This window comes from Thermobia domestica, chromosome 11 (genome assembly GCF_964235325.1).
Source record: "Thermobia domestica chromosome 11, izTheDome1.hap1.1, whole genome shotgun sequence".
NCBI classification, from domain to species: domain Eukaryota; kingdom Metazoa; phylum Arthropoda; class Insecta; order Zygentoma; family Lepismatidae; genus Thermobia; species Thermobia domestica.
The window spans coordinates 51,496,130-51,568,218 of record NC_137464.1 but is presented as its reverse complement, the minus strand read 5'-3'; the positions used below and the strand labels follow the sequence as shown (position 1 = coordinate 51,568,218).

Genomic DNA, 72,089 nt, shown 5'->3' with positions numbered 1-72,089 from the left:
CTTTTTAACTTCCTTTCAAATAAAATAAAATTAGTCTGTAAGTAATCAAATTTACCATAGTATTATGAGTACTTATTTTTTTGTCTATCTCAATAGAAACGCAATTCAACAAGCTGCGGAGCTAAAACATCATATAATGCCTCGCCATGAGGAGAAAAGCGAACATTTTCAGGAGGAAATCCTTTGCAGCGAGATGAAACATTACATTAGTTACAGGGAGCTCTCGCCAGATGGTGCTCTCCTGAAATATATTTCAGCAAAAGCTTAATTTTGTTTGCTGGAAGCATTGTCCTATTGCGAAAGAACTCATTAGTTCATTAAGAGTTTAAACCTGTGCACTTCAACAAGTTGCTTTTTTTTACTTCCACGTCTCTTGTGTGGAAGACAACATGGTTTTGTTTTCTCAATTTGAAGGAGTTCTTCTATTTATTAATTTGGATTCGGATAATGAAAAATACGTGTTTTAGATGTATCATATGTGTACTGTTGCGTTCCAAGGTTATGCCCTTTAGGCTAAAGGAGACAGATGATTGATGAAAGTGGATCATTTTGAGAGAAACTGGTGGAATGAGAATGTGAAAGGAAACTATGAATACGGTGGCAAAGTTTCACTGGACAGCCTGCAATTATTCGTCCAACAAGGAGAGTGAATGCTGTAAAGCATTGTTACTAGATTCTAACTGTCTGATAATTTCAGGTATTGTCGAGAACTGGTTGTGTATGTAGTTAATTTTGTTCTCAACACCACTTATAGAAAAGCACTTTTGTGGTATATGAATAGTGGTTGCATTATCGGGATTTAGTGAGTCTACAACTGTCTTCACTTAGTTATCTATATAATACGACATAGTTTCTAGTCATCGGGTTCCATCGGGTTAAAGCTAGTTGCGAAGCTACCAGAACATTTTTCGCACCTTCGCGAAAGATGCGTACGCGCGATGGAGCTTTTACAAATACTTTCTTTAGAAGGGCGTCTACTAACGGATATTGGCATCTGAGTATTTCTGTTATGCGATGAAGACCGTGTGCAAGATAAGTCAGGTGAAATAATTTCTATTCAGGTGGACAATGATTTATTCTATTATTCTATACAACATTTTATTCTACATCTGTGTTTACAAAGTGATTCAATTCACTTTAAATATATTTCTTGTGATAGGCTTAGAAACATGTAGTGTGCAGCAATGAAATTCGAAAATATGCAGCGTTCTGCAAAGTTTACGAAATATGCCCGCACATCGAAATTCACTCAAAATATGCACTTAAATTTCATATGCATCTCAAACGAATCCTTATAAGTGCGCCGCAAAGAAAAAATGTTTTCCACACTTTTTTCTGCATGTTATAAAAAAACAAAACATATAAATCCGGGGTGTACTAATGACAAAGCATGGGTTACCCATGATATCCTGACTGTTATGCAACCTTGATATACTGTTCTGATTTACGGGTTAGTCTGCTATTTGCAAAATAAAAGTTTACGATTACTTCAATTTCTAACTGCCGAAGGAAATCACGGTAAGGTTTGCAGTACTGACAATGACGCAATGGTGAAGATTTCTTTTTCAAAGTCTTTGGTATCGGCAGTTGTACGCCAAAGCTTCAGGAACGAAAAAAAAAAAAACTCTTCAGTCCCTCTCTCTTTTCTGTGCTGCACGCTTTCTGCTCTGTGAAATCCCACCGCAAGCAACAACTGAACATGGCATTAAACAAACAGATCGTGAAAACGAAATGTTTGAACGTAAAGTTAAGTTGAGATGTACTTTTTAAACCAGAGACCATACTCACTCTTCTATCTCTTTCTCTCTCTCTATCACTCTCTCTCTTCGTAAAGCTGAGATCCAAGAGATGTATAAGATTGGATTAGTAAATTCAAGTTAAGCGGAAAGGATTAAGGCCGAGAAAGAAAAATTGCGTGTGAGACAATGAATCGAAAGGCACGGGAGCGCGTACATTTCACAGAATGGAACCAGAGAAACAGAGAGAAAGAGAAACTGAATTTTGCTTAAAGTGGTAACGGCACGAACTTTGTGGAACTGCGATTTTTGGAACAGTTCCAACAAGTGAGGAATGAACTCTTCTTCCCTAGGTAAAAAAATAAAAAAAAAATAAAGTCAACTTCAAAACAGGATCTAATTTCCCGTTCCGGTCAACTAGCAAAAAAAAAAAAAAAAAAAAAAGTTATTTTGCTTTGAAGTATTGAGGGAAAAAATAGCTGAGCTAATACTAGACTGACCAATTCCTGTTATCAATAACTCAGTGAAGAAACCAATTAAGAAATCAAATAGTACTTTTATTACTGATTGCGTTAATTACAGTAATTGCCCACTACAAGCACAAAAAACTGCACTTCTTTTTACATTATGTGTATTCAGAACTTACTCATTGCATCTAATAAATCTTACTGTTGTAGAGTATGCGGCAAAACAAACTACCCAAATCACATCGTTGACATTTATTTATTAATATATTTATTTACTGTAAATCATAATGAAACATAAGGAAATGTGTAAGATGAATGTCAACTAAATGTTACTCAATACATATTATAAATTTAAGAGGAATTATGTCTATACATCAAGTGTTCAAAATGTTGACCATTACGTAGCACATATTCTTCATAGCGGTTCTCTAAGTCGATGAACTTATTGGTGAACACGGGTTGCTGAAACAACAAAACAGATGTCCGAATCTTCTCTCTTAACTCTGATATAGTGGTAGAGGGTTATCTGTTCGTAAAATTGCTTCTTTTAGTATACCACATATGTAAGCATCTCGAGTCATGAAGTAAGGAGAGTGGGAATGATATGGAAAGTCCGTTTCACTGGAAATCAAGTCATGTCCAAACTATCGTGGACAGAAGGGCAAGTGACTCAGTTTTGATGTATCAATTGTTGTTGTAACGACAGATTTTTTGTGCAGCAAAAACTTGGCAAATCATGCAAAAGTGGGTCAATAATCAACTTTTCGATTGATATATTGACGAAGATACATGGCTTTCATCACCGAATCATATGTTGCTCATGAAATATTGATCTTCACATGTCATAGCTTCAGAGCAATACAGTAGACGTGTGTGGCTCATCTCCTGCAGGGAGATGCTGCCCCACACCATATGAGCGGAAACAGTTATCAATAAGAAATACCTTTTCTCCTCTGCTGTAACACTATCTTCGTGTGAATTGCACACTATGATAGTACACACATAACTAAGTACACATGTAGCACTCACAGCTCATACCACAGTGGACTTGCGTGCCACCTGTACGCGAATTTCAGTGCTGTCTGCTTTGCCGTATCTTATATATATATATATATAAGAATAAAGTATAGATTTCTTTCCTTTCAGTCAAAGACATAAAGATCCGAAGTCTGCATATGGAAGAAAACCTCCACACTTTGTTGCCCTTAGCACTTACATCGGCCACTAAACTCCTCAGGCTGCCCAAGGTTTATATTTAAAAAGTGCTGGCTGAACAGCAAACCCACATTGGGACGAGAATAGAATGAGAAAAATTCTCCTCTACTAAGGGTAGAATCCGGGCCGTCTAGATGACGGATAAATGTCTTCTCGACTACTACGCTACTGTGACTATCATGTTTACTAATTTATTTAATTTAATTAATATAATTTTATTTATTTATTGTCCTTCAAAGGAGAATACCATCTCCAATTACAGAAGGTACATAATTATACATTATAATACGTATTTATATTATCATACATGATAATGAATATAAACATACTGACAAAATAGACGTCTAACAACAACAATAATGACTATTGTAAAAGTATAAAACCGCATTAACCGCATTGCAAGTAAATAAAGCATTATGAATCAAATAATTGCCTTACACATTTGAATACAAACACATATATTCACATTTTAATTATATTAATATATATATATATATAGGGTGTCCCAGGAGGAAGGGGCAATATTTTGGGAAATGGAAGTATGGGTGATTCTAATCAAAAAGTTCATATTAACATAGGTCCTAATCTCAATTGTTTGAGAGCTACAGGTTGCAGGTTGTAAACCATTTTTGATTTTATATTGCATATTGCTAATCCTGTATTTACTCTATAGAGGTGAGACATAGCGAATTTGAAAGGGGATGTAATGGATGGCTTTTCGAGCTTTATGCAACATGTAGCAGTGGTATCTTTAGAAGGGAAGCTATTGAGGGAATTTTTGTTAAAGTAAGGATATTTAAAGAAATTGGATGGCAACACTGATTCCCAAATATCCCTCAATATTTTCTCTTCCAAAGACGCCACTACCACATATTGCATTCTATTGTAAATGTCATACCATCATGTTTCAAATCCGCTATGTCTTACCTCTGTAGAATTACTACAGAGTGAGCAATATGCATTATAAAATTAAAAATGGTTCACAACCTGTAGCTCTCAAACCGCTGAGAGTAGGTCATATGTTCATATGAACTTTTCTGCTTAGAATCATCCATACTATCATAATGCTAAATCCATATATTTGTTTAATATTGATGTGCTATTAAATCTACTGCACATTCTATTGTATATAATAAAAAGCCTTTATACATTTCAATTCTGGGAATATCTACAGTCAACAACTGTCGGTTACGAAAATAGCCTGGTCTAGTATTTGGTCCGGATTTTTGTAAGAAATAACTATTGTCAACACGAGAATTCATTATTTTATAAAGAAATAGATGTTGAAAAACTCACATTTGTTACTCACACGAACGTAGTTGAATTTATCTAGAAGAATTTTATATCATATTTTGTTTCTTGTAGCGGAAGTTTCTATTTTTTAAAACAGATGTATCTCAAGAATTTTATTCGAATATGTTCTATTTTCTGCTGGTAGGATTTACAATTTGAACTCCAAACAACACATGCATATCATATTCTGCTTTAAACCAGGCTATTACTCAACGTAGAAATAGCTACAGAATCATTTAACTTTCTAGTCTTTCGTATAATAAAACCAAGCTGTCTATAAGCGTTAAGAACTACTGCAGTAATATGGTTATCAAATTATACATTACATGTAATTTTTACCCCTAAATTTTTACATGTGGTAATTTCTTCCATTTTTCGCCACTAAGGGTATATGAGTGACTAATAATACGTTTTTTCGCTCTTAGCATGATCATAAATGCACAGTTTTTAAGAGTAATATTGAGGTTAAGCTTATTTTCTACACCTCATTTATATACAAAATCAAGATCTTTTGGAGTTCTATTGTATCTGCAATATATCTTACTTCTTCACATAATTTTACATCGTCTGCATAAATATTTGTAATATTTTATTGAGAACTGTAAGTCATTAATATACAATAGAAAAGAACGTAATTTATCCTTCCCGCTGAATATTAATATTAAATTCCTGGGAGAAGATTTGGTTGTTACAATTGTAAATATAATCAATAAGGGCTTTGGCTGTTAAGGTAAATAATCAGATTATAATATAGATTGTTTCACTTCCTGTCGATCTCTGGTTTTCTTTTATGAAAATAAAGCTATCGGTTATGATATAATGAAGTTTGTTACGGACATACTTTAGACTGTAAAAAGCATGATGATGTGTCAGTAAGTGGTAGCTATCAATGAATGCCTACACAAATCTCTCCATGTTATAGAATGTAGTTCCAACTCAACAGGAGTCACAGTGTCTATTTCCTGGTCAATACTGACTTGTAGTTATCTGATACTTATTGACCTGTTGTGATAGATCTTTCTTTTGAGAAGGCTGCATAGGAAAAATCCAGCAGGCAAGTTCAGGTGATTTAAGTAATGAAAGTCCTCTAGAAATTACTTATTTCTTCAAAGATTTCATATATATATATATATATATATATATATATATATATATATATATATATATATATATATATATATATGCGTGTGTGTGTGTGTGTATGTGTATATGTATATATATATTTGCATTCTGGTTTTAGAAGTGCGGCAAACGGTGCTATCCTGCTGAAACTTCCCAGTACGGACTGAGAGCAATAATGCAACGCGTACAACACATCATTTTTGTCATTACAAATGGGTGTTTGTGGCATAATGTGAGGAATCTCAGTAGTCCAAAGCAGGAAAAGCAAACGTAGTTAAGGATTTCCGGATATGCACTGACCAATTCCTGGAACCAATGACAACAAATTGACTCTTTTCACTATGCTGCGAGGTTGCACAGAGCAGAAACATGATATGGCGCACATATCTAATGACGTCTTTATGCTTCGCTATATTTTATTACATTATAACCAATAGCAAGAGTTTATACGCAAAAATTAGCGCAAGTGAAGCATCATATATGATATAGATGGAAGTTTAATATGGCCGATCAAGTGCTTCTAAGTGTTTGTTTGATGACCTGATTCTTTGTGAACATTTCTTTATAAATAAAGAGTGGAAAGAAAAGGTTGTGGTAATATGTATTTATGTAAATACCACTGTTACATATAGATAAATACGTGTTTGCAAGATGTTGTAATTAGGCTATATGATAAACCTAAAGGGATTAGGCTTCATAGTAATACTATACTATAAATGTAGCATTTCATAGAATCTTGTTAGTTTGTGATTCTATCTGCCTGCATATCTGCATTTCTAAGAGCAGTTTATTTGATCTTGTACCCTATCTTCTTTAACTATCATTAGAAACGGTGCTATCGGCTTCTATCAGCGATGAGTGTCCAATTCGTCTTAGTTCACAGAGTATAAATATGGAAAAGGCATAGCTAAGCTTACAAATAGTTCTTATATTGAAAGGAAGGACATGAGGTCGATCTCAGATTCTGTACCATGGATTTTTTGGTGAAAATTAGTACCAAGATTTTATAATATTGCGGCATGTCTATTTCAGAAAATGCGCAAGTTATTATACAACTAAAAAAAAGGTTCCATCACTTGTTTCCTTTCTTTATGTAGGTATTATTGGTTGATTGATTTGTATTCATGTTTAGGTGCTTCGTCAGGAGCCTGCAGTTTATATAAGGACGAAACCAATAGTTTAAAGTGGGATATCTGTATTACATTCTACATTCCTCCCACCGGAAACTAATGAGGACCTCCTGCGTCAACGGTAAGAGAATTTGTGGTTTAAAACATTGTGTCCGTGGATCTTCTCACTGTTTCTTCTACATCCACAATTGACTAATTCATTTACAATCATTCATTTATCCGTAGGTACCTTTTAGCCCAAAAATCATAAGCGGTGGACATAGAAGGAATATCCACCGCTTACTACAAATTAGGTTTGTATCAAGCATTTTTACAAGTATATTGACAACGAACTATATAGTTTTTAGCACTCTAAGAACGAGTATTCCTCGATTTTCTCAAACACTATGCATGGGAATTCTAGGTCAAACAAATAATTTTGATTAAGTTGAGAATAATCTTATTCACTGACATATGTGTAGGGATGCGCACGAGACAAGATTTGAGGCTGTCTCGTCTCGAAAATGTACTGTAAAAGTGATGTCTCGACTCGAAAAACGTATATTTTTTCTATTGGAAGAGCTGTGTCTCGACTCGAATTTTCTCAGGAAAATTCTGTCTCGACTCGACTCGTGCGCATCCCTGCATATGTGTCAACTTTCGACGTTATTTTAGTTAAGTAAAAAATAAAGTTTAAGATGTATTGATAATTTTGGGTTATATCTAATTAACCATGCTACATACTGTGATCTTGCTAGAGTCGTAATGAAGAGTTTCATGGCAATATATTTCACTATCAGGTCCACCTTAATAAGCGGTCATGAGTATCATACAGCATCAATTTACAAAGAAATTAGTTTTTTTTTTTTTAATTTTCTCGCAATTTATGCATGAACTCTTACACTCATTCATCTAATTGTGTACAGATTAATGAGATTTATTGATTGCTATATGTATCATATTTGGATACTTTTCCCCGTTAAATGTTATTATATTATTGAAATGAAATATTTCAGTCTAATATTCTATGATATGCCCTTTTAGCTAAGGGAGACGGATGATTAAGAGTCTTCATCCCGGCGAAATTAAAATACCGCTAATTTTACAGTAATTATGTGATATGTTCAAATAGATAAAAGATAATTGAAATATGGAACAAGAGCGCCCTAGACAATATTATTTTGCGTGAGGTACCGTTATCACAAGTCACCTAGTGGCTTTCCGTTTTCAGCTGTTTAGAAACGCGAAAATAAATGCGGATTTTCAAAATGTCTGGAAATCGAAGGCAGATAAGTGAGTCGTGATAACGGTTTCTCATGGAAAATAATATTGTCTAGGGTGCTCTTGTTCCACATTTCGATTATCTTTTATCTATTTGAAGATATCACATAATTACTGTAAAATTAGCGGTATTTTAATGTCGCCGGGATGAAGACTCCTAAGGCAAGTTAATGATGATGGAAGAATTGGTAGAAGGAGAATGCGGGAGGAAACTGGAGTATCCCGAGAAAACCCATGGACAAGATGTTGTTCTCCACAACCTTACTTTAACATGGATCGAACCAGAGATAAGCACTCTACCACTGACTCACCGTGCCTCCCACCATTATATTATTACCGAATTATTGTAGATAGCACTTATAAAGTGTTGTAGGCACAATGGCTCCAGTGGCGGATCTAGAAGGAAAAAACTGGGAGGCCAGTCAGACCCCAGATTATGATAGGTACGAGTTTACTATACACTCAAAAATATATAAATAATAGCTGAAATTACTGAGTTGATTTTGAGTTTATCGTCCCGTTCAGCAGCGAGGCTATATGATACGTGGACCTACTGATTAACGTGGTATCCGAACCACATGAGCTCCCGCCGGGAATCGAACCCGGGTCTAGCGCGCCAAAGGCGCGTACGCTAACCGCTTATCCACGGAGGAGCTCTGAAATTATTTTAGTCACTCAAAAACTGAGGATACCTGCCCCCCCTTACCCGGGCTAGACCCGCCACTGAATGGCTCTAAAAAGAATATATTTGGCAATTCTTTAACTAAAGTCGTCCCCTAACTGCGTTATAACGCTAAGCAAGTGCCAGAAAACAAAATCTTTCCTCTAGCACAAATGCATTCATATATTCTAACTTAATTATCAATATAGTCTAACAAAAAAAAAAAAAAAAAAAAAAAAAAAAAAAAAAAACCTACAACTACAATGCTATTGAAATCAAGGCATGAATTACATATATCACTCTCATTTGCGTAAAAACGCAAAACTCAACAGTTTACATCTCTCCCTAACAAAACTGCATTAAAACAAATGAAATGCCTTGCCCTTTACGACAAACAAGTACAAGTTATTAGCTTTAGCAGAGTTTATCTGATGCTCGCTGTGTTAAATCTAACTTTATTTGCTTTACAAAACCATGCAACAAAGAAGCAGTGAAGCTATCGTATGAGTTCTACATTTAATCCTCGTTTCTCTCTCTCTGACCTATGAAACGAATTCGTTGAGAAAAAAATGAACAATTTTATACTTTCCAAATAGAACTAGTATACATACAAAATTAATGACTAGTCAACTTTACACGTTATTTCGTCAGAGTATAATATCATCATTTCATAGACAGCTAAGCTTAAATTTAATACGTATCAGTTATGCATTGTGTTGTGGTGTATTTATTTTGTTTTTGTCTCATGCTCCTGTCCTTAAAATAAACGAATGGTGAAATAGCATAAATGACGAAAGAGCAAGACGTAGTAACACATACACCGTGAGTAGGGTTTGAACCCCTTCCCAATGACTTAGTCAGGTTATCTCAACCTATTCATGTCACGATTCTGTCTTACCACATCATCCTTTCAGTGACCCCAATAAATAATTTCCAGTATGTAATAAGCTTTTCGAATATTGTGCTTATAATAGTATAGTTGTATTTGCATGTAAACCTTATACAGGAATAGGAATATCAATGTGACAATAAGTATGCTCTTGCAGCCTTCCTAAGAGTCCCGACCCCCTGATTGAGAAAACATTCCTAGATTACTCCACCATAATGAATCAGATGTGTATTCGTAGAATATTATAACTAATCAAAATGTAACGTTTACATTGCTTAACTTTAATGACCAAGTAACATCAGTGGTAGGTTAGAAAAAATATAATGTTCTATTAGTTTCGTTCAAGTGACCATCTCGTACTTCAATTTAAGACATACTTTATACAAAATTTAGGTTCCAGTGTGTATCTAAGGATATTGTGAATAAAAACCTATCGTGCCGGACACAGTCAAATATATATATAGTTTTCAAAGTTAACTGATTCACCGAACGTGCCTCATTAACTAGTTTTTATTTATTTTACTCGCTTTACCAGTAACCTAGAACGACAGGGACACGAATACAGAAACATTGAAGACAGTTAAAATTCCAATCGCTCTATCCCACCGGGAATCGAACCCGCGACCCCGTACACTAAAGGCGTACGTGCTAGCCACTGGACCAGCGAGGAGAGCTAAATAAATCAAGTCCTCCGAATTATTATCATCATACGCTATCAACTAATAATAAACCCAAAGGTAGAGTTGATCACGGGAAGAGACGGAAAATGAATACGGTTAATCATGAAATAGTAAAACAGTGTTTGAATTTTTCTCTTCAATCCCATTACATCAATTCTTCCATCATCATTTACTTGATTTAATCATCCATCTCCCTTAGCCTAAGGGGCATAATCGTGGGACGTTAAACCGGAAGTTTTTATAGGTTCATAAATAGTCTAAATTTACTTTTAGTTCCATTTCCAATTCAAAATTATACTTTAACTGCAATATATGTATTTTATTTTTAATTCTCATTTAATAATTTAACGCTCTGTTATTTATACTTTTACTAAGAATAGAATAAACAACAAATCTTCTGACGATGGAATTTCTTGTATACCAACGTTATTAGATATATCAATAAATAATGATTTCAAACTTGCTTGTATTTTATTCATTTTATGTAGTTTATAAAAATGTATACAGCATTGTATTAATACTCATAAACAGATTATTTAGTCTATGAGTCGAATCAACGGTACCCAAGACTGAATGAGTCAATGTAAAAGTTCTCATTTTTGTTAACAAATTTTTGTTAAATAGCGGAAACAAGCTTCTTAATTATCACTTTATAGTTTGAACCCATAACTGGAAAACTACAGACAACATGTTAATATGCTGTAGCTAAAACGTCGTCTTCTATGGTCAGCATTAACGTTCTCATGCTTAAATGTTTACTACCTCCTCTTGTTCTGTACCACCATTAAGGCAAAAAGAGAGCACTTGTATAGTTCTAAAGTTACTTACTTACTGTTTATACTACTCTTCTATTATATAAATGTTTCTTCTCCGTTTTCTCGTAGTACAAGAAAATGCCGCACACAGCTAAATGGATGCAGTTAATTGGTAATGGAGTCTATTTCTAGTAAAAAATGCTACTCCATAGCCCAAAATATTGAAGTTTCTACAATTGTGAAAATTAAAAAAAAAAACGAACTGGAAAAACAGACTAAATGCTTGCATCATCAATACTGCTACTTTCGTACATGGTGAATCTAGCTCCTAAAGATAGGAATTTCAAAGAAACAAAAAAAAAAAAAAAAAAAAAAGTTCAAAGTGGAAACCATGTAGCATTAACATCAACTACTAAGAGATTAACGGCAGTGTGGTTTACCAAACTCCAAAGAAGAACTTTGTTCACTTGTTGAAGCCGAGCCGCTGGAGAATCCTGTCTGCTACACCCGTACAAACGTTAACTTATGCTCACATGTTACCCAGACCAAATTTCCTTCCCTTACATACTATATATATATATATATATATATATATATATATATATACCTACTTACATGCACAAAATTGAAGTCAGTGGAGTAGCCAGAGGATCGAAACACTCGAAAATTTAAAAGAGAATATTGTATAAATAATACACATTAAAATAAATTTATGTTGATGTAAAGAAAGTTCGGTTTGGTTTCTCGTCACAACACAGGTTGTAACTATGTTACTGATTGTACAAATATTACTTTTTTTCTCATTAATGTTCAGACACTGTTTCATCATTTTTATGACGAAAATCACTACCAGGTAGTAACAACTTGTACGGGACCTGAAAAAACAACAACAACTGAACTATCTCTAGAGTAGTGCTACAAACGAGATGAATAATGTAGAACTTTCGTAGTCAGATACCAGACGAGACAAAGATCTTGCAGAAACAGATGCGATTTTCGAAACGAAACAAACTCAAAATTTGTTTTGTGACCAACACAACTCTAGACACTTAAAAACCAAGGAAAATTACCACCACAGTACGAAATATTCCTCAGTACATCATGTGCCTAGACATTCCAATCATAATTATTATTGAAAACAACACATTTCTTCAACATATACTTTTATGTAAATAGCTGAAACTATAACCTAAAGTAACATTTTAGTCAAAAATGAAATGAGTTCAAAAATGACAATTACACAGCACTAAAGTTCTTACGGTAAAGATATCGTATCAGAACCATATAATTTGCCAGATATATAGTTGTACTTTTTTTAAGAAACTTATGGGAACAGTCAACTTTACAGTTGTTTTGCTCGAAAACAAGATTTATGCACTTGTACCGTTCTGGTTCTCATCCATTCATATTACCCTTCAATTATTGATCCACCGGAAAAACGATAAAGAAAAGAACTGCCTTCCTTTGCGACTGACTAATATATCCTGCAGGCAGTGGCGTGTTTAAGGGGGAGTCTCTGGCTTAAGCTCCCCCCGCCCGAAATATTACTTACTATAGTAAAGTAAATGAAATATCTTGCAGAATTTTCACATTTCCAGGTAAAGTGCCCCACATTTCCGAAAGTTAGCAAAGTGCCCCCGAAACAAAATCGTAAATACGCCACTTCCTGCAGGTAATATGAAACAGATAATATTAAAGGGAGGCTTCATACTTTCAAACATAACAAGAAATAAATATAGTTAATATGGCATTCAAGTTGCAAGAAACTATAGTTTCACATTCTATAGTTTCCTATTTCTCTTAGTATGTATTGAAATTCTTTACTATGCCTTAACAATGACAAACATTCAAAACATTATTTTGTATGGGTGTATTTATAAGGTCTTTTATAATACCATATTAAAAAATATTTCTCATTTTTGTGTTTCTTTTTTATTTCGCTTTTCTTGTGTTTCATAATTCCTGTTGCTTTTAGATTATTACATAATATATTACAAATAAAATATATTTCGTGAGTTTCCTAAATTTGGAGGTACTTACTCTGTTAGATATAAATAAATGAATAAATTAGAATAATTATACAAGAGAACTTTACCACAAATCCAGAATCAATAACATCTAATATAATAATTATAGATCCAAAAATAATTATTTCCTTCTATACATTACGAATTCCAAGAATTTAAGTGAAAGAATTCTGTTATGTTTGGCAACACTGACCTATGAAGTTAGCAACAGCAACCAATACTTTAGGACATTAATGCCGCTCAGGTGACATCTATTGTTCGTATTTCAAACAGTTAATCCTAATTTGGTTCTCCTCGTTAACGCTGTAAATTTAGTTTTCCCGTCATATGTACATATATGCATATGCTTATATACACTCTATGTGTGTTCCCCCCTCTATAGCTCTTTATCTTCCACTCATAATTCTCAGCAGACTTAACAAACACAAAATTTTCACTGTGCGCAATCAATTCAAATAAATAAAGATTTTTTTTTTAAAAGTACAGATGCTTCGTCGTTCCGTGTATATTGTGTGATTGTAAGTCTAACGAGACTTGCGGATGGATTTGCGGACGAAAATTTAGCAAACAATCATTTAAGTTCATGAGTTTTATCTAAAGCATGAGATTTTGATAGCAGGTAATTTGTTATGGTGCTTAACAAAAATCTCATATTGTGAAGCGAAGAAGAGAAACTGACACGTAAAGATCTATGTTTGTTAGTTAAGTTTAAAATTATTTGTCATTACCATGGGTGCCCATGTTGTGGTTTTCAAGGGGGGGGCAAACATAAGCGACATTTCAAAAATAGTTTCAAATTTTGCTGTAATTAATGTAAAAATTGTTTTGGATTTTCGATATTCTGAAGTACAATTTACTCTAGGGGGACGAGCGCCCAAACTTGCCTTCCCTGATGGGCGCCATTGGTCATTACCTCAACTATATGAGACATGGATCTATAGTTTTATGATTTAAGGTGGAATCTGAACCACAGTCATAAGCGCCGAACTTTATTTTTTAATTTGAGTTCACGCTTCGGTACTTCTAAGATAAATCACATCTCGAGTCTTGTATTCTATTTCTTTTTAACAGATCCAATTGATCAGTGGTTTTCAAACTAAGGGGACGGATCTAGGCCCGTAGCCAGCCCAAAAATGTAAAAGGGCGCAGTAGAAGTTAGGGGGCTGGTCAAACATTATGATATTTCATTACCATATTATAGTTAATTTGGAAACCTACCGTGAAAATTTTAGGGAAGCAGTAAAAAAATTTAGGGTGCCCGACCCCCTAGTCTCCCGTGAATACAGGCCTGGGGGTCTGATAAGCATGATCAACTATCAAGGGGGTACAAAAACCAGGATACTGTAATGAAATGTAAGGCCTAAGGATTTTTATTTTGTTTTAATTTGTTTATTTACTTACGTATGTATTTTTATCACGACCATCTCAACCTCCTATTGAACAAAACTCACACCCATTTAACTTTTGTTTAGCAATATTGGCCAAAGGAAGAGAGAAGAATCCAATGGGCGCTGAGCACCTGTTAGAAATTTCTAATAAGTACTTGAGTCCCGGAGCAACCATGTAGTCGGCGCCTATGACCACAGTAATCCGTAAGTTCTCTTCCGCCAGTAATCAAAATCTTGTCAATGTATACCAAAACCTCAGGCGCTAGACACTATATCAAATGGGAGGACTGTGTACTTCTTTGGTAGTTCTTATTATACATTGATTCACGAAAACACTATTATTTCTCATACTGCAAATTGACTTGTGTTTTCCTTGTTTCTCTTAAGTTGGCTTACTTCTTTCTTACGTTTTGACTTCTGAAGAAAATAAAATAGAATAATTAGTCAGCTTGCTGGAACCTGTGTTCATTGGTAAGGTTTGTTATTTACCTACAAATAATCCGTACCGAAAGGAGAAAGGAACACTCAGAACAATTTCATTTGCCGAAAGTACGAGAACGTGTCGAAAAAAGTGACTCCATGCTAGTAGTTGTTTGTAACAGTGCAGATGTTTATCAATTTTAAGTGTCAATTTTCAATTTGCAACGTATCTACCCACGGTTGGTAGTACCGTTTTAACATACACCGTGTAGTCTCTATCTAGAGGCACACATTATCCCAACATTAGAGATATCAGTCAGGAAAAGTTTCAGAAATTTTCTCTTTCTCCTTTACATTACAGTAAGTATGATACGGTGATAGAAAAACAAAGCATATTCCTGAAAAGGGGGATTCGAGGAAAATTAGATTTAAAAAAAAAAAAAAAAAAAAAACCATTTTTCTAAAGTTTAGGATTCTCTGGACCGGCCCTCGAGGAGGGGAGAAAAGAAGGAAGAAAGAAGACATAACGTGTACTGTGTTTGATGGTCATGTCGACGATATGTATTCTTGAATTCCATAAAACCTTGTAGACAGCATTTGCGAGAGAACAAAATAAGTCTTTTGCGTTGTACTCTTGAAGGCCAAACAAATGACATCATGACCCCCACCAACTTGACGAGCTCCTTAATACACATGTGATCTATTTCACAATACATCTTCGACTGAACAATAAAAAAATCTAGAAGTAATAGATGTTAAATACACGTTTTAAAACAATACATACGCATGGTATATATAGGCCTATACCATAAATACCAAAAGATATACCATAAATTTCATAAATCTCAAGATCAGGGGTTTTACAAATGGAAAGACTATATCTGATGCGGCTACAGTCAATACTTCATATACAAAGGGCACTCGGCTTAAATTAGGAGTTACAATTGACAGTAAACAACTTGCTGTAAATTAGCTTCGTGAATAGAAATTCCATTAATTAAATTTGAATGTTTCTTCCTAGTGCTGAAGTTCTATGAAACGTAGTATATTGCTTGAAATGAGGATCCCAACTACTACTCAAGTTTGTAACTGAAGCAAATAGTCCGATCGGTAACTGAACGAGCGACTACACGCATGGAAAACATACGTGTTATCATCTCAAAATGTCAATACCCAAATTTCGGTTCCAGCGTCTACTCTGCCTATTGGATAGCAACAGAACGAAAGTAAATAAAAAAATCAAATCCACAATTTAAGCATCACGTAATTTTCCGTAGTGCAATACCTGCACACGTACCGCATCGCAATACCTGTACACGTTCCACTTTGTTAATATTATTACCAAAACTCCTAAACTCATACCTATATACCGTATATATATATATATATGGTATATAGGTATGAGAGAGAGAGAGAGAGAGAGAGAGTTCTCTCGTATAGCTGATACATATGGTTCTGTACAGGCAGTTTCATGCACACGAAGGAAAACCTCAAAACAGAAACATGCCGGCTGACCATTTGTGCGAAAATCGAATTCACAATTAGTTTGGGTGAGTTTCATTCATTCGTCCGCCCTCTGATGTCGACAGGGAACAAGAGATTTTCGTCGCAGTATAGCCTCCAGCTAAAACCAACCCACGGGACATGAGGATTACAAAATTAAGTCAATTGTAAATCCCTCTACCAGCTTCTCTTGCATCATTATTGTTAGATCTTTCCACCGAATGACTAATACCGCCTGGCATTTGTCATAAACGACCACCAGTCCATTATTTGTTAACGCTCATACAGGCCTCAACACAGACTAAAATAAATTGATCTGATCTCTCTCTTTGACCAGTTCTTTCACAAAAATGTTATATATTTTTTCCTTTTCCTCTGCATGTGTGTATGTGTAAAAAGGGCTTATTTCACGTCGGTTATTATTACGGGTAATTGTACATAAATTGCTTCTGACATTTTATAGAAGAAGCTTTATTATAATAGCAATTTCCATTATCATTCACAATAACTGGAAAAGATTGACTAAATTGTGTCCCCTCTCTTTGAATTAAATATTTATTAAGAGAAAAAAAGGACAAGGCAGCATGAAAATAATAATAATAAATAACAATATTACTGTAGTATTTCAAAGCAGACAAATTGACATACAGAATACCACATGAAACAAGATCACTTATTTTTAGACAAAGCATGTAAAATGTGTGTATGTATGACTAACTTTACTGCCTGGAAAGTTCAAACGGACATCATTTTTGGAAAATAAAATGTACGGAGCCTAACACTAAATTTTGTTGCTCTCATTTCTTAAATTGATCCATGGCACAAATCGTGTCAAATGATCTTTTCTAAAAATCAAATATGAAAAAAATTACGAGGGATGATCGAAGAAAAGGTTGCAAAGCCTATTATGGCTTATGTGTGAGATATAGCTGGAAGATTAACTCACCTGATGATAGAGGGCACTGGACAGTAGTTCTCGATGTAATCACAACTTTTGTTCAACCGCTTATCACAACGGAAGATAAAGTTTTCTGTACCACTTGCATAGAAATCCGCGTCAAGTTCTTGCAGACACCGTGAGGCAGCGGTTTTGACATAATCACGTGCCAGATAACGGTGGCTAGCCAAACGTCAGTGGTTGAAGTACTGGGTCTACCGTTGTGTCCACGGTTGTCTTTAACAATATTAGTCCGTCTTTCCTTAAAGGCAAGACAACACTTCCCTACATGCTACTTTGAAACTTAGCCCCTCCCATACACCTCCACAATCTGCCTATGAATGTCAGAAGGTGTAGTGTTTTTGGCCCGCACGAACCGCACCACAGACCGTACTTGTACTCTTGACCAATGTTCCAGAAGAGTCATCATTTTAAATGTCCGTTTCTTGGGTATACATGACCAGGATCCGAAGTCTTCAAACCCGCACTAAGACAGACATGTTATTAATCTACAAATAAATTTTCATTGAGTTACAGTGAAAACATAAAAGTTTTTGCTTTGTAAGTGTTTTTCGATCTTCCTCGTATAATAGAATTTATCGGAAAACTTCCTCCGATGACAATTCTCAGTTACAGACCACAGGAATCCAGCACCAGGACACCAAATTTCAAGGGGTGGCATATGAAAAAAGTCAAAATTGAAGAATGGTATGCGGGTATGCGAAGGCTGTCCACGACAGAGAAATCTAATGGAGATATTTGCTGAAAATAATGTTGGTATAAATCGAGTTTTCTCGTTACGAGACCACTAGAAGGAGTTCAGGTTATTGCGTGTTGACTGCCAGCATAATCTGTGTATTTGGTTTTGTATGAATCACTTCGTTGCTGGTGGTTTAATGTAAATGACCATGGTTGTATTGTTTAGGCTTAGAGTCTCACATAACTGAATACGAACAAATTAGAGGGGGAGGATACCCAAAATTTTGTTCGGCCCAGGGGTATAAAATACCTAAATACGTATTTGAACTCGTCCCAAACTATTCCTCGACTCGACTAAACTATTCCTTCTTTATTTATCATGAATTATGACGTATGCCGTATTGTAGAGTATTTATGAGATATAAATAAAATAGCCTAAACAGTTATGAGAAAAATATCTTTTCTTTTTAAAGAAAACTATCACTTCCAAGATTAGATTTTGCATGAATATTTAGTTAGTACAGTAGACTTACGATTATATGAGTTCCGATTAACCAAGCCTCTGTATTAACCGATTCAATCAGAAAATACAGGTTGCAGTTATAAGAGAAGGCTCGCATTCTGGCTCTTGACGAACCGCTAAGTCCCAAATCCTCGCTTTCACACGTCTATCATCGTATATTGCTATAACATCGCAATATCAAAGAGAGGTCAACAGATGTCCCAGAAAACAGTCACTGACTTTCTCAAAATTTAATTTTTGTATGGTATTAAGTATATGTAAAATTTTTACTGTAAAAGTATTGTTTATTATAATCTTTAAAATACTGTAATAAACAATTTCTGTATAAAAATATTGTTTTGTCATGTATAGTAAGAACTATTGTATCTAATAACAACTGATCTCCATATTATCTTACCAAAGATCGACACATAAAAATATTTCTGTCTCATACATTAGTAAACAGATCAAAGTCACCCATTGTAATCAGTTTGATGAAGAACGGTAGTGTTCATTGGAAGAACTTCACAAAAAAAGTCTAAATCATACATTTGATAACCATAACTGGAGAACCAAAGTTCTGTATAGGAAAGTATTGTCACATGCGTGTTAAGGATGTCAAAATCGATCATTATTTTAAAATTTCAAGATGAGCAGATGATTTCACCCGAGGAAGTTTAATCACTGATTTTTATTTTCATTAAATAATTTATTTATTCATCATGAGTATTTGATAAAAAGTTCGAGCCTCAATTTTGATGGATCTTTATTCAAGAAACAAAAGCCCTCATATATATTCTGAAAATTCGTCCAAACCACAACTTTGATACCAATAATTCGGAAAACAATGCGTACTAATGAGGTCAAGGTTTGTCACATCTTATGATTTTACCTGATGACATAGATGAGTTTACCTTAAGACTGCCATATACAGTACAAATTATCCTTGTGATGTTGACTTCGTTTCAGAGAAATATAAAATTAAGCATGAACATCATGTGTTAGAAAATTTAAGCCATGTCTAGACAAACGTTTTAAATGTTTATACACACTAGAGGTTCTCTCTAGTAACTCGAATTGTCCACATGCTAGCGACATCTCTTGGCGGTAAGTAGGAAGCAGAGTAGCTAGTAACAACTATTTTGATGAGTGGACTTTGAGTTTAACGTACCTTTCAGCAGCGAGGCTATATGAGACGAGATCTACTGATTAACGTGGAATCCGAACTATATGAGCTCCTGCCGTGAATCGAACCAGGGTCTTACACGCCAAAGGCGCATATGCTAATCACTTAGGTCTAATTATCGTTATTACTTAGCTCCCGTTTGTAGTTTATTTCTGTCTTTGTTAGTGTGATCGACCTCTCAAACAACTATTTTGTCTTAATATTACAAATAGAAAAAAAAAGTAACTATGCACACCTACATGAAAACCTCAGTAAACACCAACTTTATAGATATGACGTTTGGGCCGACAGATATCTTCGGGGAAACTTTGTAGTTTCTATAAACATCAAGTAAAAGATTCGTATATATTATAAGCAGAGAACATAAACGTACGTAGGGGTTGAGTCCTGGTGATCCAGACACTCCTTCCTCCAGAAACTCCGACTTTTCTGTAAATTTAGTCTACTTCTAGCGGAAATTTTTACACATTTCAATATAATTTATCCTTATATTTAACTTGAGCCTCACCAAAAACTTTGGACACTTCCCGAAATAAATTCTTGCGTTCGTGCCTGGTAGAGAGATTGGGATTTTGTAATTCCTGCACAAGCAGGTTTCATTATACAATCTTTAAATAAATAAAAGGGTATGAGTAATTGTAATTACGTTTTGTTCCCTGCATCTGATATAATATATGTCAGTGAGTTGCTGTAGCAAAAACAAGCAAGGTTTCGCAAGGCATAAGTAGATAAAAGATAATTCATATTGAAACACAAGTTACAAACTACAAATAAAGATGTTAATTTTGTAATGCTGTACTGCAATGCAACAGCAGCTGAGGGTGTTCCATGTATATACCAACCAACTGAAAGAGAGAGAGAGAAACATTTCAATAAATCCAAATCTGAAACGTAAAGTATTACGGTAATCAGCTTTTTAACCTCATTACATTTGTTTTCCCACACAACACACAAAAAAAAAAAAAACACAGTTACAACAACAAAAAAAAATTCGTTTACGATAATGTGTTCGGCACGAGGAAAAGGAAAAAGTTACAAAAACTAAATAGAAAAACAAAAACAAAATAACAAAAACAAAAAAAAGTTCCGAAACGAATTATAGGTATGTGTAGCGAAGCGAATTCGTTGAGTGGGTAATGGAAAATTTGCGGGTTGTTCGTTCTCTCGTACAGACGGATGTGAAATACAAAACGGCCGTTGATGTAAATAAACTAAGAACATTGGAGGAAAGAGGAAAAAAAGGAAAGAAACAACAAGAGAGAGAGAAAGAGAGGGCACAGAAGAACGGGCAGAAAAAGAGAGAGGGATAAATTTGTGGAAAAACACAAGCGCGTAGGTCATGACACATAAATTTATTCTACCGTTTAATGTTACACAAGAGAAGAATGGAGCAACGAGGTCGGTTTTGTAGTAAAATATAGTGGACGGTCACTCATCACATCGCTCACATTGAAACACAAACATACTCATAGCCACACACACTCATGCGTATACATACTGCCTATAGAAATGTGTGTATATATGTATAAAAAACACTTAAAAATTTTACAGGGTAGAAAGTTTCTACATACTAGCAATCCATGTTACCATATGAAAGACCCTTTTTACATTATTCGTCGTATTTAACCACAGAAAAATGAAGGCTGCAATGTTTACGTATGTGGAGAAATGCTAAAAAAAAGAGAGAAAAAAGAAAAAGAAAAAGAAACTTATTATGGTCTAGGATACACTAAAATAACTGCAATTCCTACCAAATTGTTGCTCTTAATTCCATATTAATGTCTAGTTTTGCCTATTTATTTAATTTACTCTTCTTATTGGTTTTATCGTAGATTCTAAATCAGTTGACGATATCATTATTAGTAGGGATCAGGGGCTCAGTGGTAGAACGCATACCTCTGGTGTATGGGGTCCCTGGTTGGATCCCCGACAAAATAAGTTTAGGTGGACAACATCGTGTTCATGGATTTTCTCGGGATATTTCGATTTCCTTCCTCATTCTCATTCCATCAATTCTTCCATCATCATTCACTTGCTTTAAGTATCGTATCCCTTAGCCTAAAGGACACTGAAAGGTTTAATACAATAAGGGAATACGTCTACACGTTTACAATAAGGGAAAACTCTAATTAAGCATTTGCCTGTTGTTTTTCCGAAATAAATAAATTTCATATAATCATTATCATCATAGACATTCTGCTACGATAGCTAGTCACTCACTACACCTGAGAACCCTCCATGCACCATGAACCTAAGCTAACTTCTTCGTTTTGATATGGAAATTTTCTGTTTTAATACTTTTTTGTCAACTGTGACCTCTCTCGCCATTCCTTGTTTTTCCTGCTACGGTACGTCTACAGCTTCCTCTCATGATACAGCTTCTTCTCAGTCAATGTCCAAACCATTCCCCTCCTCTCTTCAATTATATTTAAAATTAATATTTTTCTTATTTACTATACTCATTGCGCTTCCTCATTCATTTTTCAATAGACTCAGTTACTTTTCTACATTTTCCTCCACACCCACATTTCTAAAGCCTCCAATACTTTTTCGTCACTTTTATAGAGTCTGTTGTCATGTCACGTAGAGTAGAATGCTCCACATTTTAACTCCTTATTCAAACACTCACGAAGCAGCATTTTTTTCCGATTCTTTCACCATTCCTATTCCTGTTTTTATTATTATTATTATTATTATTTCACATTCACATTCCATGCCCTCATTGGTATCACTGGTGTCCAGATAGTGAAAACTAGTCAGCTGTTTTATTATTATTATTATTATTATTATTATTATTATTATTATTATTATTATTATTATTATTATTATTATAATCTTCAACTTCTAATATTTAACTTCAAAGCAGTGTGAAAAAAACATCGGTTCCTGATTTTGGTGTCAAGAGTTTTGTTTCTGGTTTTGAAACCTTCCAACTATTAGATTAACTCAAAAGAATTGGCCGTTTCCAATTCGATGGCCTATGACATCATAGTTTGCTTCACCCATTCTCAACAAACCAATGAAAAAGACAAAAGCAGCAGCGGTTCTTCAAAGAAGTCAAATCGTTAATAAATTTAACTTGTATAGCTACAAGATAAGGGAAAAAGTCTAGTTAATGGTAATTCTGTATACAGGAATTAGAATAATTGTGGCGAAAAAGTTTAGTTTCTTACTTTCTTCAGGAGTCGCCCGTTTGCATAAGGCAAACAAATGCAGTGGTAGCAAGTTAAGAAGAATATTAATGTTCTTGTATGTACACCATTTGTGGATACATAATTATTCGTCCACTGCCAACACTTCTCTACACGTTTCTTCTGCCTGGTTCCTTACCCCTTCTTGGCTCTTACTGTTTCTCTCTGCTGTGATATGCTCCAACGAAAGGCAGTGGCCAGTTCGAAACAACTAGGAGAGATACATAAAAATAAACTCTGCTAAAAACACGAGAAAACGATCGCGCCTAGAAGTTTCAATTTCGTCCGGTAGAGGTCGACCTCTGTAGGATTGCTGCCATCTAACGACGAGATGCATAACTTCTATTACCTTTCTTTCAAGAGTATAAAACGGAATATGGATAGCAACCGTTAAAATCGCCTTAAACATAAAGGTGTTAACAGATTGAGTCAAAAAAAAAAAAAAAAAAACGTAATTAAAAAATTGGCTTTCGTTGAAGGGTTGTCATGCAGAATAACAGACGGACGAAAAGACGATACAATCTCAAACGCCCACTAGTTCGATACTAATAAAGACTACCCGACATGAATTTACTTTAAAAAGTGGAATTTTGGTGCCACATTATAACATCTATATACAGGGTGTTTCAAATAAACACTAACACGTTTGGGAGGTGATTCCTGATACCAAAATAAGACCAAAGTATAGGCAAAAATGGGTGTCCAAATGCTTCCTTTCGGAGTTATAGGCTCTCGAAAACATGAAAAAATGGACTTTAAAGATCCATAGCTCAAAAACTGTGGGACCTACCGTAGTCGGGTCAAGATTTCACTTAGGAATTAATATGTGCCCTATCCAAATATCCATGTTTCAGAATCCTGTGGCACTTCCGCAACAATTTTTATAGAGGTAGTTGGTGAGTACTTCAAATTATATGTCCGTAGCCAAAATCCCACTATAAAAATTGTTGCGCGAGTACTTTAGGATTCTGAGAAATGACCTTTTGGATAGAGCACCTATAAGTTTCTAAGTGAAGTCTTGACAAGATTGCGGTAAGTTCTATAGTTTTGGAGCTATGGACCTTTAAAGTTCTTTTTTTTTTCATGTTTTCGGCAGTCTATAACTCCGAAAGGAAGCATTCGTGTACCCAGGTTGGTCTATACTTTTTGCCTTATCTTGGTGTCAGAAATCACGTTCCAAACTATGCCGTTGTTGTTTTGAAACACCCTGAATTAATCTTAAGTTCATTGTATTAGAAGTTTTGGAACTAATTTAAAAGTAGTTTACTCACTAAACGTTCAATACTATACTCAAGATAAAATATATTTAAACTGACATATTTTGCGAAGATTTTCTGCATCTGGCCTTTTTATTTTTCACAAAATTTCTTCTTTATAATTGTAAATACATCCACTTTACGTATCATATCAGAACTGTCTAGAAAACATGTCTATACATGTCTTGGCCAAAAAACTAAACAAGTTAAATGTTCAAGTCTGACAAGGGCGCCGATTTTTCTTAAACTTTGAGGATGAGCATTCAGATGTGTGTTTGATTACAGAAGGCATATATGTATATTTTAAGACAAACTGAATTCAAATTACTTCAAATATTGCATATTCATAAATATAATGCGAGGGGCCCAACATGAGTTTTGGGGCGCCTCCGCCAAGGATCGGCCATAGAAGAAAATACTATCATACATTACAGACTGTTGTCCATATCAACATATACATATTTATAAATGTTATCGTTATAACCTTTTTTCTCATTTTCACTCCAATTATTTCTCTACTTACAAAAGAAAATAGTTAACATGTTAATCTAATCATGTATAGCAATTTAATTTTCTTCCTTGCTTGTCAAAGATAATTTTTAAGAATTGGATATCATAACGTTATGTTTCGTTCTGCACATGTTTTGAAGCCAAGCACAAAATAGGGAAGAAAGTTACCCAACCAAAGAAATAGGTATGGTAACAAATTAGGAAACAAGTAGGAAAAACATGAGAAAACTTTGGCATGGACTTGAGAGATGGTGTTGAGAAGTGGTCCGTGATAGAGAAATAAAAGAAGAAAAATAGACGAGGCGTATGAACGAACGAGAGAAGGGGGAGAAGAAGAAGAAGAAGAAGAAGGTAGTTGATACAGCAAGGAAAGGGAAGATAGAGCCTAACATCTCCCGTAATTAACCCACTGTGATCTTCAGTCTGGATAACCGACCTTTAAGATTGAACTGTAAGGGCATCGGACAAAAACTTAATGAGAGTTTTCGAGGTTGAAAGTTTGTGCGCGATGCGGAAAAGAGAAACGAGAAGGAAAGAGAATAAGAAAAGAAGGAACAGGCAAGAAAAGGAAGAAAGATAGGGCAAAAGGAGATGATAGCACAAAGAAGGATTTTTAGATACTAAAAGGAAAGCAGGACTAACTCATTTCTCTTATTCCTTTTTTTTCTCCCTTTCTTTCTTTTCCGCAACCAGCCAAGAAGAGGAAAGCTCTTGCTGATTTTGGAGATAGGAGAAAATGATTAAATGAAAACGAACTAGCGTCGTGTGTAGAAGGTAGAAGAAATATAAGAAAACGTTATACATGAAGAGAAAATGTATTAGTGTTTAATTGAAGAAGAAATACAGAGAATGATAAAAGCAAATGAAGAAATTTTATAGAATGACGCTGCTGCGTCTCTAAGCGGATACAAACCTGTTATATTTACAGAAAGAAATGAGGAAACTTGTGTCTTTTAAGTTAATCCGTAAATATTTTCGTATTAGTTAATCAAGATAAAATGTAAAGGTACGTTCGTCCATTCAAATCTCAATATCAACAAACAACTTAATTTTTCTTAACGTATTCAAAGCTATATTATTGATGAAACGAAATCAAATTAATTATTTTATCTAATGTCCCTCGGTTCCCCTTTTCAAAGACTGACTGATTTAAGTACATGAGAATGATAGAAAGTTTGATGGAATAAGAAAATGGAAAAAAATCGGAGCAACTCCACGAAGTGGGAAATGTACAGGAATTAGGATTTTTTGTTTTGTTTTACACCAAAACTGTGCACTAACGTGGAAGTAACACAAGTAAGGGTAGAACTGTTCAAGAAACGAGACGAGACAGGGTTTTCGTGACGAGATACGAGACAAAACAAAGCTCTTCCAATAGAAACAGAAAACATTTTTCGCACCGAGACAACTCTTTCACGACATTTTTTTCGAGACGAGACATACTCAGCTCTTGCGTCGTAAGCAGTACTTCAAGCGCGTTTCCTTTCCCATTGTGACACTAGACGTCCATACTAAAGGAAAAATCTTACAGTTTAAGTCTCACAATTATACCCTTTAGGCTACAGAAGACGATGATTAAGGCAAGTGAATGATGATGGATGATTTGATACCATTTTTGTTCTATGGAAGGATCAAATTTAAAACCTGAAGTGGTAAATTTTAGCACTTCCGATTTCAAAACAAAAGTTAAGTTGGACATGGAATCTCTTTGTCAAGTACTACTGAATCCATCAAGAAGTCATTTCTCCTATCTCTTTATAAATTCAAAGGGATATTTGAAAATAGAAGAAGGCAAGGATGCTGAGGATAGATAAAGATGATATATTTACAAAATAACATTGTATACTATACAAAATTAAAGGCATATCATTTGCTACTACGTCATTGGCTCACGTAGCTTACACAAAAGAGATCTTAGATCGTTTTCGGGTGGAAATTAGTATAAAGGCATGCATTTTCTTTAATAAAAAATAAAAGTACAATGTACAGTACAGAATTGAAAATAGATGTTCAGTATTTGATTTATCCCCTTTCTTCTGAACAAGTTGGAATACACGCTTCGGCACTGTGTTTATGAGATCTGTTAGTTGATGCAGTGGAATCGCGGACCACTCTTCTCGTATCGTTTTTCAACTCAGAAATCGTCTTAAATTGCCGTCAGTTGCGATAAACATTGCGCTCAAGAATGCCCCATATGTTTTCTATCGGGTTAATATCCGCGCTTCTCGCTGGGCACTCCATAACGATGATGCCTTTATCTTGATACCACTATCGAGTTGATGCTGCCCTGTAGATAACAGTGTTGTCCTGATAGAAAATCAGGTTCTAATCGTCTAACTCCTCATACATCCGCAGCAATTCTCTTTCTAACATCTCTGTGTACATCGATGAATTCATTTTGGTGTTGAGCCATGCAATGTTGAATGTAACTTTAACACAAAACGGTCATAATAAAACGATGTTAACCAAATCATAACATTTTCTCCACCAAAATTTTTGCTCATTTGCACTTGCTCCTCTTCCCTAAGGTCATGCCAATAATATTGAAAACCATCCGGACCATCTAATTTGAATTTCTCATCACTAAACACAATGAGAATCCATTCGTATGTCCACGACATATGCGTTTCCGCAAACTGGAGTCGCGCCTGCTTGTGTATCGCACCAAAGGGTGGTTTACACTTCCTTTTCTTGAATATAAGATGTGAATCTTGATTCAAAATTTGACGCACTCTTCTGGATGTGACCGGTAACTCGCAAGCAGTAATATTTTGAGAAGAGGACAGATTTCCGGCCCTTTCCTTGAGCACCATTAATCGTTTCGCACCCTCCAAGGGTTTTCTCGTTCTACCATACTTCCCATTCTTTCCGTATTGTGCGCCCAACCGAAGGTAATTATCAACTACCCAACTTGAACGATTTACCCTTTTTTTGTCTATTTGACAGGTTCATCTCTTTGTACGCACAGACACGTGCTTGTTTCTCACTCGACAACAATTTACCAAGAAATATGCCCCACACAATGGCTCACAGACGTTGTCCACGCTTCTCTTGTCACACTGTATGAGCTGATTCTCAAAGGCGCATCAGGTGTAGTGCTGAAAGTGTAGAGGCGCCAAACAACAAGTAACTGTGGGTGCCTTTACACCAATTTCCACCCGACAACCGTCTCATTTCTCTCTTTGTGTAAACTACACGTGCCAGTGATGTATTAGCAATATATATATAGCCAGCATATATATGATGCAGTTTAATCATCCGCTTTTGTATTAAAACTATAGTCTAGAAATATATCCCAAAAGATTTTTTCATTAACGAACATCACACTTCTGTAATGAATTGTAACACAGGAGTCACAACACAAAGAAAATCTCCTTCATAGCTACCTAAGTAACTTATGTGCTTTTAGTGTGGGAGACCTAGGTTTGATTCGAAAAGACTCATGAGAGTCGAACCCCATATTAAGCTATAGTTCTGCACCTTACATAGTCTTAGCAATGAAAACGATATTAAATTACAACTCAGCCAATTAATCAATGGAGAGAAGAACTAAAGTTTCATTTCATGGAACACGCATTCATATTTTGTTACATAGCTCGAATTGTATCGAGGAATTTGAAGCTTAAAATATTTAAAACGATAATCATGTCTGTTGTTCTGTATGGCTGCAAAACATGGTCGCTTACTCTGAAGGAAGAACGTAGACTGAAAGTATTTAAGAACAATTTCCTGAGTTGAATATTCAAACCCAAGAGAAACGGGATTGGGAATAGTAGAAACTTCACAACGATGAACTGCATAATTTAGACCGTTTACCAAACATTGTTAGGGTCATCAAGTCTAGGAGGTTCAAGTAGGCAGGTCATGTAACGAGAATGGAAGGAAGTAGAACACTTTAAAGTTTCGACTGGAAATCCAATCGGAAAATTCCCAGGAAGACCTAGGCGCAGATGGGAGGACAATATTAAGATAGATCTTGCAGAAATAGGAATACAATTTAGAAACTGAATCCAATTTGCTAAGGACAGAAGTCAGAGGAGAGTTTTTCTGAATGTGGCATTGAATCTCTGGTTTTCATAAGCCATAGAGTTAATTAGTTAATGAAGTTCCAATGATAATCAAGTTCCTGCCCCGTCGATTGTCACGTATCAGTGATGGCATGTACACAATACATTTTACATACTGCGTATACTTTACTCGCTTTATGCGTTAATCTTTAACATACCTAACTAATAGTCAAGCTGACAACAATATCAAACTGCAATGGTACGCAAGAAAGTGCTTATAGAACATGTGGGCCACCAATCTGATTATCAGTGCAAGGAGCGATGGTGTAACATTTATCTCTGACATACATTATAGACGTCACTTCCCCTCAGTAACGCGCCGTGCGTTTGCAATATTGAAACGAGGTCTTAATATTATTACGGTTCCTATTATAAAATGAAACAACATCCGAAATGAGAATAGATAAGCTTTATATTGTACATAAGCGTTCTTGCACCATAATCACAGAATTTTCCTCCTTGCCGATCTAGCGGTTATGGTGTGCAGCTTTAGTGAAAGAGATTCCCGGTGGAAAAACATCGAATGAACGACAGTGGTTCCCCTCTTATATAATTTTGCTGCTGACAAAGGACGTAAATATGATGCAAACCAATCAAACACAGAATCTGTGTAGCTTCCTTACAGAAAATATCCTCCCCTCTTGTAGCCTTGTTTGTCCATCTATGAAAGCACATTCGCGAATTGCAAGTACTTTCATCACGAATAGTAATATATAATAGTATCCACATAGCACACGGACGTCCAGGAACGTCCGAGACTGATCTGCAATGGACAACGGGACATGCCGTGATGATCCGAATTTGGTCCCGGGACATCCATAGGACATCCATGGAATATCCAGATGTCCGATAATATACCGGAAAATGGAATTTCAAACGGATGTTCACTGGTAAATCCTGGGATAATGTGGGATAGTGTGATATGTCCGGCGTACAATTTCCCTGGGGTTTCCTCGCAACCGGGACGTCCGGTGAACATCCTACGTGGAAATAATTTAGAACGTTCCATGCAGAACATCCATGGGATGTCTACTCATTGTCCCGATGATCCTGGGCATTATATGGGATAATTGGAATCAAAATGGGACGCCCTAGGGACGTCGTCTGTTATGTGGGTAATAATAATAATAATAATAATAATAATAATAATAATAATAATAATAATAATAATAATAATAATAATAATAATAATAATAATAAACTGTGACAGCAGCGGTAGTAAAAACGAACTCCATTTGAGTACAATACATTGTTGACACAAGACAAGACAAAAGCTGTAGATATTTTTGAATCACTAAATATACACAATGAATTATTATTATTAGATGTGTACAATAGCTTAATGTCTGGACAATAGCTGAATCTCAAACAGGGTTGGACTGAACTGCTGATCAACTGACCATTTACTCGGTGTGCCCTTCTATTTGTGGCACTCCCAAAAGTCGATTCAATAATAAAAGTATATTTTTAAAGAACAAGAGAAACAAATGTTCCTAAAATACTTACATTTATTATCTGGAACGCTACTAGATAATAATTCATTCACCTTTTACAGTATATCTTTGCTGTTAATACATTTCTTAGGTTCAAAGGTTTCAGCTTTACTTTCGAGGCGCCACGGTTGACTTCTGTAATCAAATATCAATCTCAAGCAATGTTTTGGTTTGAAGTTTTGGTCAAATATCAATCTCAAGCAATGTTTTGGTCAAATATTAATCTTTATTTCAAAATTATGACTTATATTAGATAAAACCTAAAAATGGCAATTAAAAATTACAAAATATATCCCTCTCCGACAAATTTGTATGGTGTCCTATTGGTACTATGCCACTACCCTTTTCGTGGGGTCAGTCCACCAAGAATAGAATTCAGTTACATCTCCAAAGAAAGCAAGTTTGTACTAACTTCCGTACAAACTTTGATGTGTAAATTCGAAAAACTTAGACACCCCTTACCACTAATCATAAAATAAAATATATTAATAGTACTTACACTTCACCTTGGATCGAAAAACGTGTAGATAAGATTTTTCTTACCTGGAAAGAGAGGAAAAACATATACATAAGTGGCCAAATAATGAGATCAAATTAACTATTAAGTACGAAACATAATAGTTAGAGCTATCTACAAAAGAAGAAGAGAAATAATTTTCGTTATGAAATATGAGACAAGACCTACCAATAGAAATTGATATACTTTTCGAGACGAGGTATCACCTTCATGACATTTTTAAGAGACGAAACAGCTTTAACCCTTCTCTCATAGGCGATCCTAGTACACATGAGTGGAGATAGAGCGGCTCCAAACACTTTCCGAGACGAGGTACCGCTTTCATGACACATTTTAGACGGGATACCACTTTCACGCCATCTTTTAGAGGCGAGATAGAGAAGCCTAAAACTGCTTATTTTACATCAATAATAAATACCTTCAACTTTATACAGTTAATACATGAACTCACTAGAATAACTGCATTCCGCAAATCATTACTGGATCTCATTACTATTGATAGTGTAGAAACTGTATTTTTATATAGAGTTAGCGCTCCCATTGGAATTTCTGACCATAATGTTATGTATATAGTACTTAATATCAATGGTATTCCCACATCTCCACCTGAAATTATTTGTTATTGGAACTACAGATCTTTCAATGAAGAAACTAATTTATTGACATGACAAACTCATTTAAACGATAGATAGATAACAAAATTTATTTCATTAATACTTGTTAAGAACTTTATTTGATATTCATGCCCCTACTAGGAGGGTTAGGATTATAAGAACTAAAGTGCCTTTCATTCCAAGCAATACAATGTTATTCCAAGCAATACAAGCAAGCAATACAGTACGCTTTGGTGGACCACCGATGGGAAATTAGCAATATCTCGCCAAAACTTGGCGGCCCCGCAGCGACGATCAGCGGTGGTCCCACTAACTAACTAACTAGCTCCTATGGAACCCGGAGGTTCAATGCCGCGTTCACAAAAGCTCTCCATTGACATTTATCCTTAGCCAACTGGATCCAGTTTCTTCTTTGTATTCCTTTCTCTGCGAGATCGATCTTAATATTGTCCTCCCATCTGCGCCTAGGTCTTCTCGGTGGCCCCACTTCCGTTTTGAAAATTATACCACCAGTGGCAGAGACGCGACGAAACGCCAATGAACCACAATATACTGCCCCAAAATATATTAAATCGCCTATATGTGTGATTTCTTTACATTAAGATGAGTCTTGAAAAACACTAAAAAAACAGTACCCCGGAGATTCCATGAACCATTAACCTTATGATTACTATCCGCCAAGGGCACCGATTTCTCTGCAACTTTGCGGGCGGGGCATTCAGATATGTGTTTGGTTGCAGACAAGGGTATATGAGGATTTTAAGACAAAATGAATTCAAATTATGCCAAAAAAAATTGCATATGCATAAAACTACATGGAGACCTACATGAGCATTAGGGGGTCCAGGCTCCCTAGAATCGGAGCCCTTGCTAGGTGAGTGTTCTTCCGACTTCGCCACGGAGGTGAGGAAGAAAACCTTGCATGTAGAGAGATAAATCTTTGAGGTCTTTTAATTTGGTCAATCAGAGTGCACCTTTAACCGTGTATATTCGACGATAACCGTTTTGGATCAGATAAAATGCGTTCGCCATGTAATTTTATTGCAAAATGGCTCTCTCTATTTGCCTTATTTTACCTAAGTTCTTCCATATTCACTTTCTAATAATTGGCGACATTTGCCATATAAATTCATACAATTATGCGCATTCATCTCAAGTATTTCACTTCATGATGTAGAGGCAGAGGTTACTTTTGATTCCCAAAGCTGACTTTAGCAACAATTCGTCAAGAAAAAAAATAATAATAATAACCGCTTGCGCATGACTGGCGATAGTTCGTGTTGGTCCCTTCGCGATTCAACATTACGAATCGAAGAAGCGCGAACGAACATGAAGTCCTCGCTGCTACACGGTGGTAACTTCAACACCCCGACTTTAGATATCTGCGTCGACTCAACGAAACTCTGCCACCAGTGGCACTAGCGGCAATTCTTCGACGCTTCGCTATATCGATAATCGACATTAACCGGCAAGTGGATCACTAGAAGTTGGCGACATTTACGGCACGGGATAATGAGAATACGTAATCGAACACATAGGAGACTGAAAGGAGACCGTTCTCAACAAGACTGGGAAGAATATAAAATGCTACGAAACTTTACAACAATTGTACTAGTATAATAGTGGTCAATATGAAAACCGAAAATGGTTGTTTCTACAACTTCCGATGGATCAGCTCCATCAGCAAATTAAATTCTTAACTTTTGAGCCTTTATTTTCTGCCCATACCTGACAACAATTTATCAAGCAGTTGTTGAGATTTTTTGACTCTCTACTTACGGACGAACACACGAACAAATATGATAAAAATATAAGAAGAAGTTTTGGTAAACTTTAACTCCTTAAAAATTAAAAGAAAAAGAATGCTAAAAGCTACGCTGATTTGTTTTAAAATTAATCCACACTGCTTATTTATTGCACGTGCGAACTGCATAAAAGCAATACTTCAGCATTTTGGTATGAAAAACGGATTACCTGAGTCTCCTTTATGGTATTAAGTCTCTGTATTTAAGTACTCTCCGTACTCTTTGAAGTTCATGATCCCCGTGAAAATATTTGCTTGTGACTTGCTTTAGGGACAGGTACTTTCAAACTTCTTAACACCCGTGATTATCATTAGTCTGAACCATCGTAAACTTTTGAAAATGGATTAAGAAGCTACCGTTTCGCCGCCTCTAGCAACACCTCTTTTCTCTCTCTCTTTTCTTTTTTATGGATAGGCAAATAACTTTCACTATACAAACGACACAGTGTAAGTTCTGGAAGCTCAAAGAATACTATATTATAGACTTGAAGGTTTAGTAATTTTAAAACAAAATATTTGCAGGTTACACTGAAGTGCTAACTAATACTGATAAATAAGATCCAACAATAACAATATTTGTTAGAATCCTGTTAATATTTATATCATATTCTTTGTGTTATTGTGCTCCGTAAAATTTTCTACACATTTACGATTTAGTAGTAAATATAGCCTAATAACATGTATTATATTGTTAAATTTCAATGAAAACACGAATAGTGCGCGTCTGTCTTTGGCGGACAAGATCCAGGGTTCGATTCATGTTGTAAGCATATTCCGGTGGTTTGGATTTCACCTAAACTATAGGCCACGTCTCATATAGCTTCGGTGCTGTAAAGCCTGCATATAGCTTCTGCAACCTACAAAACGTGTAAAATTTATTTATGTAATTTTCGATAACAGTCTAATCTGAAAACAATGTTTGAATAAAATCACTGATAAAGTTTACTCTAATCTGGAACATTTTATACAGGTTAGAAGCTAAATCTGAAATTTCCAGAAGAAAATTTCCTCAATACATACCAAGTATTCTCTAAATATATTCTTGCTTGCATGGATGATCATTTCACAACCATCCGTACATGATTAATGTAAAATTATGTTCATTTTCTACTGATTCTTAATATTTTGTAGTGATTCGTTATAGCTGAAACTTCTTACATTGTAGTCATAGGTGAACAACTAGTGTATACGATTTCCAATCGGGAAGTTAAACTTTCAATACCGAGGATGGCATTTCTTTTTTTCAATATTAGTGTTGCTCGTGAGACAAGATTGTGTGTTGTCTCGTCTCAAAATGGTGTCGTTAAAAGTTCTGTCTTGTCTCAAAAAGTTTATATGTTTGTATTGGAACAATTCTGTCTCGTATTTCGTTATAAAACTTCTGCCTCGTTTTGTCTCGTTATCAAAACCAGTCAAAACACACTTCTCCAAACTACAAAACATGTAAAATATATTGATGCAATGTTCGACAACATGAAATGAAATGAAATCTAAGTTTTACGTCCCATGGTTATGCCGGTTAGGCTAAAGAAGACGGTGATGATGAGAAATGAGTGAAATGGTGGAATGAAGAAAGTGGGAGGAAACGGGAGAATCCTAAGAAAACCTACGAGCGTGATGTTTGTCTACCACAAAGTCCATACGGCGCGAGCTGGGATCGATCCAGAGACCCCAAACACCGCCACCATGCCCGAAATGTTCAAAAATTGGAAACTACATTTGAATATAATTATTGATAAAGTTTACTCTAATCTGGAATTTCTCATACAAGTTAGAAGATACGATCTGGAGTTTTCCAACGAAAATTTCCCCAATACATACCAAGTGTTGTTTAAACATATTTCTTTCACAACCTTATTACGAAAGATACAATATTCTAGAATGACAAGAATTTCGTATCGTCTACCACATACAATATCTTGAATTCAGAAGTAGAGTTGTACCCAGAAACTCGCTTGGGGGGAGGAGCGTTCAGACCGTTGCCACTTACTAAAATTAATGCGAAAATTGCTATTTAATCTCTGGTAGGTCTTATCTTTTCCGTTTCATCAGAGTTTTTAAAGGGGAACCACGCACCAGGAATATTATTAATCGTTACTAGAATAAATACCTACTCCTGCTGAATATAAGAAAGCGAAAACATATCCTGTACCTAAAACTCTTCAATCAAACTTTATATCATCAATCGAATAATATAATACTTTTAGTAATATTGCACGATAGTTTCGATGTAGGGAGAAAAGTTTCTACCCTGTAGGAAGCTTGTCTGGTGCCGAGCATCATCTAAACATCTGAGTTAACTTTGTTCCCAGTTTTGCTTTGATACATGAACAATACTTAAATAGCAATACTTCTTTGTTCGGGCCGATCGCCCTTCCTTGAAGATCTGGTCCTCAAATAGTATTTTTTCCCTCCTGCAGAGGGCTCCGGGGTTCACTTTTGTCAACCCTCGAAATTTCTTTCTTTTGAGCGGACAAGTGTGTTTTTAAAAAAGAGCCGTTAGACCAGTTGCTTTTGTGTGTGCGCGTCCCTATGATGTGAACTTGTGGTCGTCGTCGTGCCTACAGTGTTTTAGTGGACAATACAGCTTCCATTGTTTGAATTTAATGTGTTCCTACAGTTAATTAATTGTTTGATCCTGTTATTAATAAATAATATATATTCAGTTATAGAACTTTCTAATTTAAATATATGTGCATAGCAAAATACCTTTGCTTGGTTCGTACATATTTAATGGTCCTCCGGTCGTGGATCAGTGTAGGACACAGTCATTACAGACAGAGTGTGAGTGATTTCAATTAAAACATTTTGTGTCGTGCGAACAAATAACTATGGAAGCTCTAGCAATCAAAAAACGGACTCTGAAAGCGAAAATTACGCGGGAGGAGAAAGCGATCGCTGCTTTATCGGCAACAGAAACCAGCTTCATTGCGGTTCACCAGGGAAGGGTCAGTGACCTTCAACAGGATTGTTCGAAGCTTCTGGATGAAATTGCAACCATTTCAAATGACGAGCAGTTTCAAAAAGAAGAAGAAGAGCTAGCGGAGATGGACAATCGATTACTGAAGATGTGTGTGGTGCTAAGGGATTTACAAGTTGTGGAAAACAGTTCGGTTTCTTCTTCAGAAACAAAGCAAAGTAGTGAGGTGAAATTGCCAAAAATACAGTTACCCACATTTACAGGTAATTTGTTCGAGTGGCTTTCCTTCCACGATTTGTTCGTAGCCTCAGTACACAGCAACGATAAATTATCTGGTGCTCAAAAACTGCAATATCTAAAAACATCCCTGAAGGGGGAGCCAGCCCAACTCCTTCAGGCGATGCAAATTACGAACAGTAATTACAAAGAAGCATGGGACATTCTGAACGCGCGGTATCACAATAAACGTGAAATTGTGAACTCAATTCTCAAACGCTTAATTACGCAACCACCCATCCAACAAGAATCGGCAACGGCGTTGCGTAAATTAATTGACACAACGATGGAGTGTACTCGATCGCTGAAAGTGCTTGAGCAACCAGTGGAGCACTGGGACGCGGTTTTAGTTTATCACACCGCGGATAAACTAGACAGTGAGACGCGAAGACAGTGGGAACTTTCGTTAAATTCCAGTGAACAGCCATCTTTCGACAAGCTGGCGGCATTTCTGGCTGTTTCGACCAATGGGAAGACTCGACACTTCGCAAGCAGTGATACAGTGAAAAACCGAGAAAAGAGGCTTGCATCTTCTCATGTGACAACTGCACAACGGACTCAAAGTTTGTGTGAACTATGTAATTCAAACCATCCACTATACAGGTGTTCCGAGTTCGTCAAACGTTCAGTGGCGGAGCGTATCGCGCTCGTGAAAGAAAAGAACTTGTGTTTCAATTGTATGCGCAAGTCTTGTCGGAAGGACAGTTGTTCATCCGGAAATTGCCGCAAGTGTGACAAAAAGCACAATACAATGTTACATTTCGAACGAGATGATGCGTTACCAGAGCATGATTCTAGTGTCACGTCACATTTTGCTTCCGAAGCAAGTGTGCCGCATGTTCTGTTGTGTACAGCGATTGTAAAAATAAAGGGAAAAAACAGTGTGTCATATCCCTTCAGAGCTCTACTAGACTGTGCGTCAGAGACTAGTTTTGTAACCGAAAAGTGCGTGCAAAAGCTCGGACTACAAAAAATAAAATCCAGTGTGGTGATCTCGGGCATAACGGGAGCAGGGGTAGGATCTGCAAAAGCGATGGTGGACATGCAGTTTCAGCCGTTTGGTCAGATGAACGAAACGTTCGAAACAAGAGCGATTGTAGTGACGAAGGTAACATCTGATCTCCCAAAGCAACCCTGTGCCAGTGCTTCACATTGGCCACATTTGAAAGGGTTAAAGCTAGCGGACCCCACTTACAATATAGTAGGCCCTATTGACGTGCTTCTTGGAGCGGATGTGTTTCCATTATTAATGCTCAGTGGAAAGCGTGTTGGACCACCGGGTACACCCGTAGCTCTAGAGACTGTTCTTGGTTGGGTGCTTACTGGTAGCGTAGGTACCACAAGTGGAGCCGTAACAGTGGCGGCATATCGTGCGTCATGTGAAGTGGACACAACCCTTCGTAAGTTTTGGGAGCTAGAAGAAGTTACTCCCAAAAAATTCTTGTCCGAAGAAGAGAAGAACTGTGAAAAGCATTTTGCAGATACCCACTACCGTAACGAATATGGCCGTTATGTAGTGAGATTACCATTCAAGGAGAATGCGTCGCCCTTGGGAAAATCACGTGACATTGCAGTCAGAAGATTGTTACATTGTGAACGCAAGTTAGCAAAACAGCCTCAACTTCAGGAACAATATCGTGCGTTCATGGAAGAATATCTGAGGTTGGGGCACATGGAGCTTGTTCCCCCAGAAGAGAAGAACGTGGCACCTGAGAAGAGCTGTTACCTCCCCCACCACGCAGTTCTAAAACCCACGAGTTCAACAACCAAATTACGAGTGGTCTTTGATGGCAGTGCGAAGACAACATCCGGGGTTTCTCTCAATGAACGGCTAATGGTGGGTCCGAAGCTACAAGACGACGTTTTCCCACTTTTGGTGCGATTTCGTGGACATCAAGTGGCCTTATGCGCGGACATTGCCAAAATGTATCGGGCAGTGATAGTAAATAGAAAAGATGTTGACTTTCAAAGAATTGTGTGGCGCAATTCCGTGAACTCTCCTGTAGAAGACTACCGATTATTAACGGTGACATACGGAACTGCCTCTGCTAGTTTTTTAGCTACTAGATGCCTCCAACAGATAGTAGCAGACGAAGGTGAAAACTATCCCTTGGCAGCAAGTGTACTAGTGAGGGACTTCTTCATGGACGATTTTCTGGGTGGCTGTAAAACTGTGCGCGAAGCGATCGAACTCCAACAACAGCTAATTCAGTTGCTGGAAAAAGCAGGCTTCGAGTTGCGAAAATGGGCATCCAGTGAACCGGAAGTGCTAGAGGCCGTACCGTCTGATATGCGCGAAGTGTCTGTGCCTTTCAAGTTCAACGATGACAACACCATCAAGACCCTCGGAGTGCAGTGGTCACCAGTCAGTGACGAGTTTGGATTCAGTGTTTCTCCCCCCTTGCAGCGCGACGTGTGGACCAAGCGCATGATACTCTCTGAGATAGCCAAAATCTTCGATCCACTTGGTTTCCTTTCACCGGTAACCATCAAGGCGAAGGTGCTTCTGCAGTCGTTGTAGAAGGAAAACTTGGGATGGGATGAAAACCTACCTAGTTCAATGTGCGCAGAGTGGGAAGAATATTGCAAGGAACTGTCGCTATTAGAGGAAGCAAAGGTTGCGCGGTGCATCATACCTCCCAACACTCGAAAATGTCAAGTAATTGGCTTTTCAGATGCCAGCGAGCGGGCTTATGCTGCAGTGGCGTATTTGCGGGCAGAGCTTTCAAACGGAACGGTCAGTGTGCAGCTAATTGCTGCAAAAACAAAGGTGGCTCCAATTAAAACTGTTTCTCTCCCTCGATTGGAGTTGTGCGCTGCATTATTGCTGGCGAAGTTGCTCAACGCAATCTCAAACGCCCTTGTGTTTGAGGTGCAAGAGGTAAAAGCATTTACCGATTCACAGGTTGTGTTGGCATGGATTACTTCTTCCCCGGACAAATGGAAAACATTTGTGGCGAATCGTGTCGCGGAAATCCAAGAAACAGCTCGTGCAGCGGAATGGTGTTTTGTAGACGGCTTGCTAAACCCTGCTGATTGTGCCTCCAGGGGTGTGAACCCTAGTGAATTATTGTGTCATTCATTGTGGTGGAACGGTCCCAACTGGTTGTATGATGCAGTGTTGCCAATGGCTGCAGGACCACCCCTCATATCTGACAAGGTGACGGAAGAAAGAAAAAAGTGTGTCAGTGCTATGTGTGTAACTACAGTGGATGATATCACTAGCCGTTATTCATCTCTGCTGAAAGTGAAACGCGTTGTAGCCTGGTGTCGTCGCTTTGTCTACAACTGCAGAAACCCCCTTCAAAAGCTTCAAGGCCCATTAACAGCAGAAGAGCTGGAAGGTTCTTTAAGGTGTTTAGTGAAAGAAGTTCAAAAGCAAGCATTTTCTGAGGAACTGGAATGTTTGAAAAATGGCCAACCCCTCCCACCTAAAAGTCGTGTTTTGTGTCTAACTCCTTTCATTGATAGTGATGGGCTTTTGCGTGTTGGAGGAAGACTGCAAAATGCAAAAATCACTATAGACAAAAGACATCCGGTTTTATTACCAAAACAGCACAAACTCACAGAGCTTTTGATTCAGAGGGAGCACCTCAATACGCTCCACGGGGGTCCTCAACTAGTTTTGTCACTTCTTCGCGAAAGATTCTGGGTTGTTGGTGCGAGAAATTTAGTAAGAAACATTATCCGAAAATGTGTAAGGTGTCATCGGTTCGAGACCAGTACAGAAACTCAAATCATGGGACCGTTGCCCCCGGCTCGTGTAAACCCGAGTAGATGCTTTTCTCACACAGGTGTAGACTATGCGGGACCATTGCTATTGAAAAACAGTCATGGGCGAAGCCGAATGAAATACAAAGCATACATCGCTCTTTTTGTATGTTTTGCTACTAAAGCAATACACCTTGCGCTAGTGTCTGACGCAAGCGGTGCGTCACATTTAGCGGCGTTAAAACGCTTTGTATCTCGAAGAGGGCTCCCTAGTGATATGTATAGTGACTGCGGCAAGAATTTCGTAGGAGCTAATAAAGAACTCAGAGACCTGATCCAACACAGTGTGCATACGAAGGGAAACTAGCTGACTTCTTCCTACCTGAGTGAAAAGGGCATAAGATGGCATTTCAATCCCCCCTCTTCCCCTCATTTTGGTGGTTTGTGGGAGGCTGGTGTGCGTAGTGTGAAACACCATCTTAAAAGAATTGTGGGTAATGCAACTCTGAGTTATGAGGAGATGAACACCATCCTGACCCAGATAGAAGCAATTTTGAATTCACGTCCGCTTATCCCCTTATCTGAAGAACCTAATGACCTATCTGCGCTAACACCGGCACATTTCCTTATAGGAGAACCGATGCTTGCTGTTCCGACACAAGATTTCACCTTGTCAAAAATGTCCCACCTGAAGAGATGGCAATTAGTGCAGCAAATGGTACAACACTTTTGGCAGCGCTGGTCTCAAGAGTATTTATCCCGTCTACAGCAGAAGCCAAAGTGGTGGACCCGACGTGATAATCTCAAAGAAGGAGACTTGGTGCTATTAAAGGAACCTCACCTCCCCCCTCTACAGTGGAGGCTAGGTCGTGTCAAGGACATCCATAGTGGTAGCGATGGTCTTGTGCGAACTGTCACCGTAAGAACAGCCGCTGGGGATTTAAGGCGCCCCATTGTGAAGCTCTCTCGTGTACCGTTTGATGCAAACAGATAGATATACTCTGCATTCAAATATCAACATTTCATATTGTGTTTATGATACTCTTATTCATATTTCGTGTTTTGATTTTCATTTTTTTTCTTTTTCATGTTGTGCTTATATTATTTCTCTCATATTTAGTGTCTCGATTTTCTTTACTTGTTTATTTTGTATATACATATTGGGTTGTTTTCTATTTTGTTGCATTACATTTCTTATTATAATATTCATGTTCTTGAAACGCGAGCATTTCAAGGTGGGGGCTATGTTCGGGCCGATCGCCCTTCCTTGAAGATCTGGTCCTCAAATAGTATTTTTTCCCTCCTGCAGAGGGCTCCGGGGTTCACTTTTGTCAACCCTCGGAATTTCTTTCTTTTGAGCGGACAAGTGTGTTTTTAAAAAAGAGCCGTTAGACCAGTTGCTTTTGTGTGTGCGCGTCCCTATGATGTGAACTTGTGGTCGTCGTCGTGCCTACAGTGTTTTAGTGGACAATACAGCTTCCATAGTTTGAATTTAATGTGTTCCTACAGTTAATTAATTGTTTGATCCTGTTATTAATAAATAATATATTTTCAGTTATAGAACTTTCTAATTTAAATATATGTGCATAGCAAAATACCTTTGCTTGGTTCGTACATTCTTTGATATTGTTTAGTTGATATTTACGCGGCTTGAGAGCAAAATATACCAACACTTGCATAATATAAATGTTTCTCATATAAGGATTTTTAAAAACCAATATACAGTTGATTTATCTAAAGCAAACCCGTGATACCGAGAGAAATTAGACACACAGTGAACAGTGAACATACAGTATTATTTAACACCCGATGAGTCAAAAGTTTTAAGTAGCAAACTGATGGTAAATTACTGATTAAAATTCAACAACATAAATTTTATAAAAATTAAAGACCTTAAAGTTTTTGTATTTTTAGATAGTCTGCTTTCTGTGGATCAAAAGATTCAATATATAACATTCAATCAAAAATTTTTTTGCGAAAGTACGAAAACTTGATTTAAGGGCCGTTCAAAAATTTTGTGGCTCCTGATCCAAGATCCAATATATTCCAAATAAAAAATTTCTTGTACAGTTCACAGCAAAAAACCTGCAACATGAGCATGTAAGCTTATTGTAAAACGACGGTCTTTTGCTCCAAAATAAGTGTACATGGGAGGACACCGAGGTTTCTCCTGGCGTGATTCGTGCCACTTAGACGTTATGTTGATTCCCTGCGCTGTTAGGCGTAGTTTCACAATAAACTTACATGATCATGTTGCAGGTTTCGTGCAGCAGACTGTACATCTTATATCTGGAGAACTACATATTATGTATTCAAATCTAAACTATCACTTCACTCAGTATGATGTGCTTATTCTGCAGAAAATACAAAAACTTGATTTAGGGATCATTCAAAAATTTTGTGGCCCCTGATCCAAGATCCAATATATTTCAATCGAAAAATTTCTTTTACGCCTTATATCTGGGGAACTACATATAGTGTAACCAAACCCAAACTATCACTTAACTCAAACTATCACTTATTCCGCAGAAAATACGAAAACTTGATTTAGGGGCAGTTCAAAAATTTTGTGGCCCCTGATCATAAAACTTATTGGCCAAGATCGCAATCTTTGATGCATTTTTATCATTCCTAAAATTCTTGGCCAAGATCGTAAACTTTTCATCCATTTTTTTAATCATTCCTAAAATTCTCCGGTCATAAAATTTCCCGGAAAAATCTCTACAACATATCTCTTGAAACAATGGTGTTCGCTGTTACTCAATAATGGAAACTCGATGTATTAAAAACCACACACATTTCAATTTCGAGTGTTCAGAATCTAATAGAAGTGTTTGTGTTCACAAAGTAATAAATAAATAACCAGAAAAAGGAAAAGAAAAAAGCAATTGCTGTAAGGCTTAAATAGTAATACTTGTTTAATTGATATTTACACGGTTTGAGAGCAAATATACAAGCACCTGCACTAGATAAATATTACACAAATAAGTATTTTTTTTTTAAAAAAAAATCAATATACAGTTGAACTTTATTAAACCATTCTATCAATTAAAAAATAATTCCTAATATTGGATGTAGTTTTGTTTTTTAAACAAACAAGGATTTTTTTTAAATTTAAATATTACATGCTCTATATTTCGATTCTAACCGAGATGCGTGTATACACGTTTGTGGGTATGATGAATCATGTGCAGAAATGAAGAATAGAAACCAGATTGAGTGACATTATAGGAAAACTCATTTTATTTTTTTCACTATTTTCTTTCTGTTCTTTTTGTTTATTAGAAGGAATCGAGCGATATATTTATTTGTAGCTGAGCTTATGATCTATCAAAAAAGGTAGCCATTACAACACGTCTAACAATGCAATTTTACATCAATAGAATTCACATATAATTGGATTTAGGTTTCTAGGCATGTTAGCTCGTTACGTACATATATGGGATGACGTCCCTCGGCGATAACACTATCCGAGGAAGGGGAAGGAAGTTAGAATTGGGAACGGAAGGAAGCAGCCTAGGACCTGTATTTTACGTACCATCTCAACATCTGCCTGTTGTGAATTAGGAAAACCCAGGAAAATCTCGCTCAGGATGACTGCTCTGAAAAGCTTTTATATATTTTCGACGCGGGATGAAACCAGGAAGCGCTCACAACACAGGGGAAAGCCTTAGAAACTACACTACTCGGCGCCATAACATTTATAATTGAAATTTCAAATACTGCATAGGTGCAAAATATTTTTTGTTGAAAAAAGATTACTACCAAAAAACTTGCAAAGAGACAGAATCATCACTATATCATATTTCCTACAATCACTGGAGCTCGTTCGTAGCTATTTAGCTAGAATATGCGTCTTCGAGATCCGGTTTTGATAACCAGTGGGAGCTCATGTGGTTTGGATCCTACGTTCAGCTATAGGTCCATGTTTCAAATAGCTTCGGTACTGAAAGTGATGCTGAACTTCATACCAAGCAAACAACATCAATTGTTGGTTGACTGGGATTAGGAACTAGATTTCTAGGCTCTTGGCATCTATGGCTATGTTAGCCCCTCGATAATCATAATAGCCGAAGAAATAGAAGGAAGAAAGAATTGAGGAAGAAAGGAAGCGCCCTGGAACCTATATGTTAGGTACCATCCCGGCATTTTCCCGGTGTGAATGAGGAAAACCCATGAGAGCCTCATTCAGTATGGCTGGCCTGGAAAGGCTGTTACACTTTATTCGACCGAATGTCTCCACCGTCAAATTGTTGGTTGATTATTTACTGTTGGCTTTTATGTATTTTAGTAACTTCTTGTTTAAGTTTGTTATATTAATACATAAGACCTGATAACACTGAAAAAGTGACAAGTAAGTGTGTGTGTGTTTGATGGCGGTGTGCAAGGCCATGAAAGCGGACTTGTGACGGCATTAAATTGTTCTGTGTAAAATTGAAACAAATGTGTAACATCATTTCAAATTACAGTCCACATTTTTTTATATATAACGACTTCTGTCATTTAGAATCTAAAACCAGAACGAAACATTTACCGCAAAATAAATACCTTCCATGCACTTCCGTTACTTTTCCTTGTTTTCAGGTACGAATTCTCATTTTTATTTTAATTAATCAGTTTAATTCTTCTATTTCTTTGTTAGCTTCTATCAAATTATTAACAATACCAAGTTATTTCATATAATATTCTATCAAGTTTATTTGCCTCTTTTTAAATATCCAAATTTCGTTTGCCTTTGCCTAATCCTTTTTTTTTTTTTTTGTTAAAAAAAGATAAATAAACTTTATATATGACGAAATTTTTTAATATAAGGATTTTTTAGTTTATCCAGGAGGAAAGGTTCGAATTTTCTGCCTATCCTAATATATATATATATATATATATATATATATATATATATATATATATATATATATATATATATATATATATATATATATATTCTAGAACATTTCGTTTATATTACAAACATCAATATTGTATCTATAATCCTCTACTATGGTATAAGTCATTTGTCTGTGGAAAACCCACAAGAGATCCTTACAGTATGACATAATTAATTTGTCCTTTAAAACATATCATGTTGAACTCTCTGAGGACAATTTTGTCATAAACGAATGACGATTTTGTTCATACGTATTTCATATATAAACGTTTTCATTAGTAGTAAAACAATGTGGTATATGTTCTCATGAAAATGTCCAAAAACAACCTGGTGGCAAGTTTTCTTCTTATAAAGTTTTTCGAAAACGCCTTATAATTTTATTGATATTTCTTAAATAAATATTTCACGAATAACTGCATAATAATGCAATCTAAGTTAAGAAATTGGACCGAGAAAGTTTGGTGCGGTGGTTTTTATCTCTTATTCATTTTTTAATTCCTAATAATCTCCATTAATATCCGTAATGACCGTTTACAGTCATTCTTCAGCCTTTACATCTATTCATGCTTCTGTACGTACACAATGAAATTAATCCTCACAAAAAGCACTTGATGGGTTTCCTTCCGTTTCAATACAATTTGTTAAGTCCTATTCAAGGTATCTTTTCATCTTCCTAACTAGTATTTCCAGTATTATACTATTTTCCAATTTATTCAACACTTTTTAGTTTTGTTTTTCTTTCCTTTTACTTAATTATCTTCATTCCTTTCTGTTTCAAACATAAAACTAATTCCTTCCTTATTATTGGGATAAATTCTAACAAGGCTTCTAAAGTCCAACTTCTTTCTTAAATATTATTAAGTTTTAATTACCTACAAAATTTGCTATGAAGAAAATTAAGAGATGATGTGACCCTGTTTCGTTAGTGAATTGTCAAGGGGTGAAAAATAAAATTTTGTGGTGCTTTCTCGTGGATATGTGATTAGCATATGTGCCTTCAACGTAGAGACACCGGTTTGATTTCCAACAGTTCATACAGGCTAGGAACTGAAATGGGATGTTAAACCATCAATCAAATAATCTTAAAAATATAAATCTGGAACAATTCGTTATGTCAATCTAACTCACGAGTGGTGTAAAAGTAAGGATTTCTATGAGTATTTCTATGACCTCGGAACATAGAGGATAATCCGAACTAATTGAGACCACAGGTAGTTCGGATTTTCAAATTGTTCGGATTTTCGAAAATGAACAAGAAAATGCCATTTAGGCTTAAATACAGTATACTATACGGTATGCTCTTCTATCGATACTGTGGTACAGTAATTACAATACCGTACTACTTACATTTAATGTTTCTGAAGAACTTGCTCATACACTAAATTACACTGTTATTGTAACTCACACTTAAAACTCAACTTTTATAGGCCTAAGAGAAAATAAAAATATGTATTACAAACAATTACATAGGAATGAACTTCTGTAAAAACACTGACTTCATACAACGCCAACGGACAACCCTATTGTTTGTTTATCGCTAGCGCTAAGACAAAATGTAAAAAGCTTCTAGAGATCGCGTTCGGATTTTTGACGTCCTACTGTATAATAATTTAACATTTATCTTTCATGAATACTAAAATTGTAAAACAGTAAGATAATATTTTAATATTTCTCTTCCATAAATTGTTGCTAGTTGTAAATATATGTTACGGTAATTCAAGATATGTCTTCCATAAATGTCAGTTGTAAAGCTGTGAGATGCTAATTTTAAAATTTCTTCTAAGTTGCGTGCAATCAAATAAATTCTTTCATTGTTAACTTACACACGACTAGGGCTATCAACAATATACGAATATCAACAATATTGTGATTTATTTGTTTGTTAGTCAAGGAATCCCAGATACAGACAACTCAAGAAAAATCAATAACAATAATAATATGAAAGAATCTAGACGAAATTCGGCTAGAATATACTTTAAAATTAGGCACTAGCAGTACCTACATTTTCTGATGACGAAAATCACACTGAAAACTATCCCAAGTGCGAGGCAATACTTTTCAATGTCCACTTATTAAATAGTCCAAAAACCAACATAATCAATCTTCCACATCATCCTGTCAAATCAAGGAATGATAGCGATTCGTTTATTATCCGCACGAGGCCTATTTATGTTATATTTTGTAGTGCTTGTGATACATAATTTCGTGTTTTGGAATTTATTCAGTTCTCAAAATTTTAATTTTGACATAACTAATCTGAAATATGCGACTTTGAAATGAAATTAATAACTTATTGAAACATCGTCATGCTTGAATATTTTAAAAGAAATGTGTAGAAATGTATATCTCAAATAGAATGTTTTACTCAGGTAATGGTGTAGGAATAAATCTTGGTACGCGCTTAAAAGATAGTGAAAGCAGAATTTGTTGATGTTAGAGTTATGATGTTAAGACTTAAAGGAAAAACGATGGATCTGTTGGTGTTACAGACATATGCACCTACCACCTGGAACACAAGTGAAGAAGTAGAGGGAAATTATGAGAAAATAGAAGAAATTATGTACAGGAAGAAGACGAGTGCATACGTAATTGTAATGAGATATTTCAATGCAGTTGTGGATGGGCAATATTAACGAAAAGATTAGCAGAAGACCGTTAATCATGGAGGCTTCTCAGTTGCGACAAGTGAACTGTCAATGATGGCAGAATACTTATGATGATAATGATGATATGTTTTTCAAGAAATTGATACTTTTACTGGAGAAATACGTTCGGGAAAAGTACTCAGAAAGAAGATCAGACTAATTAGTGTTTGAAACTTGATACTTTGCGATCTCATGTAATGTTTACGTCAGCATTATAGTAAAGATGTTGAATCTCTTCCCTGTTGTGTTTGTTCAAGTGCAGTACACAACATGTATAATATATTCTTTAAGGATAGAATCTGATTCATATAAAACCTCGTTCATGTCTTGAGAATAACAGGTTGAAAAATCCAGTTGTAACATCATTAATCACGGAGTCTCGTTTCTGCTGTCATCAGCAGTTCACAGCAAGGACTTCTTGCAACGACACTCGTCTTCCGCTTTCTTTCCCGTGAATCATCAACAAACCAAACAACCATCGAATCACAAAAGAGAATAAAGGGAGATATAAAGAATCTAGTGTCGCCAACTGTACAATAATAAATATAACCCAGACTTGTCAGGATGTACGAAAACAATTTATGGGTTCAAGGCATGAAGTTGATTTCCATTCACACTTGTTGTCTTGGGTATAGTGTATTATTGGCTAAGTTTCGTCACTTAGTTGATGATGGGTTGATACATCTTTTCTTCAAATCAACAAAAAATACATCTTTTCTTCAAAACGCCTGAGTTTTCAATATCATAAGAAGTCGGAGTATCTTTGTATCGGGGGAATTGTAACTGGTATGTGGAAGAAAATACCTAAGATACATACCATGGTATCCTTTAGTCCTAATTCTCAATCTACCTGTAGAGTCCAGCTTCTCAGACACATATATAGACATAGATAAAGCCAGTTTATAGCTCCCAGTGAGATGAATAGGCATCTAGAATCTACTTTAAAATACTTTACCTGTATCTCTTGAAGTTAAATCTTTTGAATTATTTAATAAAAAGTGCAATATTTCTTCTGTGTTCATAATGTACACTTCTTCCTCTTTCCTGAAATTTATAATCTTCATTTTGATTGATTCTTTCAAGCAGACCTATTTTCTTATTGGGTGAATTTATTTTGATTTGCGTTCTTCTGATTAAAGATCAAATTTCGTATGCAATTCTTATGCAACTTCTTGAAGTTCTTTCAAGCAGACCTATTTTCTTAATGGGTGAATTTATTTTGATTTGCGTTCTTCTGATTAAAGATCAAATTTCGTATGCAATTCTTATGCAACTTCTTGAAATTCTTTCAAGCAGACCTATTTTCTTAATGGGTGAATTTATTTTGATTTGCGTTCTTCTGATTAAAGATCAAATTTCGTATGCAATTCTTATGCAACTTCTTAAAGTTCTTTCAAACAGACCTATTTTCTTAATGGGTGAATTTATTTTGATTTGCGTTCTTCTGATTAAAGATCAAATTTCGTATGCAATTCTTATGCAACTTCTTGAAGTTATTTCAAGCAGACCTATTTTCTTATTGGGTGAATTTATTTTGATTTGCGTTCTTCTGATTAAAGATCAAATTTCGGATGTAATTCTTATGCAACTTCTTGAAGTTCTTGCAGATCATATCCTCATCCTCTGATTGGTAAAGTCAATGAATTTACCGTTTCATGATTGGATTCAAATGAAGTTACCGTTTTCTGTATTTAATTAGCTAGTATCGGATCATTTTCATTCTAATAACACTACACATACACCAATTTTTTTCATTTTCATATTAGTCACATCTAATTTTGTCTCTTGCATCTTCTTGATTTTCCACGTTTCTGCTTCATACAACATGGCCAGACCTCATTACAATATTCTAGGCTCATATATTCTCTACGGTCTTTATCACAAGAAACAGGCACTATCTCCTAGTTCATCCACCCTATCTTCATTATGCAGCCTATTTCAGCATAAAAACGACGACCATTCCTTATCATCGTCGAACCCTAGATATTTAAAAGTCCCACCTTTCTTTAGATTCTATCCTTCTAGTTGCACTTTTGCTTCATCTCTTTCTTCAAAGTGCATATACTTTCGCTGTATCTTCTTCTTCTAGTTCCTTCTTACTTACCTTACTTACTGACTTCTAAAATCGTCTGTCCCCTTAGCCTCCTCTTTGATCTTCTGGTTTGTACTCTGTCTACTGTTTATGTTACCTAAGATAATATGATCTGCCAACAATATATATCAACGGGATGAATATCTAATTGCTTCAGAAAGGATGTCAATTACTAGGGCGAAAACATACGGACTTAAGGAAGAATCTCGTTATAAACAAACTCTGAGAAGTATCTAACTAATAGCATTGATGTAACTCCTTAATATATATCAAGAATCAAATTTACATTATTTTCTTTGACTCCCAGCTTACTTCTTAGGCAGATTCATTGTGGGTATTCCTATACTTCATTCCACTCAATGATCTAACGAAATGTTTATGTAATCATAAATTTTATCAAAAAATGACATATCAGTTTTCGGTCGGTCTAAAAAATATATTTTATTCCTTTGGTCTTTGTTGTATTCTAGAATAACTGCTCAGAATAGATGTCATTTAGTTAGATTCTGGAACTACCAGCTAAGGAATATGGGAACTTTAGAAACTTTTGAAGTGTTAGTCTTTTGAGATTTTCCTCCACGTCAGTGCTTCGTGGCTCCCCATTGATCGTTGTCCACAAAAATAAGCATAAAAGTAAATTTGTGATCTAGAAGATTTCAGAAGAAATCTAAATTAAAAATTCGTCATCTGCTACATCTATACTTACGATCAATTATCAACCTTACTTACCATCGACATAAAGAAATGTCATAATCTGTCAACCTTACAAAATTTGGTTTGAAGGCCATTCAATCTCTTACAACTTCAACTCGAAAATTTTCTGGCCCTTTTAATCTAATTCAACCTCATTGCTAGGAGAGATACACTGAAAAGGATGCCAACCTCTAATTAATCTGTGAGCAAAATGTATTACAACTTTAATCTTTTTTGAGCTTCTTCGTGGCTAAGCGGTTAGCGTACGCGCCTTTGGTATGGGAGACCCAGGTTCGATTCCCGGCGGGAGCTCATGTGGTCCGGACTCCACGTCCCATATAGTCTACCTGCTGAAAGGGACGTTAAACTCAAGCTCAACTCAATTCATCGCGTTTTACACTGCCATAATTTTGTCATGTGTTTGGTACAATCTTTGCCCTTCCCATTGACCTAGTGACTATCACACTTCGTTCAGGACTGTAACCCGGGAGGAAGCATTAAACGTACGTATTACAGTGCTTTGGATTTGACTTTTAAATTTCATATCTCCGTCTCTTATAGTCTCGATGCTAAAAAGTGAAACTAAATTTTAAAAAAATGACAAACGAAGCTCTTTTCTTTTCAGTACAACGCTTTGAGACTAGCTTAATTTTAAATTCAGGTCACTAGCCCTTCGTAGTATCAGCAACAGTTGTAGAATACTATACTATGTGTAACGATACAATGGTCTTCGTTGTTGTGTACTAGAATAGACTAGAGCTGGGACTAGAAGGTTATGCTCTTCCTATTTATGTAACAAGTGATTTATAAATATTAGATGTCAGCCGAAAAAGATAACAAATACGATCAAACTTCTTGGATATGGAAGAATCTAATTACTATTTATAAATATAATGTCTCCAGTAAATATATATATATATATATATATATATATATATATATATATATATATATATATATATATATATATATATATATATATATATATATATATATATATAATCTTTAACGAAAATCTTAATAGCAACTATGATGTCTCAATGCATTTATGACTATTAGTTAGCTGTGAATTAAAATCTTTCATAGTTTATTAAACTTGGCAGCCTTCACGATTAGTCTGCCATATAGTGCACTTTCGGTATATCTTAAGCTTTGAGGCTTTACTCAATGAATAAACAACTTGACAACTTCTTAACAAAATGTCCAATAATTGTTCGATTTAATATAGAGGCAATGAAAGATTATTTATATACAGTGTTCTAAATATTGTCGGAAGGCCATTCTATATCTGAATATCATGCTCTTATGTAAAAAAGGCAATTCAACAAGGGTTTACTGAGGACAACAATACTAAGTGAAAGTTAATATTCAAACGTGAATGACTTATATCAATAAGAATAAATAATTCATTATTATTTATTAATTATTGCAAAATTAGTAGTTTGAATCTGTAATCATCATAAATGACAATATTTATTTACGCATATAAATGTGTCAGATAATGGATTAAGATCTTAAATTAACTCGGTAGTATAGTTTACTTAAAAGATAGGAAATAAGAACTGTATTCAATAGCATTCTTGAATGCTACAAAGGCAGGTGCTAAGTTTTTATTGCGACGCAATTATTAATATTGTAAAATAACTTTAATACTGGCAGATTAAATTACTATCTTGAGTTATAATTACTGCAGGCGATATTGAATGATAAGAGCTGCATTGAATAATGAAGTTAGAATTATTTATAGAGCAAATAGCCTCTACAAAAGCAGGAGTTGATTCCTGATCACTTGGAGCGCCAATATATATGTTAATATTTCCATCTGTCATCTACTTTACACATTTTGCCTGATGATAACTCGTCTTGTAGAACCTTCACAGTTTAACGGTCCTTGCTCAGTGCTCTCTGCTATTTTCCTGGTAATGGCGAATATTTACTGTTTCATCGTCCAAGGATGGAGTCTCCCTTGAAGGGTTGAAAGTCTAATCTTTCATAGTGATTGTGATCTTTGTCTATTTGAACCATTTCTAATTTTCTGACTGGTGAACGGAAGACTGTTCAGGGGGAACTATTCTGACGTAGTATTTTTCACACTTCCTTCAAAGTCTACTATGTTTGTTTCACTTTCGCCCGAACTCCATTTTGTTTGTTAGCGAAAAATACAAATATACATAATATTTTCCTGAATCTAGTTTATTTACCTACATGATTAGTGGTTGCATGACAAACGATGATTTTTCATTCTTTTTGGATAATTACATAACACGCTAGAAAAATGGAAAGCTGTGTTTGGAAGAAAGTGCACCAGAGTTATAATTTAAAGGTATTATTCCAACATTCTCGTGGTAAGACAGAAAAACTGTGAGAAAATAAATGAAAATGAAATGAAATCTGTAAGTTTAACGTCCCACGGTTATGTCGGTTAGGCTAAAGGAGACGGTGATAATGAGAAATGAGTGAAATGATGGAATGAAGAAAGTAGGAGGAAACGGGAGAACCCCGAGAAAACCCACGATCACGGTGTTTGTCCACCACAAAGTTCACACGGCGCGAGCTGGGATCGAACTAGGGACCCCAAGCACCGGAGGTGAACGCTCTACCGCTGAGCCACCGCGCCCCCCAAAAAACTGTGAGAAAATATCAATCGGTCACGCAATACGAACCACAATTTCCCGATTGGCAGGTGAGAACCATAACCGTTTACCAGGACAACTCAATATACGCCGTTAGCTAAATATATATCACGAAGGATCATCTATTAAGAGTAACCACGACAACCCAGCTCAGTAGACAAATTAAAAATGATTGTGAACTGGAAATCCCAAAGGGACTTCAATCATAGTTTGCAACATTGATGCACCGTCGTACCATGGAAAGAAGGAATGTTTTGTAGAATATCGATGATCGTGGCTCCAGAGGACTTGTGATCATTTATTGAGGGAGAAATGTCACCAGCGTCAGAGGAAGAAAAAAGGAGGGAAAAGATGGATGAGAGGAGGATGAACTCTGTCGCTGACTCAAAAAGCAAGCATCCTCATGAACGGAATAGGGAGAGGGGGGAGGAAGTCTCCGTCGTAACCATAGAGCTCTCTTTCAGACATTACCAATTAGTAAAGCATATTCGGAAGCGGAACCATGAGTAATAGAGATATGCTGGAATGATCCAATTTTCTCGCTATCATTATTTTTAGACCATTTCTTTTATATCATCTCCATTCGCTGCTCTTAGATGGGGAAAGGAAACAAACTACAGTTTTAGACATTGATCAACAACAATATTTGAAGTAATGTAACAGAAGAACGAACACGTCTCAATAGTACATTATCGTACCATGTATGAGAAAGAAATAGAAATTCAATTCAATACAAATATACGAAAGTTATTTTTGGAAAATATTTTGCTTTTTTGATAGAAAACTGCTAAACAAATTTAAATTTTCGTAGCAATTTTTACATTTTGCATAGTAACTTCTACACCAAGGGGAATAATAATAATAATAATAATAATAATAATAATAATAATAATAATAATAATAATAATAATAATAATAATAATAATATGTACTTTGCTGTTTTACATGATATGATTTTTTATACCACATAAGAGTAAATTACACTCTCCTAAATATAGTACAGAGAATCACACGAAACACACATTTATGAGCGGACTATCTATGGTGGTAGTTGAAGAAGTCAGTATTCTATAAATGGGATACGGACAGCCACCATTAAAGGCACCGTTACCCTAATTGATTGACTCTATTAACGAACTTAACCGAGGTAACCGAACTAGCTGTCTATTGTAAAAAAAAATCGAAAATTCACTCTCGTTCAAGAATCATCGTGTTGAATAACGGATTGAGGATGTACAAATATTATAATATTATAAGATCCAGTATCATGAACCAAATAATGAAAAGCAACATAAAGGAAACACATGATGTTTATACATATATACATTGTAAAAATATCGCCCCAATTATTCAAAATTTACAGTGAATGGTTAATGAAGGAAGCATGAATGGGAATTGGAGATTTCTAGATTAGATGGTAGATCCAATCCAAATATCCATGTTTCAGAATCCTGCGGTACTTTCGCAACAATTTTTATAAAGGTTGATGGCGAGTACTTAAAATTATATACCTGTAGCCAAACTTACTGTATAAAAAATGCTACGTGAGTACCGCAGGATGGTGAAACATGTATTTTTGGATAGTGCACATATTAGTTTCTAAGCGAAGTCTTGACCCGACTACGATAGGTCCCATAGATTTGGAGCTATGGACCTTTAAAGTTCATTTTTCATGTTTTCGGCAGCCTGTAACTCATAAAGGAAATATTTGTGCACCCAGGTTGGTCTATACTTTTTGTCTTATCTTGATGTCAGGAATCAGCTCCCAAACGTTGTCGGTGTTGCTTCAAAACGCTCATTATATTGCTCCCTTTCTAGCCCACTTTCCCTGAATAAGAAAGAAAAAGAAGAAACGTAGTTACAAAACTAGTTATTATGATGTTTCTAAAGCTTCAACTTTCACATTTCTTTTCTATTCTTAGTTCTGCGTATTTGTCAATTTTGGTTCACTGTAATAGTTATGGGTTTAGTAGTAATAGTATGTTCATTTCGATGAATTATTTCGTTTTGCTCATGTGTTTTGTTCATGTGTTGTGCTATCAGACAACATTTGGTTTACCAAAAAATTTGATTTCCTCCTGACATGCTGTTTGCCTCGAACTGATGGATCAAATTACAACAAACCTATTATAATACTGTATTACATATATTAACTTACATTACTGAAATTATATGCTTTGATTTTCCGAAACTCCTAATTACTGTAACATTCACTTTGAAAGAGTTGGCTATGATTACCAACCCTTTCGTGGATACAATTTGAGTAAAAATCGGAGTAGTGATTCGGATCCCACTTTGATAACAGGTTTTGTGATACGGAATTTAAGTGTTCGGCAAGGTAGTAAAACACACAACCAGCGAATTGAAGGCATTTCTTTTAGTATCGTGAAAGTTCAAAATTTCAATATCTGAATATGTGTTAATTTTCTTTTTCTCTAATTGTGTATTAGACTTCATTTACTTATAATACTCAGGTGATACGTAACGAACAGTAAATCTTAACTTCTTCTTTATTTTCTAACTCCTTTCTTTGTTCTTGGAGAATAAATATGAATCGATTGATCGCGAAAATGAAATATGACAGCTCTTGAAATTGCCTTATCACTGTCCTGATAGAGACGGAACACCTGCAGTGTTTGTATCTGGACATGACGCGTGAATAAGATTAAAGTAAACTTAAAGGTTCCAAGTGTATTATTTTTAAGTATACAAAATAGTCACAGTAGAGTATCATGTAGAAGCTATTCTTCTTATGCTTTGTGGATTGTATTGTGTTTCTGGTGTGCACGCAAAACACAATATGTTGCTCTATTCCATTGTTTGGTTTCAAGCTAATTACATACGTGAACTTACTTGATTTTTTTTTTACTTGAATTCACATATCACCCTCGTCAGTTTTCCTTCATTTCTCCCCTACGTGTTGTTGTTGTTTTTCACATTCACCCCATTGCCCCTATTACAACAGACAAACGCTTCATCCCCCATCATCTGCAGCGTTTTGTAGTCACCCAAGCTCTCATTTTTCCACTCCATCCCTCTTTCTAGCTGCTTGCTCCACGCGCTCCTTTAACATTCTTCTAACCCCATGGACAAACCCTCAAACAGAACCAAAGAACGACGGGTAATCGATATAAGGGAGAGAGAGAAAGAGAGAGAAATGACCGAATAGATAGTTACCTCCGCTCGCTCTCACAAACCTTCCTTAAACTTCTTCCACGGCTTATGCTGTCCTCGGATCTAAATCAAGATTTATTAGAACGTAGCAGGGTGCTTTTTTTCTTTTTCTTTTTTGTAAGGACGGTCAAGAACGACGAGACACTGGGGAGAGTGACTGTATGAGAGTAGGAGGAAGGATGAGAGGGAACAGACAAGAGCTTGTGAAGTATGTAGTGAACACAAATATCGCCAGTCATCGATTCGTCGATGGATGTTACGAGAATTCGATGGAATGGTCTCTCATCTCAAGGGATGAAATAGTTCGGACATTGAAGGAAATAATCGCCCGACAGCATCTCTCATTCCCTGATTTGACAAGGCAGGAAAGGAAGGGACAAGGTACAACCAAATAAACAAGCCAAAGGATCAGGGAGGAAAAAGAGGAAGAAGAAATTTGACGAAAAGATATCAAATATAAGCTTTCAACAAGAAATCTCCTGGTGAGACGAAACTGTAAGAAGGCAGGCAAGGAAGATGAACGTCAAATCAAAGCAGTGAAAAGACAGTAATGTCAATGGACGAACACTGCTTTCAACAATTCAACAAGCCATAGAATGTTCTACAAAACAAAGGCCAGAAATCTTACAAAGACACATAATTACTATATGTGTGCTTAGCTCCTTAAGTCATTAAGTGAATTTCTCAATTATTATCTATAGGCTACAGGAAACATGATCAACTCAAACGAATCGTGATTGAAGAATTACTGTAATGATGGTAATAGGAGGAAATTAAATGATTCAGAGAAAACATATGTCCACAACGCTGTACACTACGAACTCACTTTACCTAGGATTGGACCAGGGCCTTTTCAAACTACTAATATAAGCTACTATGCTTCGGTTACTATGAGGTGACATTATTTAGTTTCTCACCAAACAAGGATTACCCATATCGTTGAAACAATTTTAGTAAGAAATAAAAACTGTTTTTGTTGACGTTTAGTGTTCATTTTCAGTATCGATACTATGCCTTATGCTCTCATTCTTCTAGCACCGAGAATTGAATTCGGGACCATGTACACCCCAGAACACCCGCAAGCCCTTAGAACTGAGGGGAGGGTTAAATGAGAACCTTTAAAAGTTCACTGTATACAGCAGTCTGAATTAGTTAAAATAATGACTTACTTCTAATCTTGCTAAACACTCTGAGAACAGTAACAAATTAACTCAATATGTTGTTATATACCAAACATAATTAGATAGTAAGAAAAGTCGATTCATCATTGTAACAAATAGCAAATGACATATGTTTCCCATTCACAATCCTAGCTCCGCATACCTGGTTGGGAGCTTCTCTTCATTTCACGGAGTCACCGTAAAAAGGTTGAAATGAAAATCGCGATAGAGAAGATATGAATGCCATATGCATTGATATTTCCCTAAGGTGTCCATTTCTCATTGTCCATGTATCCTCCTTCATCAACAATTCCTGCTTTGCAATTTGCTTAGTGTTTCTGAGCTAACACTATCACTCGGAACGATTATTGTTTAATATGTATTGTTCTTGTTAAGTTATACTCCTTTTGTATGGACTAATAGTTGATTTTTATGTTGCAACTAATTTCTCCAAATCTTCAAAAAGTTTCAACGACAATGACATTTAGCATCATGACCTCTTCTCACTCTCGTGGGCATTCCACGATATATTTTAAATCTAGAAGAAAACTACTATTTTCGGATGCGATATCAATATTTTCCTTTTTCTTATGCAACTAATTGTTGGCTTTTGACCATGTTGTTCAAAATAAGAAGAAATCCTTTTTTGATGCTAGAAACCTGGATATGCTCATGACTTCCGATTTTTCGATGTTAATTTCCATTCCATATATTTTTCCATTGTCAACTCTTTTGTCTATCATCTTCTGTAGTCATTCTTCAGTTCTAATTATAATAACCGTATTATCTGAAGATCTGATCTTGTTAACGATCTGCCTTCCAATCTTGAAATTCCCAATTCCCATTAATGCTTCCTATATTAAACGTTCACTGTAAATGTTGAATAACTGAACCGATATATCCTTTCTGACTCCTCTTCCAATCTCCACACTATTGGTTTCCTCTTAATTAAAGCGAAACTTCATTCTTTATCCTAGGTACAGGTGACGAATGAGTTTGTCGGTCTCAAGCTATTAAATTTTCACTAAAAAATATTTTTCACAGGGTATTATTCTAATAGATATCGATTCTTTCAAACTAGAAAGCAATTGCGACCATCTTTTTCTTTCCTATCGGTTGATCGATTATTTTTTATTATTGAACTTGATGTTTTTCTTGTTTTCAGAAAGCTGTAATTAAATATTTTTCGTGTTATAATGTGGAAAGAAAGATGGAACGTATTGTTTTTTCTTAATTAATAATGAAATTTTTTTTAAAAAAAGTCCAAAATTTCTGAGGCAAAAAGTTTTGTCGAAAACTTAGTTTAAAAAAAAAACGTTATTCTTCCCCGAGACCTTGCATCTATAACGTTTCATATAGTTTTTGAGTTAGAGATGAACGTATAACTCTAAATAAAGTAGTGGTAATGAAAAACGCTATAAATTATTAAGTTTCGCTGTTGCCAAACTATTAAAGAAACTTCATCAGTGATGTCTCAAAAAAAAAACTTTATTGGAAGTACACACTATATTTAAGTTGCTAATACACAGGCTCATAACTTATTTTCTGATGTTTTAAATCAACGTCTAATGGTTTTGTTCTACATAAAATTAAAATATTATTATTTAAATAAAAAAATTAAAGTTTGACTTAGTTCAAAGCTCAACTTGGATGATTCACGACTCGGAAACCGAAGGTCCACATATTACAATATTTCAGGTGCATATTAAACTCGTCAAAGTCTACCAATATGCCGAGTTTGATCAAGATCGGAACAGTTTTATCAAGCGCTTAAGGTGTACAGAACTAAATGCAGAAACCACTGGCGTGGCTGCTGCTTTCTTTGTAATACATCAAGGAAATTAGTTGTTTACTTATGAAGTTACTTCAAACAAGTATAGAAATGCACGTTACTGTATTTTACGCTAAGAGAAAAAGGAAGGATTATGAAATGCCGGATTTCAGCTGATTGAACTGGATTTGATTAAGATAGTATTACACGACAAATGTTTAATTCTTCAGCTTCCTAACTCAGAGATAGGACTTAAGTAACTGGCGTTCGAAATGAGTTAGATTTTCAAACCAATCAGAGAGATGCCACTTAATCAACAGGTTGACGGATAGTTAGGTATTTAAGCAATTGGAGAGATACAATGTAAGTAAGTGATCAATGGTTAGCTAGGCCTTCGAATAATCACAGAGATAGGGCTTAAGCAAAAGGTCGATAGATAGTTGTCTTTAAGCAATCGGAGAGATACGACGTAGGTAAGAAGTCGATGGTTAGTTAAGCCTTCAAGCAACCAGAGAGATACGACTTAAGCAAAAGGTCGATGGATTGTTAGGTCTTTAAGCAATCTGAGAGATACAACGTAGATAACTGGGCGACGATTAGTAAGGCCTTCGAGCACTCGGAGAGATCCGACGTAGGTAATTGATCGACGGTTAGTTAGGCCTTTGAGTAATCAGAGAGATAGGAATTAATTAACTGCACAACGGTTAGTTTTAATGCACCTCTTTCTTTCAATATTACCAAGAACACAAGAAAATACATGTAAGACGAAAACAATTAATAGAAAATAAGGATTATTATTAAAGGAAAAAAGAGGAAAGATTATTGTTTACTTCAAAGTTCAAATGAATTTTACTTTATATTTATGAGCTTCAGAAGGATGAATTTTCTCCCAACTGGAAGGTAAGATGTTTTACGGATCGGATGTTTTCTGTCAACCACGTACACAGCTACGCAAATGCTCACTCAGACTTCGAGGCGAAAATCAATAAAATAAATTCTTCTCGTCTCCTGCAGTGATGCTATTTCGAACATTTTCTCTTTGTTAATACTAATTCTCCATTTATTCCTACAGGTAGATAACAAAATAAATAGAATTAGGGAAGACATGCATTATTCAATAATTTTTTTATCTTTGTTCCAGGACAGCAGATTGTATTTTTTTTTTTAATGGAGTTAAGATATACAAATATTTCGAAGATGGGATAACAGAATAAATTTCTATATAATATGCATGAACAAAGACAGACGTTGAACAATCTCTTTTTTTTGCACAGACTTTTGCACAACATAATAGAGCTGAGTGTGTTTTTTTTTTTAACTCAACACCTGGACGGAGTAAATAGGAGTGGTTTATAGCCTAATTTGAGTTTATTTATGAGTCAAATAAATAATTATATGTTTTGCAATATAATAAAAATTGAATTTGATATTTTTTCAAATGTCAACTGATAGTTTCTATCTCTAAATAAAGACATTTAAAATAGCATTCTCTAAAGGGTTAAACTCACATGAAAAGTTATACTTGCGATGAACTTCAGGATCTTTTTTTTTCAAAATGTATTAAGGAAGCCATTTATACTGTCAGAAAAGTAGCCTTTACTAACCAAACAGACAAAGCGATCACAGATTAAACATTCAGAACATAATACCCCTGCAGGATTCTTTCAACCGATGAAACCACCAGACAGGAGTGCTGATCCTGGGGGATCGGAGGGTAGGGCTCCCAAAGCTCATGTGGGTCCCCGAATTGTACAGGGTGTCCGAGAAGTCCTTCCCTGATTACAGAAATTGATAACTCAGGCTAGAAATAAGATAGAAATATGAAACTGGTGTTGAAATGTTTACAAACTATAAAAGTTTTGGTCACATCAGTACACTTCCACATGAGCACCCTTGGTAGCACGTAGCACATCTAGGCGATATTCAATTTTCATCCACACATTAGCCAACATCACTGGAGGGATCGATGCAACGACTGTGGTTATTCGTTGCTGCAGGGTTTCAAGATCTGGTACACGTGTTCGGTAGATCTCATCCTTGACATAACCCCATAAAAAGAAGTCTAATGGGGTTATGTCAGGAGAGCGTGGAGGCCAAGCTGTTGGTCCATCACGACCAATCCATCGCCCAGGAAATGTTCTATCGAGATAGGCACGGACGTCCAAACCCCAATGAGGTGGTGCACCGTCTTGCTGAAAAACGACATCGGGGCAATACTGAAGCAGCTGAGGAACAGCATACAGCTGCAACATATCCAGGTACACTGCAGATGTGATGGTATCCTCAGCGAAGAAGAATGGCCCGATAATTCGATCGTGCAATAACGCGCACCAAGCATTCACCTTTGGACTGCCTCTGGTGAACTCCCTGACCTCCCTGGGGGGTTCTGAACCCCAAATGCGTACATTATGGCGATTCACAACTCCACTGACAAAGAATGTCGCTTCGTCGGAAAAGGCAATTCGTCTGAGATAACCATTATCATCCTCAATACGTGATAGCATTTCGACCGCAAACAAAATTGAGCAAAACTTAAAACAAACAAAATTGAGACTTGGTAAAACAGAACAAACCTAACACAGACAAAAACTTTTATAGTTTGTAAACAATACAACACCAGTTTCATATTTCTATCTTATTTCTAGCCTGAGTTATCAATTTCTGTAATCAGGGAAGGACTTCTCGGACACCCTGTATTTATGAATATACAATATTTGGCATAATCTGAATACAATTTGTCTTAAAATCCTCATATGTGCCTTCTGCATCTGAATGGGCCACCCCAAATTTACAGAGAAATCAGTGCCCTTGTCACCAGATATTTGATTCATCTGAGAAATCACCAAAGGAAACATTATGAACATGGACCCTTGAGAAAAGAATATGTAGGATGTTATAAATTATTTACCAATGACGCGTGTAGGGATGCATTCGAGTCGAGTCGAGTCGAGATTTAAGCCTGTCTCGACTCGTCTCGAGAAAATGTTGTCTCGACTCGTGTCTCGACTCGAAAATATGTTTCTGTCTCGACTCGTGTCTCGACTCGACAGTCTCTGTCTCGACTCGACTCGAATTCGAGTCGAGACGTCTCGAAATTCGAGTCGAGACAAAATGTACGAGTTAAAATATACGCACACATCAGCCAGACCATCATGACTACCTACCTAATTGTCAGTATGTCGACTTTTGGCATGGATAAAAACGGCGACACGTCTTGGCATACACGCAATGATCCTTGATAGGTCGCTGGAGAGAGCTGGCACCACATGTGCTCACTCAGGTCACCCAATTCCCGTAAATTCCGGGAAGGGGGGCGATCTGTTCTGACGTCACGTTCAATCACATCCCACAAGGGACATCACTCAAATGTCTGGCTCCAATTTCAATGAAACTTTTTTTGCTGATAGAAGGCATGTATGCATCATTACTTGTGATGACAAATTTTTGCCATGGTGCATGTTTTCTATTTTTTTAAAATTACTTTTAAGAGTTGTGATGTGGTTATTAGAGATTACTACAGAAGTCCCTTACTACCCTCTGTAAACGAAGCGTTAATGAAGAAAAGTGAAGAAAAACCATGTGGATACATGTAAGTCCTGGGGGGAAGTCGTATGGTAGATATGACCTTGATGGCAGCCATCTTGAAATCCGCCTTTTTGAATTAGGGTCAAGTTTTCAAAATGGGAATAGGGTAATATGATACATAATTTCGGGCTAGAATTTAATTAGAAAAATAATGGCGAGGTTAGTTTTAAGATACACCCATTTGGGGGAAAGTTACAGGCATATTAATTGTTTTTACTTACTGTGTGCGTAAGTCCCTTCTTACTTTCGTCTCAAGACCTGTAAATCGATCGCAACGGCAGAGCCCGGTTTCGCACTAGTGTTTAGAAATCTTTAAACTCACTTGAGGCAATATTTGTGGATTATTGTATTGTATTTTGCCTTTAATTAAATTTGAACCCACTTCATGATCTTGTGTAAAGTATCACTAAAAGGGAATTTCTGTTTTTATGGAGAACGTAAGCATAGCAATTATAAAAGGTGAGTAAGGTGCGTATGTATTTAAGAAAGTTTATTTTACGAGTCTTTTGTGGTTCCGCCAACCTATTCTTTAGTTGTTTTTTTTTTTCAAAATACTCATATCTCATAAATAAAAGAGCTATTATAAAATCTCTTACCACTATTCTTTAATACTTATAAAATTTTATTTATTGTAAAAGCACTGGCGAGATATTTCTTATCGCCCACTAAAATTATGGTGGAGCTCCTTCGTGGCTAACGGTTAGCATACTTGCCTTTGGCGTGGGAAACCTGGGCTTGATTCCCGGTGGGAGTTCATGTGGTTCGGATTCCACGTTAATCAGTAGGTCCACGTCTCACATAGCCTCGCTGCTGAACGGGACGTTAAACTCAGAATCAATTCAACTCAAAATTATGGTTTTGACTTTATTATGATGTCATTAGTTTAAACGCCCAACTGCCCAGTAATTATAAACACTGACTACATTATAAAATTGTAATTTGTGACGACTAAAATATCAGAAATTAAAGATTATTCTTTGGGTTTTGGAACATTTTGAAAAACGTGAAAAACTGGTACTGCACCGATACAACACACCTTTTGGATTTGTCATTGTGTAAAGTGATACAAACTAAAGAAGAATTACAACTTTATGAAATTGTATTAGGACTTATTATTTAGAAATAAACACCAAATAAGTGTAATAGTTCATATCCGTATCAAATACCAAGTTTATGATGAATCAACTACACAAAGTAGGATCCAAAAACGATCATTGCAATTTGTTCCATTCTTCAGTCGAACCAGGAACTGAAACATTAAGAGTGACATTTTCTTTTTAAAGATACTTTGTCTAGCTAAGTATTGTGAAGGTTTATGTCAGTAGAAGGAATTGCATTCCATTATACAAGCGCAATTTCACAACTTTATGTACACATTACTAAATATCGAACACCCTTGTCCATATGATTAGCGTACGCGTCTTTGGTGCGGGAGACCTAGGTTCGATTTCCGATGGGAACTCCTGTGGTTCTGAACCCACGTTAATTTGTAAGTTCACGTCTCATATAGCTTTCATGCTGAAAGGGACACTAAACTCTAAAGAAAAATGATGACGCACCAAGATGACGTGAATTTGGCTATCAAATCCCATTTTGTGTTTTCAGTTATTTTCTAGTAGTATTTTTTCTAGGCATCCTTTCAAAAGACAGTGATGCAAATTTCGTAACTGCGAATTCCTGTTAGAAGCCATGAAATTATCCGATTAGATGCAAAATTTCCCGTCCACTAAAATAGATACCGTAAATTTACAATATCTAACAATAAATAATTTTGAAAGATATCGCTTTCGAGGGAAAAAATGAAGTGAAATCTTCGAGTTTTACGTCCCACGCTTATGGCAGTTAGGCTAAAGGAGAGGGGTGATGATGAGAAATTAGTGAAATCGTGGAATGAAGAAAGTGGGAGGAACGGAAGAACCCCGAGGAAACCCACGCACACGGTGTTTGTCCACCACAAAGTTCACTTGGTGTGAGCTGGGAACGAACCAGGGTCCCCAAGCACCAGAGGTGAACGATCTACCACTGAGCCACCGCGGCCCCGCTTTAGAGGGACCATGACGTATAGTTGAACTCATTCTCGTAGTATGAAAGGCATTATTTATAATTATGCATGATAGGATCACAAAGAAAATTTAAAAATATTATGTGCACTTTCTTTTAACAAACATTATATTGTCTTTTATGGTGTGGAAGGGAATGTTATGTTCGAAAACAAAGTCCTTAACGCGATTCTTGTTGCTACACACTGCATGTTCCTAGCCACAGAAAAGATGCAGCGATAGGTAGGCTATTTTTTAATTGCTTTACATTAGCTTGATGTTTCAAGTCTTTTGTGTGTTTCTGAAGTTCACTTTTACCACAAAAGAACTCAATATTAACATGTCTTACATAGCTTTGGTTCGATTCTCAACACGGACTGCAACTACCCGTTAAATTGTGCATCCGAAAGGCACTCTTTGTTAAACCTCGCTTATCACCGCTCATCTTAATAATATATATATAACTTCACCGCGAAGCAAATGTTGCATTTCTCTCTTTCATCCTAACACAAAACAAAACTAACCACAGCTGTGACACGAAGGAGCTATTTCGAAAAGAAACAAGCTGTGCTTCATAGAGATGTGTACCAAATGATAGAAGTATAAAGTATTGTTTTCTTTCCTGTTTATTGATATCAGTTGGTGTTCTTAGTGAGTTTACTCATTAGTTTAGAAAGAGTATGTATGGAATTTGGACATATGTTGTACGTATTCTCCTGAGAAATTGATGAGACCAGAAAAATTATAAGGACAGATGGAATAGGTTTAAGCGCATCTACGTGACTTTATCAAATATTTATTCTCCATAATGGTACCACGCGGAAAACTTGGTATAGGCCTACTTTTATCTTTGCCTCCCTCTGTTAGCTGTTTTGTATCATATATATCGGATGGTTTTGATATTTCTTCTGATCATTAAAACAACAATGGTACCTGTGTGCGTGCAGAAATGCAAAAGCACAAGGTAACTTCCTATTTGTTTTGGAAACAACAAACCCATTTCACGTGTGCGAGAGAAATTGAGCACAGCGTGATCAGGTGTTTACTCACGGTCAGTTCGCAGCAGGAGTCCATGGTAAAAGATTTGGCTATCTCGAAAACACTCGCAAAACCTTACAAATATACAAAAGACAACAAAGACAAAAGACTGCGCTTCAAAGAAAGTTTAGACACAGATGTTTCAATTTTCTTTTAGCATCTTTCTTCAGCAAAAGAGTCGGTTCATTGTATTCGAAAAAGGGAAGGGAGAAAGGGTGAATTTATATTTTATGTGGGGGGTAACGTTGTAAGTAGTATAAACAATACATACCGCTACTGAAGCACTTCCTTTAGCGGTATATCACTAGATCTGACCCTCATCCCACCTCAAGTTGTAAAGTAGAAAGGGACAGAAGTATTCAACATGACTGCGCACTTGAGTTTCAGTTCACAATACTAAAACCAGTGAGCAAGTAAACAGTCTTTTGTAGGATCGTGTTTTACTTCTTGAATTTATTTTTGAACATTTCTGTGAATTCAACAACAGAACGCAGTAGAAATACGGGCTAGTTTTTACTTCAACCCATGGTAGTCTTTCCACCATGCTTCAACCATTACTTTCGCTCCAACCCAGGGATGCCACATTTATGATTTCGTACTAGATTTAGTGATTTTACTATTGAACTAGTGATCTAGTACGTACTTTGGGTAAATAGGCACATTTTAGTGATTTTTTTGCATTTTTTTTTCTGATGCAGACAAATGAGAAGGAAATGGTTCTTAAAATAAAAGAAAGAAGTATATTGCAGTTCAAAACAAATGTAGAAACCTTAAATTATTTTTTCTTTTCCCTCTGACTGAATGAAACCTCTGCTGTGTAACGACCTTAGGTAAACAACGGCTATCTTTGGTCCGCTACCTCCTTTTGTTAGCCAACATGAGATGGGTTACTTTTTTTTCCTGGAAGAAAGTGAAGAAATAATTATCCAGTACATTTATGTTTTGTCAGGCACACAGGCGCAGTCTGTACTTGTTTCCTAACGAATTTTAGCAACATAACATAAATGAAACATATGTACCAGAAAATAGAGGCAGTACAAACAGAAATTTTCATCTGTGACACATTTGATGAGAAATATAGTTAGATGTCACGTGCAAGCACTCTAAACATGTCCTATCCTGTAATTCTATTCGTATGTTTATGTAGGTGAGACTGAGAAATCAAGAAACAATAATAACTGGTTTTCTTCCAGGGGAAAAATCTAAATGTGAAGGGGTGTTACACTGGGACTTTAATTGCGTCCTTTGTACAAGATTAACAAGTAATAGCAATTTTTTAATTTACTTTAGTTCTTGGGGAGAGGAAGATGGAAGCGAACCCTCGTAAGGACCTCTGCAAGGAAACATGAATACTATCCGCCACTGTTTGTTACATTACACAAAATAGTTTTATATATATATATTGAGTTTTAGTCAGGGCTTTCATTCTGCAGGAGAGGGGGGATAGTAATACCTGACGAACATTTTCTATTATCAGAGTGTTGCAATGATAGCATTTCCTCCATTATAACTTGGCCAAGCTAGTTGCATTATATATAAGGATTAAGTTAGCCTAAAAAGCTTAAATTTCTATGACTGTTTTACTCTGTACCCATGTTTCTCATTTTCAGTCTACGGGACTCTGTGTCCGGAAATTTTCGATGGCTTCCAAGTCGGAAAATAAGTGTATCAAAGGCATATATATTATATTTATGGTTATATGAGGTATGGATCTACAGTTTAAAGTGGGATACCGGTAACAACTTCATGAGATTCCACCGTAAATCGAACCAGAGTCTCCTGCGATCAAGGCGTATGTGTTAACCATACAGCCACAAGGAAATTCACATAAGCACACACACATATATATTGTTGAGTTGATTTTGACTTTACCGTCTCTTTCAGCAGCGAGGATATATGAAATGTAGACCTACTGATTAACGTGGAATCCGAACTACATGAGCTCGCGCCGGGAATTGAACCCGAGTCTTCCACGGCAAAGACGCATACACTAGCCGCGGAGTTCACACACACACACAGAATCAGAGTCCTCACACACCAAGGGTGAGAGCTGTGCCACTGAGTCACAGCAGCCACGGGGCTAGGTCGAGTCCACTTTACGTTCATAGTTTCTTAGTACATAAATGTTACGATTATGATATAGATTTTCCTTAATGAGCTGCATAAAAACAAAAGCTTTCGAAATGCATTAAACAATTAGCTCGATTTGAGTGTGAACTTAAAGTTATATCAGAGTATAAATACGGATACGCACCAAAGCTCGAAAACTTAATACACTATTTCTCCTATATAGTCAGCATGTATCAAGCAATCGTTCAGCTTTCATTTGAGAGGATGGAAATCGAAGGCCCCTGAACAACTATGTTACTAATGTGCGGAATGTATTTATCTTACAGTGAACTGCTTTGATGCCAAGTGGCCTAACTCCAAAATTGAAATTTTCCAGGAGTGAAAGTTGAAGTTCAATATCTCATGAACAATCCATATTTCTTTTATGTTGGGAACCAAAACCATAACTACTGTATGTAGTTCATTGTTTTATAACTTAGTGTTTACAAAAATCCTTTTAAAAAATACCTATTCATAGAAGTGAATGGTACTTATCTGTACTAGTTCTTGGCATCCAAGCAGTCCATTTATTGTAATACTAGCTTAATATACCCATTCTTCGCATGGGGGCTGTATTTGGAAGTCAACACCTGTGGAAGTATCACCATTCATTTCAGTGACCGCGAAAACTATGGATTTGACACTAGTATCAATCAATATGGGTTATTTATACATGTCTCGGTATTCCTCACCCGCTGACACCCGGCCCACATACAGTAGTAGCTGAATTTGCAAATCATCGCTGATGGAAATCCATTGATCTCAGCGACCGTGAAAACTATGGATTTGACACTAATGTCGATCAATTTGGATTACTTTTACTACATGTCTCGCTAAACGCCCCCCTGAGACCCCCTGGTTCCAATTTTGACAAAAACGCTTCGCCTTAGACTGGAACCTGGACCAAGATATCCGTGACCAAAATTTGGTAACTCTCGGTCAACTTGTCTGTTCCCCAGGTCGGTCCCAGTAAACGTCCCCCCCGAGACCCCCCTGGTTCAAAATTAAAAAAAAACGCTTCGTCTTGATCTGGGGCCTGGACTAAGGTACCCGTGACCAAATTTTGGGAACTCTCAGTCCACTCGTCTGGTCCCCAGGTCGCACAGACAGACAGACAAACACACAAACAAACTCTTTATTTTATTTATATTAGATAAGATATACTATGTAAAATAGTCTCGTATCATAATATGTGATGTACAACAAATGTTACATTATATATTATCCGTAGCTCGTGATATGCTGCAACATATTAAAGCCTCAGAATAGTTGGGCAAGCGAATAATCCAGAAGTTACGTATCCCTATTGCGTTCATGGGAACGAAAACACAATAATTATAACTATGCTAAATTACTATAGACTACCAACTGCTCATTCAGAGAATTTATGAAGTTCACTTTATCGCAATAGTTTTATACAAACTAGATTTAGACTACGGATAATAGTTTTATACAAACTAGATAATCAATTATTATTATTATTATCATTATATTTGCAGTACAACCAAATACAACGACATTAACTATTAGTTCTAATTAACTGAATTGAGCTGAAAATTAAATCTTGATCTTTAAAGATTAACTATTAATTTTATGCGTTCTGTACCTTTCTGAAGGAATAAAAGCTGGAATTGGTTTCAAGGCTGTTTCTGAGTGAATACTTTCTTCAAAATAATATTAAAAATTATAGAAAGATTTTCGAGACATTCGAGTCGAGTCGAGATTTTTAAGAGCCGTCTCGACTCGACTCGTGTCTCGACTCGAAAATTCGAGTCGAGAAATGCGTTTGTCTCGACTCGTCTCGAATTTTACAAAGTGTGTCTCGACTCGAATCTCGACTCGAATTCGAGTCGAGTCGAGTCGAGATTCGAGACATGTCTCGACTCGAGCGCATCCCTAGACGCGTGTGCAATACGGTTCTCAATATGGCAAAATACACTGTCATGCAAGTGACTAGCTAGAGTACCCCACAAGTAATATGGGTATTTGCACTGTATTGCCAAATCCAGGTGATGTTGAAGAAAATAACGATAGAACGCTGCATTTATCGTTAAGTCTTCAGAACAGTATGATTGATTACGACACTTTTGTCGCAAGTCACAATCAACTGGACCTACAATATAAGAACATTAGTAGAGCTATTTCAGCTGTAACAAGTTAAGCTCAGCATTGGCTACATTAACTGAACTTTACTAAGCCTTTGGATTTAACACAAACAAATTAATAGAACATTTTGTAAAAAGAAATCCAGAGCATCATTTATAAAGGAAAAGTGTACTACATTTGTTCAAATGTCACATGCAGGCATTTAAGTTGTTCAAACATGTGATTGAGAAAATTTGTTGTGAACAGTATGAAAATACATTGTAACTTGTTCAACCAGTACAATACAATAAATAAAGATTATTATTATTATTATTATTATTATTATTATTATTATTATTATTATTATTATTATTATTATTATTATTATTATTATTATTATCACTGCAGTTTTGATCTTTGGATAAACGTTTTGTACAAACGCTTGAAATCACTTACTTATACGAGTTTTATGTATACATGCGAATATAGGGAAATCTGATTTCTTCATTATTTCTGTGTGTTTGAAAGTTTTTGCAATGATTATACCTGACGATTCACGCTATTTGTAGGTAATAAAATGAAGAAAAGAGAAAAGGAAGAAAAAAAAGAGTTAGTCAGGGCTGAGTAGAAACTCAATCAAAAAAGGAATTTAGCGTGATGATTTTTTTTTTTTCGCGCTTGTCAATCAAAGTAATCATGATTCGTTCAACATGATTCTTTTCAAACAAAACACGACTTCCTTTATCAGTACATTTACTAATTATTGAGGAATCTGAATCGAAAATGTTAATTCTACTACTGTAAACTTTTTGTCACTAAGCTTTGATCATTTGTAAATATCAACTGAAGTTGATAATACAACGTTTATTTTACAATTTAATTTATTTACCACTAATAAAACATCAAAAGCTCCAACACGGTTAAATAATTACAAGAGATAAAATATCAATGTGTAAATATAACAGAGCATATACTATAAATACAGTATGACGCTGTTGACATGTATAAACAGGGAAGTTACAAGCTTTTTTTTTATGGAACTTTAGCTTTGTTGGTGATAACGCTTTTAAATATATTCATAAAGGTAGATGTGTTCCATAAAATTGCCAGAAAGTCATTATGTCATTTGGAATGACACGTACACACACATAGAGAGTGTTTCAAAATGACACCGACAACGTTTGGAAGGTGATTCCTGACACCAAAATAAGACAAAAAGTATAGTCCAATCTGGGTGTAGAAATGCTCAATTTCTGCGCTATGACCAGTCAAAAATTTTGTCGGAAAAATAAAAGAAAAGCATAACTCGCGAACAAAATGTCGGATCGAAGTCCGTAAAAGGGAATGTTTATTACTTTTAATCGTATACTCCAACAATGTACAATTTGGACGTGGGTCAGTGGCAACGCAAGGGTGGCTCCTAAGAAATCGGAGGTTTCATAGGGTATTTTTTATCAAAAGTTTAAAGAAGGAAATGAACAACAGTCATGTGGAATATTTCACTGAATGAAAATCACTGTAAATTTCTTATTAGAAGAACACTTTTAGAATTCGAGACAAGCAGAGATACATGTTTGATTTATTTACTTTGTCTCAGTATTCTCGATGGAAGAACTGAAATGTAATGAAGTTTTTAATGTCTCACGTTAATGTCTCTTAGGCTAATGGAGACAGGTGAAAAATGAAACGTAATTATTCCATTTCGTCCCTCCCATTCTCTCATTCCACCAATATTTAAACAACCATTCACTTGCCTTAACCATCCGCCTTCCTGCCTAAAGGGCATAAGTGTGATACGTGAAACTGAAGGATTTAATTTCATATCATTTTTACTTATCTGCTTCTAAAGCTAGTCAACGTCTTTATTTGGGGGTCTCAGATGTTAAACTATGCACGTAATTTGCCAATTTAAAACTATGTGAAGTATTAATTACAATTCTAAAACTATATG

At 35.9% G+C, this 72,089-nt stretch overlaps 2 protein-coding genes across 2 annotated transcripts; both read left to right on the top strand.

Annotated features, from left to right (window-relative positions):
• The first annotated feature begins 36,153 nt into the window (after positions 1-36,153).
• Positions 36,154-39,039, top strand: LOC145665131 (uncharacterized). The gene has a single exon (XM_081732410.1). It carries the CDS (start codon positions 36,154-36,156, stop codon positions 39,037-39,039), a length of 2,886 nt encoding a protein of 961 aa, XP_081588536.1.
• A 39-nt stretch (positions 39,040-39,078) lies between these two features.
• Positions 39,079-40,596, top strand: LOC145665130 (uncharacterized). The gene has a single exon (XM_081732409.1). It carries the CDS (start codon positions 39,079-39,081, stop codon positions 40,594-40,596), a length of 1,518 nt encoding a protein of 505 aa, XP_081588535.1.
• The last annotated feature ends 31,493 nt before the right edge of the window (positions 40,597-72,089 follow it).

Bases quoted from the DNA above. Each gene is read 5' to 3' on its own strand.
- LOC145665130 (XM_081732409.1), top strand. From the start codon at position 39,079: ATGTGCGCAGAGTGGGAAGAATATTGCAAGGAACTGTCGCTATTAGAG.
- LOC145665131 (XM_081732410.1), top strand. From the start codon at position 36,154: ATGGAAGCTCTAGCAATCAAAAAACGGACTCTGAAAGCGAAAATTACG.